We start from the raw sequence: 72,089 nt of genomic DNA, 5'->3' as shown, positions 1-72,089 counted from the left end.
ACAAAAATTAGTTGAGCATGGTGGTGCACGCCTGTAGTCCCAGCTACTTGGGAGGCTGAGGCAGGAGAATCACTTGAACTCGGGAGGTGGAGGTTGCAGTGAGCCAAGATTGAGCTGCTGCATTCCAGTTCCAGCCTGGGTGACAGAGCAAGAATCTGTCTCGGAAAAAAAAAAAAAAAAAAAAAAAGGCTGGGTGTGGTGCCTCACGCCTGTAATCTCAGCACTTTGGGAGGCCGAGGTGGGTGGATCACAAGGTCAGGAGATCGAGACCATCCTGGCGAACACGGTGAAACCCCGTCTCTACTAAAAATACAAAAAAATTAGCTGGGTGTGGTGGCAGGCGCCTGTAGTCCTAGCTATTCGGGAGGCTGAAGCAGGAGAATGGTGTGAACCCGGAAGGCGGAGCTTGCAGTGAGCCGAGATCGTGCCACTGCACTCCAGCCTGGGCGACAGAACGAGACTCCATCTCAAAAAAAAGGGAAAACTGAACTAGTTCAACTTTTCCCCTTTAATCCAGCCAGATAGCTTCTGTTTCTGTATCTCTTTCTCATCTTGGTGTTCTTTCACTTCTGAGATGCCCATATACTCGTGAAACCTTCTAGAATCCAGATTATAACCCTGAGAAGCCAGTTCCTATTAAGAGAAGCCTACAATTCTGAAGAAATAAATATGAATAACTTTAGGTCAGGGGCAGTGTCGCATATCAGGTTTTCCAGACGCAGAGCCTAAGAAAGAGGTTTTGGTGCTTGTGATTTATTGAGATTGTGGTCTTAAGAAAACCTATCAGGGAGAAAGTGAATCAGGATGGGCAGAGGAAAGAGTTGAAAAATGATGTAATCTCAGGAAAAGTCCACTGACGTGTGTGTGTGTGTGTGTGTGTGTGTGTGTATCGTGGGGGTGAGGGTTGTTGGGGGGGCGTGTGGGCTGGTTCTAGAGCATAAATCTCGTGGTAGTCAGTGTCAACCCCTTTGAGACAAGAGGGGCAGCTTTTGATACCTCTGAATTTGACACCCTGTGGTCAGCTTCTGGCCATAGGCTTCTGTGTGTGTTGGGGGTGAGGTCCATAATTTTCTATGGTAGGTGGCTCCTATCAGCCAAGGGCAGTTCTCCAGGGAAGGACAGAAGCTGTGAGCCATTAGCAGACAACACTCCCACCAGCAACATTCTCTTTTACATAGTCCTATAAAAGAGATCTGGATAGGGCACCAATAGCATCTACTCAAGATAGAAAGCACATAATATGAACTTGGAACAACTACGAAGAGAAAGCAGGAAAACTAATGAAAGTTGCTGGGGTTATGGTAAGGACTCAGGAACCAACTTGAATAGGCTTCCACTGGCCAGAGATGGAACGAGATGACATTTGTTTCAAACATAAAATAGTACTAAAAACCATGAATTTCTAAAGATTAAAAAAATCCAACACAACAACAGCACACCAATTACCTCATCCATTATCTTGGAGGATGCTAGGCCTCCAACTCCTTGTTCTGTAAGCTGGTATATAAAGGAAAAGAATCAAGCATTTGTCCCACATTTCTGGTAAGAACTCTATTTGGGTAACAAAATAGTTGCTAAAAAGTTTTTCTTTCAGAATAAGTTGAGTTAACAAATTAAGAAGGAAAGATAGCCTTAGAATATCACTACTTTCAACCTCTAATGAAATAATGAATCTCAGAAATGATCATGGCTAAAACAATTAAATGAAAAGCTGATAGGAAAACCCATCATAAGTGGGGACTCCTATAATTGATGGATCAGGCTGTAAACAGCTAAACCCATTGATCAATCTCAATGGCACACAAAAATAGGCACGCAGACATCTAGGTGTGTCAATGCTGTACAGTAGGAAGCACACAGCACCACCTGTGAAATATTCTTGTCTCCCCAAATCAACTAAATCTAATCAGGCCTCTGGGTCTAACTACAATTTGCAGAAAATACAGGGACAGAGACATATTAAATGACGTTAGCAAATTATCAAATCTGAATGAAAGGAATTCTACAGGACAAATGACGTAGTTTCTTAAATAAATGCTTTTTTAAGAAAAAAAAACAGGGAAATGTATAGAGTAAAAATAATTTTTAGAGGCATATCAACCCAATGAAATGTGTATACCTTATCCAACTTCTGATTTGAGAAAAGCAACTATAGCAAAAAACAATTGTGAGACAATTGGAGAAATTTTAATATTTCCTGAATATGTAATAATAACAAAACTTAAAAAAATTTAAAAAGTTGATATGATTATATTATTTGGTTAAAAAGAGTCCTTATATATTAGATGTAAATACTGAAGTATATGTCTGAGATTTGCTTCAAAATAACCCAGAGTAAGAGAGAAGTAAATGTGGGTATAAATGAAACAAGATTGGCTATCAATTGACAATTTGGATGGGTCTGAGATTCACTGGAATTTATTATATTCTTTAAATTTCTTATAAGTTTGAAATTTTCCATAAACATACAAGTGAAAAAACCAACCCTAGGTGTATTATAGTTTTAAATGTGAAAGATAAAATTAAGTTTCTGGAAGTATAGGAGAATATCACTATAACCATGTGGGAAAAAAGAGCACTAACCATACAAAATTAGGATCCTTTATTCATTAAATGAAACCATTAAGAAAGACAGAAAGCAAGCTATTGAGTGATAAAATGTACTTGCAATATATATGACTGCAAATAACTCATATTGACCAAAACCAAAATACTCCTACAAATCCATAAAAAACAGAGAACCCAAAAGAAAGTAACAAAAATACATGAAAATACTCCTTTCCCAAAAAGGATATCCAACACCCAAGAAAGAAGAAAAGTTGCTCAAACTCGTTAATCAACAGGGAAATGCAAATTCACATCATAATGTTATATTTCTACTTACTTGCCAGACTAAAGTGAAAAAGACCATACTAAGTGAAAATGTGGAACAAGTGGAACTTTCACATGCTACTGTTTGGAGGCATAAATTGGTAATATCACCTTGGAAAAAGTAGCAATGTCTATAAAAGCTGAACATATATGTATACCCTATGACAGAGCAATTCTACTTCTCTGTATATATGCCCCAAACAATTGTGTATAATCGTACACTAAATGTTCCAGAATGTTTGGTGCTATCTTATTCTTAATAGCATCAAATCTGAAACAACCCAAATGTCCATCAATAGAATGAATAAATAAATTGTGATATATAATACTATACACTAATAAAAATTAAGGAATAGTGATTCCTTCATTCCCACACAAAAGCAGTTAAGACTAATCACAAGTTTGTAAATTTCTATTGAATAGTAATGGGTCAATAATTCACTAGGAAACATATATACCACAAATGGTGGCAACAAAAAAGTGTCCTTTGGACACCAGGAAGAAACTAGAACAAGCCTTCTACTTACTGTCATTTTATCCCTCTGGGTGGGTCCTTTAGGTAGGGAGTAGGTGCTCTAGGCAGAAATGCTTCTGCGTCATCGTTATTATTATTACTTTAAAAATGTCTCTTCAGTGTTCAGAAGATTTGAAAGTAGAAGGGAAGAATTCCCCTCTCTTACGGCCCTGTAAAGAATCAACATATTGGGCAGAGGCATTGCATTTTCTTTTCTGGGGCTTTTTGCCAGTCTCTTGACATTCACCCACTTAAGAAAAATAGTTTGATTTTTTGCCATTCCTTCTGGAGAAATTTCTGAAAGGCAAGTAGAACTGAGCTTTCGTAGCTAGTTCTAAGACATTCCCTAGTCTAATATGATATAGCCTAATTTTTTTTATTCCCATGCTTCCTATACTCTTAGGTGTCCCTACTAAATCCAGTCCATAATACTTTTCACGGTTGTTATTGTTTAACTTGGTGATTATTTGTTTAGGGTCTAAGTTCCATGAAAGCTGAGATCATGGCTGTTTTGCCCACTTCTGACTCTGCAGTGCCCAGTGCCTTATCTGGCACATAGTAGATACTATAATGTTTATTGAATTAATCAATATTAGCTTATCATTAGTCTGACCCAATAAAATCGGCCAGTATTATGCTGCAATTCAAAATGGATTTATCCTCATTCCATACACAATTCTAAGAAGCTCATTTACCCGGTTTCCAAGTATATAACTGATCAAAATTAAAACAGATGTATAAGTTATATATCTATCTCTATATGTCTATGCTATGTCTGTACCTATGTCTATATGTCTATATCTATGTCTTTGTTTATATGTCTATGTCTGTATGTCCATGCCTATGTCTATATGTCTGTGTCTGTGTCTACATATCTATGCCTATATTTCTATGTTTATATGTCTATATATCCATGTCTATGTTTATATGTCTGTGTCTATATATCTATATGTCTATGTTTTTATATGCCTATGTCTGTGTGTCTATGTCTGTGTCTATTTCTATGCCTCTGTGTCTATTTCTATGTGTCTGTGTCTGTATATCTGAGTATATATGTCCCTATCTATATGTCTATGTATGTCTATATACACACATGTCTACATACACATGTATGTCTATATGTCTATATCTGTGTGTCTGTGACTACATCTATATTCTATATCTACATCTATGTCTGTGTCTATGTCTTTGTCTATATGGCTATGTCTACGTGTCTGTGTCTATATGTCCCTATCTATATGCCTATGTTTTTGTGCATATGTATCTGTGTGTCTGTGTCTGAATCCCAGGTACTGAATGAATAATAAGCTTCACAAATTTGTATTAACAAATCTGGAAAGAAATCTCTTCTATCACACAAAACTTACTGACTTGGTTATACTTTTTATGTTGTAATATCAAGCATCCCATAGTTTACTGTTTTATTATTTTATGCTCCGTGTTAAGGATAAATTCTCAATAATCAGGAAGGCTCTGCTAATCTAATAGTTCAGAGACCTCAGAATTGGAAGAAGGATTTAAAAAAAAATAAAGATTCTTCGGTCTAACCATGTATCCAATGCTTGCATCTCTCTTCATCCTCCAGAAACATCACTGTCACTGAATCACAGGCCTTAACCCAGATATGTGGAGTAAAAATCTGCATTTTACCAAGACCCCAAGATGATGCATATTCATAGGAAAATCTGAGAAATGCTGATACAGACCATCATGATTACTTTCTGAAATGAATACTTTTTGAAATTCGCTGCATTTTGGAGAAGTTTATCTTGTTTTAGCAGATTCTTAGAGTGCTGATTACTGAGCCAAAACCTGACCTTTCGTCACTTTCTTTTTTTTTCACACAATCTTTATGTTCTTGTGTACCCATTATTTAGCTCCCATTTATAAGTGAGAACATGTGATATTTGACTTTCTGCTGAGTTAGTTCGCTTAAGATAATGGCCTTTACCTCCATATGTTACTGCAAAAGATAGGACTTCATTCTTTTTTATGACTGCATAGTATTCCATGATGTATATATACCACATTTTCTTTGTCATTTGTTCCCGGTTTCACATCCAAAGACTTGCACAAGTCCACTTTATTTTTTTACATGACAGTTTTTCAAATACCTCAGATGCAGTGCCACTTAGAACTTGTCACATACAATATCAGTTTTGCAAGATACTCTGTGGAAACAAATGATTCAGGGCTCCTATAAGTTGCAACTATGTTTTATCTTAGAGTCTCACTTGAGGCTCTGAGAAGTAAAGAAAAACTGCTTAATTTTGCTTAATCCAATTTTCCCAAGCTAACTTTTTCAAGAAAACTTTCCCACTCATATAACAACTAGTAACATCTTCAAGATTCACAGTATATCTTTTAGGAAAAGTAGCTCTCTTGGCTGGAGTTTCTTCAAGTGCCCTATGGCAGGCTGAATAATGGCCCCCAATAATGGTCAGAAATTGATTTCAAAATAATTAATTTTAAATGACTTCTGGGAAGAAAGACTTAGATGCTATGAAAATCCATTCCCTCTTTTTCCGAGATATATAGCTAGATTACATTTCTGAGTTTCTCCTAAAGTTCAGTGTAGCTAATGGAATGTGAGAGGAAGAGCTATGCCTCCCTCCCAGGTCTGCCCCATTAAATCTCCTAAACCTAATTCTATCTGCCCTTTTCCTCCTTGCCTACAACATATTGACGCTAGGACAAAATACCATATGGTGAGGATGGCAGAGCCTCCATCATTCTGAAGCCCCATACAATTCTGTGGAACCAAACAGGAAATACCCTGAACTTTTTATCTGAGAGGGAAATGGACTCTAATTGCATGTGAGGTTTTTTTTTTTTTTTTTTTTTTTTAATTTATTTTTTTATTGATAATTCTTGGGTGTTTCTCACAGAGGGGGATTTGGCAGGGTCATGGGACAATAGTGGAGGGAAGGTCAGCAGATAAACAAGTGAACAAAGGTCTCTGGTTTTCCTAGGCAGAGGACCCTGCGGCCTTCCGCAGTGTTTGTGTCCCTGATTACTTGAGATTAGGGATTGGTGATGACTCTTAACGAGCATGCTGCCTTCAAGCATCTGTTTAACAAAGCACATCTTGCACCGCCCTTAATCCATTTAACCCTGAGTGGACACAGCACATGTTTCAGAGAGCACAGGGTTGGGGGTAAGGTCACAGATCAACAGGATCCCAAGGCAGAGGAATTTTTCTTAGTGCAGAACAAAATGAAAAGTCTCCCATGTCTACTTCTTTCTACACAGACACGGCAACCATCCGATTTCTCAATCTTTTCCCCACCTTTCCCGCCTTTCTATTCCACAAAGCCGCCATTGTCATCCTGGCCCGTTCTCAATGAGCTGTTGGGCACACCTCCCAGACGGGGTGGTGGCCGGGCAGAGGGGCTCCTCACTTCCCAGTAGGGGCGGCCGGGCAGAGGCGCCCCTCACCTCCCGGATGGGGCGGCTGGCCGGGCGGGGGGCTGACCCCCCCACCTCCCTCCCGGACGGGGCGGCTGGCCGGTCGGGGGGCTGACCCCCCACCTCCCTCCCGGACGGGGCGGCTGGCCAGGCAGAGGGGCTCCTCACTTCCCAGTAGGGGCGGCCGGGCAGAGGCGCCCCTCACCTCCCGGACGGGGCGGCTGGCCGGGCAGGGGGGCTGACCCCCCCCACCTCCCTCCCGGACGGGGCGGCTGGCCGGGCAGGGGGGCTGACCCCCCCCACCTCCCTCCCGGACGGGGCGGCTGGCCGGGTGGGGGGCTGACCCCCCCACCTCCCTCGCGGACGGGGCAGCTGGCCGGGCAGAGGGGCTCCTCACTTCCCAGTAGGGGCGGCTGGGCAGAGGCGCCCCTCACCTCCCGGACGGGGCGGCTGGCCGGGCAGGGGGGCTGACCCCCCCCACCTCCCTCCCGGACGGGGCGGCTGGCCGGGCAGGGGGGCTGACCCCCCCCACCTCCCTCCCGGACGGGGCGGCTGGCCGGGCGGGGGGCTGACCCCCCCACCTCCCTTGCGGACGGGGCGGCTGGCCGGGCAGAGGGGCTCCTCACTTCCCAGTAGGGGTGGCCGGGCAGAGGCGCCCCTCACCTCCCGGACGGGGCGGCTGGCCGGGCAGGGGGGCTGACCCCCCCCACCTCCCTCCCGGACGGGGCGGCTGGCCGGGCGGGGGGCCGACACCCCCACCTCCCTCCCGGACGGGGCGGCTGGCCGGGCGGGGGGCCGACCCCCCCACCTCCCTCCCGGACGGGGCGGCTGGCCGGGCAGAGGGGCTCCTCACTTCCCAGTAGGGGCGGCCGGGCAGAGGCGCCCCTCACCTCCCAGACGGGGCGGCTGGCCGGGCGGAGGGCTGACCCCCCCCACCTCCCTCCCGGACGGGGCGGCTGGCCGGGCAGAGGGGCTCCTCACTTCCCAGTAGGGGCGGCCGGGCAGAGGCGCCCCTCACCTCCCGGACCGGGCGGCTGGCCGGGCGGGGGGCTGACCCCCCCACCTCCCTCCCGGATGGCACGGCTGGCCGGGCGGGGGGCTGACCCCCCACCTCCCTCCCGGATGGGGCGGCTGGCCGGGCGGGGGCTGACCCCCCCTCACCTCCCTCCCGGATGGGGTGGCTGCCGGGCGGAGATGCTCCTCACTTCCCAGATGGGGTGGCTGCTGGGCGGAGAGGCTCCTCACTTCTCAGACGGGGCAGCTGCCGGGCGGAGGGGCTCCTCACTTCTCAGACGGGGTGGTTGCCAGGCAGAGGGTCTCCTCACTTCTCAGACGGGGCGGCCGGGCAGAGACGCTCCTCACCTCCCAGACGGGGTCTCGGCCGGGCAGAGGCGCTCCTCACATCCCAGATGGGGCGGTGAGGCAGAGGCGCTCCCCACATCTCAGACGATGGGCGGCCGGGCAGAGACGCTCCTCACTTCCTAGATGTGATGGCGGCTGGGAAGAGGCGCTCCTCACTTCCTAGATGGGATGGCGGCCGGGCGGAGACGCTCCTCACTTCCCAGACTGGGCGGCCGGGCAGAGGGGCTCCTCACATCCCAGACGATGGGCGGCCAGGCAGAGACACTCCTCACTTCCCAGACGGGGTGGCGGCCGGGCAGAGGCTGCAATCTCGGCACTTTGGGAGGCCAAGGCAGGCGGCTGGGAGGTGGAGGTTGTAGTGAGCCGAGATCACGCCACTGCACTCCAGCCTGGGCACCATTGAGCACTGAGTGAACGAGACTCCGTCTGCAATCCCGGCACCTCGGGAGGCCGAGGTTGGCGGATCACTCGCGGTTAGGGGCTGGAGACCGGTCCGGCCAACACAGCGAAACCCCGTCTCCACCAAAACCAGTCAGGCGTGGCGGCGCGTGCCTGCAATCGCAGGCACTCGGCAGGCTGAGGCAGGAGAATCAGGCAGGGAGGTTGCAGTGAGCCGAGATGGCAGCAGTACAGTCCAGCTTCGGCTCCGCATGAGAGGGAGACCGTGGGGAGAGGGAGACGGAGACGGAGACGGAGACGGAGAGGGAGGGACGGAGAGGGAGAGGGAGAGGGAGAGGGAGAGGGAGAGGGAGAGGGAGAGGGAGAGCGCATGTGAGGTTTTTACACATCTTGGGGTATATTCGTTGTAGCAGTTAGCCTACCCTAACAAATAAAAAATTGGTACAAATAAATACTCTTAATCTATTAAAGCAGTTCATATGCAAAAAGGATAAGACAAATGCAGGATAATTTTTTATTTAAAATATTTTTAAAAATTTGGATAGCTTTTGGAGTACAAGTGGTTTTTGGTTATATGGGTGAATTATATAGTGGTGAATTATGAGATTTTAGCGCACCCATCACCTGAGCAGTGTATGTTGTACCCAATATGTAGTTTTTTTTTTTATCTCACACTCCTATCCCTTCCTTCCCATCTCAGTCTCCAAAATTCATTATATCACTCCGTATGCCTTTGTGTACTTATAGCTTAGCGTTCACTTATAAGTGAAAACATATGGTATTTGGTTTTCCTTTCCTGGGTTAGTTCACTTAGAATGATGGCCTCTAGCTCCTTTTAAGTTGCTGAAAAATACATTATTTTATTCCTTTTTTATGGCAGAGTAGTATTCCATGGTGTATATATATACCACACTTTCTTTATCCACTCATTGGTTTATGGGCACTTAGGTTGGTTCCACATCTTTGCAATTGCAAATTGTGCTGCAATAAACATATGTGTGCCTGTGTCTTTTTCACATAATGCATTTTCCTTTGGGTAGATACCCAGTAGTGGGATTGCTGGATTGGATGATAGATTTACTTTTAGTTCTTTAAGGAATCTCCATACTGTTTTCTATAGAGGGTGTACTAATTTACATCCCCACCAGCAGTGTATAAGTGTCCCCATTTCACCACATCCAAGCCAACATCTGTTGTTGTTTTTTTTTTTTGACTTTTTAATAATGATCATTTTTGCAGGAGTAAGGTTGTATGTCATCGTGGTTTGAATTTGCATTTTCCTGATTTATTAGTCCATTTTCACGCTGCTGATAAAGATATACCAGAGACTGGGCAATTTACAAAAAAAAAAAAAAAAAAAAGAGGTGTAATTGGACTTACAGTTCCACGTGGCTGGGGAAGCCTCACAATCATGGCAGAAGGCAGGGAGGAGCAAGTCATGTCTTGCGTGGATGGCAGCAGGCAAAAAGAGAGAGATTGGGCAGGGAAACTCCCCTTTATAATACCATCAGATTTGGTGAGACTTATTCGCTATCATGAGAACAGCCCGGGAAAGACCTGCCCCCATGATTCAATTACCTCCCACTGTGTCCTTCCTACGACACACATGAATTCAAGATGAGATTTGGGTGGGGACACAGCTAAGCCGTATCACCTGATGATTAGTGACACTGAGCATTTTTTTCATATGTTTCCTGGCCTTATTTTGAGAAATGTCTATTCATGTCATTTGCCCACCTTTGATGAGATTATTATTTTTTTCTTGCTAATTTGTTTGAGTTCCTTATAGATTATAGGTAGCAGTCCTTTGTTGAATGCATAGTTTGCAAATATTTTCTTCCATTCTGTGAATTGTCTGTTTACTGTGACAATTATTTCTTTTGCTGTGCAGAAGCTTTTTAGTTTAGTCAGGTCCTGTTTGTTTGTTTTTATTTATGTTTCATTTTCTGTTGGGGTTTTAGTCATGAATTCTTTCCCTTGGTCAACATCCAGAAGAGTTTTTCCAAGGTTACTGTATTAGTTCGTTTACACACTGCTGTAAAGAAATATCTGAGACTGGATATTTTGTAAACAAAAGAGGTTTAATTGACTCACAGTTCCACATGGCTGGGGAGGCCTCAGGAAACTTATAATCATGGCAGAAGGCAAAGGGGAAGCAGGCAACTTCTTCACAAAGTGACAGGAGAGAGAGAGCAGGGAAACCACCACTTATAAAATCATCAGATCTCATAAGAACTCGTTCACTATCACCAGAACAAATGGGGAAAACCTCCCCCATGATCTAATCGCCTCCCACCAGCTCCCTCCCTCGACATGTAGGGTTCGAGATGAGATTTGCATGGGGACACAGAGCCAAAGCCTATCAGTTATCCTCTAGAATTATTATGGCTTCAGGCCTTAGATTTAAGTCTTTGATCCATCTTGAGTTGATTTTTGTATAGGGTGAGGGATAGGGATCCAGTTTCATCCTTTTGCATGTGGGTAGCCAGTTTCCCTACTACCATTTATTAAATAGGGTATCCTTTCCCCAATTTATGTTCTTGTATGCTTTGTAGAATATTAGTTGGTTATAAGTATTTGGCTTTATTTCTGGGTTCTCTATTATGTGCAGAATAATATTTTATCATCTTTATTTTTCTCTATGTCCTAACTTTGAGGTCTCTGTTTATACTTGACAGCTTGGGATGGTGGTATTGAGGGATGGGTTATTGGAAAACTAAGCCACCCTTAAAGAAACCTTTAAACCATTCATTATGTCTTCTAGAAGGCAGAAAGCACTATCGCTGCTTTAGCTTTTCTTCCTCATCAGGATGATTTATGGAGGCTTCTGAATTATTGGGATTGCAGCAGCGTTTGCTGTTCCCTGGGTGCCAATACACTGTCATTAAAGAATTGACAGTCTTGTAGTTTCCCTCACACATATCCTCATTTTCAAAGGCATGCACTGTGAATCCAGAAGCCTTTAGGAAAAAAAAACCATATCAGCAATTTGGTATGTTCAGAAAAATGTAGATGGAAGAGGCTGGAAACAGGATGGATCAGAGCCCATTATAGCTGACACATGTACTCTTCACCAATATTGCAGATATGCAATGTTTAATCTATAATTCACAGTATATTTATGCTTCTTCCCATTTTTGGTTTGCACAATATCCCATAAGGTAGATGGACACATATTATGGTTCCCCTTTTTTGAGGGAGCTGAGTTTCAGAGGAATTAAGGAGAGTGCCCTTGGTTGTGGTAGGTAATGAATTACCTGGAGAAAGGGGGCAGAACCATCAGATGGAGTGAGCTGGCATCTTCTGCGTGAGTATTCCCCTTTCTTGGGGAAGGGGAGGTAAGAGTAGGGTCAAAGCAGGGAAGACATGGGTGGCTTTAGGGGAATGTAAAGATCCTGAAATTACAAACAGCCTTTGTGTGTGCCTGTGTACATTTTACTGGAGAGAGGTCCAGTTTTTGAAGGGGCTGAAGACTCCTAAGTGGTTAAACACCAGTGTTCAAGGATTCTACAGCTGTAGATCATCTTGCACTCTACCTATGGAATTGATAGCCAAAGCTTTGCTGTGGAAATAGTACTTTGGTTTCTGCCTTACTGGACATTTACTACAAAAAACAACATAAATATCCATTCTTATACACCTAGAGAATCCCCTAGGCTCTATGGTGATCAGATTTACTATCTTGCCAAAAAAATAATAAGGGGAAAGACTGCCATTCTAAGAAGAAAATGCGTAGCATTAACAAAATCCTGTGGTCTCATCCCAGGGAAGCTGTATACAACTCAGAAAGCATTCTTTTTGTATACGGATGTCTATAGAGCAGAGTTACTGAAGGCAGCCACAGTTGCTGGGGTATCAGACAAGGGAAATGGAAACATAGTAATTTTATAAGCATTTCTTTGCTTAGAATTTCAGAGGGCTGCCAGAGTCATGCTCACAACTCTGGCTCCTGATATGCTTGTCCTGTGGACAGTTTCACACTGACAGTTTCATAAGCACAATTGGTGCTTAACCAAGCATGGACTCTAAGCAAAACCACTGCTGTGGGAGGGCATTATGCTCAGGGCTCAGAGCCTTTTGATAGAGAGAGTGTGATAAAAAAGAGCATTATAAAAATGATGAAGTTCATTTTCTTTTCTTGAATGTAAACATTAGACTACTTGGAGGCACTCACTAAGGGCAAACTGCGGAAGCCAGTTGTTGACACCAGCTGGTGGTTTTGTATTTTGGCCTCAGGAATTGACTCTAGGTAAGCTCCTTTCTCTAGTTGAGAAATGAAGTAACATTGTTGATTCAGGGAAATCATTTCCATCTGTATAATTTGGAGTTCTAGGCACAGAATGTAATCTGAGTGAGTGATGGGGTCAGGAGCCCCAGGAGGCTGCCTATTCATATTGAGGGAGTCTCCTGCCTTATGTGTCTTCACAAGAGATTAGAATTTCCTAGGTGTGATCATGTGATTGCTGCCAACTTTATAGCAACTAGAGACTGGATCAAGTTTTCCACTCAGAATGTAAAGCATCTTCAAGAAAGCGAGGTGAAATGAAGAACATGAAGAATATATCTTCTTTATATTCTCTCTCATTCCCTTCATCCCTTACTATACCCACTGATTGTGAAAATACTCTTCATCTTGACATTTATCTCTGCCTTTCTAGAACTTATCAATTCTTGGGTCAGCTACACATATATTACTTTGGCATTCACAGCCATGCCTGAGATGTCACTCTTATTCTTTTTTTTTTTTTTTTCACCTGGGGTGGAGTGCAGTGGCATGATCTGGTCTCACTGCAACCTCTGTATCCTGGGTTCAAGTGATCCTCCTGCCTCAGCTTCCCAAGTAGCTGGGAATACAGGTGACTGGCACCGCGCCCAGCTAATTTTTTGTATTTCTGGTAGAGACAGGGTTTCACCATGTTGGCCAGGCTGATCTTGAACTCCTGACCTCAGGTGATTTGCCTGCCTTGGCCTCCCAAAGTGCTGGGATTACAGGCATGAGCCACCAAGCCCAGCCTTATTCTAAGTCTTAAATCCAATTGTTGGCCAGGTTCTTCAATGTTTTTCTGCTGCTTAAAGGAAAGAGATTGAGATTCAAAATCCATTTGCCCAAAGAAGGTAAGTATGTTTATATATCAATTCATCCGAGCAGTGGAGCAAGTAGTTGGAGCTGCAGAAGAGAGGATAGAGACAGATGGGACACTGTGAGGCTGATTCTTTTAGTTAGAGAACATGAATCCTAGTGCCAAAAACATTAGTCCATGCTAGCTATGTGACTTTGGTCAATTCAGTCAATCTTTTTGAGTCTCAACTTCTTTAAGTTTTAGGGTACATGTGCACAACGTGCAGGTTTGTTACATATGTATACATTTGCCATGTTGGTGTGCTGCACCCATTAACTCGTCATTTAGCACTGGTATATCTCCTAATGCTATCCCTCCCCCCTCCCCCAACCCCACAACAGTCCCCAGAGTGTGATGTTCCCCTTCCTGTGTCCATGTGTTCTCATCGTTCAATTCCCACCTGTGAGTGAGAATATGTGGTGTTTGGTTTTTTATCCTTGCGATAGTTTGCTGAGAATGATGGTTTCCAGCTTCATCCATGTCCCTACAAAGGACATGAACTCATCATTTTTTAGGGCTGCATAGTATTCCATGGTGTATATGTGCCACATTTTCTTAATCCAGTCTATCATTGTTGGACATTTTGAGTTGGTTCCAAGTCTTTGCTATTGTGAATAGTGCCGCAATAATCATATGTGTGGGTGTGTCTTTATAGCAGCATGATTTATAATCCTTTGGGTATATACCCAGTAATGGGATGGCTGGATCAAATGGTATTTCTAGTTCTAGATCCCTGAGGAATCGCCACACTGATTTCCACAGTGGTTGAACTAGTTGACAGCCCCACCAACAGTATAAAATTGTTCCTATTTCTCCACATCCTCTCCAGCACTTGTTGTTTCCTGAGTTTTTAATGATCGCCATTCTAACTGGTGTGAGATGTTATCTCATTGTGGGTTTGATTTGCATTTCTCTGATAGCCAGTGATGGTGAGCATTTTTTCATGTGTTTTTTGGCTGCATAAATATCTTCTTTTGAGAAGTGTCTGTTCATACCCTTTGCCCCCTTGTTGATGGGTTTGTTTTTTTCTTGTAAATTTGTTTGAGTTCATTGTGGATTCTGGATATTAGCCCTTTGTCAGATGAGTAGATTGCAAAAATTTTCTCTCATTCTGTAGGTTGCCTGTTCACTCTGATGGTAGTTTCTTTTGCTGTGCAGAAGCTCTTTAGTTTAATTAGATCCCATTTGTCAATTTTGGCTTTTGTTGCCATTGCTTTTGCTGTTTTAGACATGAAGTCATTGCCCTTGCCTATGTCCTGAATGGTATTGCCTAGGTTTTCTTCTAGGGTTTTTTATGGTTTTAGGTCTAACATTTAAGTCTTTAATCCATCTTGAATTAATTTTTGTATAAGGTGTGAGGAAGGGATCCAGTTTCAGCTTTCCACATATGGCTAGCCAGTTTTCCACATATGGCTAGCCAGTTTTCCCATCAGCATTTATTAAATAGGGAATCCTTTCCCCATTTCTTGTTTTTGTCAGGTTTGGGACCTATCTCAAAATAATAAGAGCTATCTATGACAAACCCACAGCCAATATCATACTGAATGGACAAAAACTGGAAGCATTCCCTTTGAAAAAGGGGACAAGACAGGGATGCCCTCTCTCACCACTCCTATTCAACATAGTGTTGGAAGTTCTGGCCAGGGCAATCAGGCAGGAGAAGGAAATAAAGGGTATTCAATTAGGAAAAGAGGAAGTCAAATTGTCGCTGTTTGCAGACGACATGATTGTATATCTAGAAAACCCCATCGTCTCAGCCCAAAATCTCCTTAAGCTGATAAGCAACTTCAGCAAAGTCTCAGGATACAAAATTAATGTGCAAAAACCACAAGCATTCTTATACACCAATAACAGACAAACAGAGAGCCAAATCATGAGTGAACTCCCATTCACAATTGTTTCAAAGAGAATAAAATACCTAGGAATCCAACTTACAAGGGATGTGAAGGACCTCTTCAAAGAGAACTACAAACCACTGCTCAATGAAATAAAAGAGGATACAAACAAGTGGAAGAACTTCTTTATCTTTAAAATGAGAATAGGGCATGCCTTGCCTGCCCAAATGTATAGTTTTAAAGACAAATGAGATAATGACTTATTTAAATGCAAGATGCAATTTCAGTCAGGAGAGGCTAGGTTATGCTGTGGTGACAAACAGCTTCAGAAGTTTAGGTGCTTAATGTAGCAACAATTTTTAACTTTTAATTTTTAATAGATGGGTTCTCCCTATGTTGACCAGGCTGTTCTTGAACTCCTGGCCTCAAGTGATCCTCCTGCCTCTGCCTCCCAAAGTGCTATGATTATTGGTATGAGCTACAGTGCTTGGCCAAAATAACCAAATTGTATTTTTTGTTACCACTATTAAAAAATGGCAATGTTGGCTATGCGTGGTGGCTCACGCCTGTAATCCCAGCACTTTGGGAGGCCAAGGTGAATGGATCTCTTGAGGTCAGGAGTTCGAGACCAGCCTTGCCTACTAAAAATACAAAAACTAGCCAGGTGTGGTGGCAGGTGCTACTCGGGAGGCTGAGGCAGGAGGATCACTTGAACCCGGGAGGCGGAGATTGCAGTAAGCTGAGATTGCACCACTGCACTCCAGCCTGGGTGACAGAGTGAGTGAGACTCCATTAAACAAAAAATAGCAGTGTTGGATTGGCAGGGGGACTCTTCTCGTTGAAGTTTCTAAGAGATCCAAGCTGATGAAGTTTCCATCTTTCTCTAGTGATTTGTGATCCGTGTCCACCCACCATGTGCTTCCATGATTACTGCAGCAGGAGAGGAGGGTTCTGGAGAGTCAAACATTGACAATTACATACGTTGGCTAAAAGTGACATTCACTTCTGCCCATATTCATTGGCTGAAACCCGTCACATGGTCTTACCTAATTTTAGAAGGTATGAAGGTGTTTCACAAGAACATCTTTAACTTTAATAGTACCAACCATAGGTGGTATTGCTGAATTTCATAGATGCTAAGATGCACTTTCTTCCATTTTAGTATCTCTGAAATTGGGATGAGTTTTACGATGAATATCATTTTATAATGACCATAGGCCATTCTTTCATATTTTATCTCTGAAACCAGAATGCATTTCATAGTTGGTGGTATTTTAGGCTTTATGATAACATGTTATTATTGCTATTCTTCCCAGATGCTTGGCCTCAAGTGATCCTAAGAGACCATGACTCATGATTGGGATAAAGTCTGTAACCTCAGAAGTGCTGGGTAGTGTCCTGGTCACAAGTGTAAGCGCTAGTCTAAGACCTTCCTTGCAGCTCCCTTGAACTTTCTTGTACCATTTGAGAAGGGGCACAGTGTGGAGCCAATGGGAGAAGAGAGATTTTTGAGACTTATACCCCTAGGAATGAAGAGTCCTCTTCTGCCTTGCCCTGACATTGGACTTCAGTTCTGAGACAAGCTTTTAAAACTATAAATGCCCATAAAGGTTTACAAAAGTGAAGTTTCCTCAATGCCAGTGAAAGCATCTTTTTTTCTCTGTCCAATTAATTCCCCACACATCCAAGGGGGTCGGGATAAATGCTGATTTATGATTCAGAAATTCCATGTCTGCTGCTGAAGAAGGTGGCTATCAGCTCCTGTCTGAGCCATTGTCCGTGCACTCAATCTTTACCTGCACCCCTCTCATTGCGTTTCAGGTCATTGCCTTGGGACGTGAGATAGTGCCTTCCTTCTCTTTTCTCTTTTCCCTCTTATATGTAAGTTCCTATACTGCCCTTTTTTTTTTTTTTTTTTTTTTTTTTTTTGCATACCCGTGTATTCACATTACGATCTCTGATCAGAATTAAGTGGAGAGTCTGAGGGTTAGGGGCTGGAGTTAGTAGGGAATGAAATGGAGGCTGGGCTAAAGTAGGGAAAACAAAGCAGAGGTTTATTCTAGGGCTTATTCCCAGACTCTGCGGGTCTCCTGGGCTCTAGGTCACGCACCGCAATGCTTTATACACATCACCATTAATAATGTGATTTTTGGCAAAAGGACTGAGATTAACCTTCTACGCTATTCTGATTTGCATCCGAGGCAGGCTTTTATGTATAATTTGGTATTTAAAATTTTCAATTATATCCAAGATAATGACCTTTAAGAGAATGAGTTGCTGAAAACAGGCATGCCCTTTTTTTTTTTGGAGCTTCCTGGTGACACATCTGATTTTAAGTTAGACACATCTCATCACTGGCTTCTTGCCTGCTTGGAGGCCTCCCTGGGGCCAGGGAGCCTCTTTCTGTCAGGCCATGCTTGCTGTTGGGAGTCAGGGGTTATGTTCTTGTCGAGAGCCCCCTTCGTTTGAGCTCCTACTCAGATTTCCTGGGTCTTTACACTTTCCTTCTCCTCTAGCCTCTGCTTTTAACCAGGCTAACTGGTTTGTGTTTTGTTGGAGGCTGACTTTGAATGCCATGAAGTTTATGGTCCACTACCTTGTGGCTGCTGGGTCTAGACACTGCCTGGTGCTACACCAACTTCCTGTCCACTCGACATGCCCCATGTGTTCCAGAAGAGCTGCCTCTCTGGCTTTGCTTTGACCCTCCTCCTGGCTTCAGGCTGCTGCCTAGGCATAGTCTCCTGCTGTTGATGCCAATTGAGTCTGCTCTAGCTTCTTCCCACTGTAGCTCCTTGAGAGTGTGGAATATCTCTTTGCTTTTTGAAGTTTCCAAGGCATGCCATAGAATACAGAAGCACTGCTGATCTGCTCCCAGCCTGCAGCTGCCACCACCACCATTGTCTCCATACCTCTCCCAGCATAGTCAGTTGTGCTCTGGCTTAGTCATCACTGATCCTCTAGAGCCCTGGGTGCTGTTTGGAGTCTCATTTCCCTTCTCTCATTACAGTCTGCCTCTGCTCATTGGATGTTTGAATGGCACCACAGCTGGTTTTGGAGTCTGACCAGACTGGGCTCAAATATCGGTATCACCACTTACTGGCACTTAACTAAGTCAGTTTCTCTAAAAATTGGGTATAGCAATGCCCAGTCATGCACTCAGTGTACAGTTCATGTGTGATAACGTTAGCATGTTACTAATATAGGAAGTAGGATAATTGTGGTTAAGATCATGGGGTTTAGGGCGAAACGGACTTGAGTTCAGATTTTTGCCTTACCATTTGACAAACGGCATGTCATTTTCTGACTGCCAGCCTAGTGCTTGTGGCAATTCTCTCTGCTTCCTCTCCACATCTTGCTTTTCATGTTTTCAGATATGGACCTAGACAGCCCCTTGGACAGACAATTGGAAATTGCTGGATGTGAATAAAGGGTTGATCATCAATGCAGGGCCTGGGAATAATTGATGATCATTTGGCCAGCTTCTAAACAGAAGAATCCTGGCCCTGCATGGTTCCAGGAAGCCCTAGCATTCCTTGGCTCTGACTATTTTTTGGAGAAGTGCTAGTACCAGGGGTGTAGAGTGACTCCTTAGTGACAAAAAAATGTTGAGAAAGTTAATAAGGTGCTTAAAAGAATAAGTGTCCTCTCTCTCTGGACAAAGAAGGAGGTAAGAACCACCATTTTGTTGGGCTGGGATAGAAGGGATGCACTCACAGGATTTAGGAATTTTGCAACCAGATTGTCTTGTTGCCTAGAAAACAAGCCAGTGATTCAGCAGTTTTCTCGTTAGCAGAAAGAGAAAAGCTGAGAGCGTCAGAGATCATGACTCTGAAGGGAACAGGTTATCTTTTTTGGAGACTTAGCAGTCAGACTAGAGGAAGATAGGTTTAGTATGAATAATTGAAATTCATATATAATCCTAAGTCCCTATTGTAGATAGTGGTGACCACAGCCTCTCTCATGTAGTAAGTCTTTCATCAGAGTTACTCAAAAGCAGCAGCAATGATTGCTTTGATTTTATCTTGTGCTGTTTCCTCTACCTACCTTGAGGGGAACTGCAAATAAACTAGGGGATGAGCTTAAAAACAAGCTGGCAAAGTAGGAGAGAGGAGCTTCTTGACCAGGGCCCTGGGTTTGAGGTGGAGGAGCAGCTGGTACCACACAGAGGCATGGGAACTGCTCATACACCTCCTTCCCATCCTCAAAGCTACACAGGCCCCCTTGTCTCTGGTCATTTCGGTCAGATGAATTCCCTTACACAAAGAACTTTCCATCTTGGTGCAAACCTTTTGAAGTTTGTAGAAGCACAATATTCCATTGTAAGACTCAAATTTCTAAAGCTTCCTGTATTAACTGAATTGAGATGTGAATTGTATTTGCAATGGACTGGGGAGAATTGCTTTTTAAGAGCTTTTCTGTGAGCCCTTTTAGAAGTAAGATGAATCATTTTTAAATTATCTTTTTATAAGATTACACTTCCAATTATTTAGAGTGTAGGAAATTTCCCTCCACTGTCCTGCTTTCAATTTTGTCCGGTGAGAACTCCTGATAATTCTGAATTTGTAATTCTCAAATCTTGTTTTTAAAAATAGTCATGTAATTTCTGTACAAAATGGTAGAATTTGTAGGAATTCTGGACATGCTTCCTGGCTTTCTCAAAGGCCCTGTCTTCACCAGTGGACCTGCTGCAGGGAGGGAGATACTGAATGATGACAGAGAAGTCTATCCCGAGAGCTCTGCTGGGACAAAGGAGGCAGAAACACCTGGCCAACGCACAAATGGAAAAGTCGGCAGGACAAGAACTCGGGGTTGGAAATGAATAGTGCTTAATCCCATGAGGCTGAGGACTTGCTATTTAGATGCTCATGCTGTAAAAGCTTCAAAGACTCAAGGGGATTTATTAAGAGCTAGGGCATTGAAACCTTTGGCTGTGTGCAGCATCGCCCATTGAATCGTAAATTTGTCTTTATAAATATCGAGAACATGTACTTGATGATTTTACTCATACAAACCAGGTAAGGAGGTGGTGAATCATATCATCATCATCCTTGAGAAGGAGAGCGATCTGGAGTGTTCATTTTCCAGCTGAAATTACTGGAAGTTTTTTTTTGGCTTTATTTTGTTGCGTTTTTGAAGGGAGAAAATAAAAAAGGAGGAATGCCAAAGGTTGTCAGTTGTTTTCAGGAAAGCATATATTCCAGGTTTCCATTCCTGTCACCTGGTGAGTTATAATTTGCTTGTTGTCTCTTATTATATTTCCCCTAAAAGTCTAAATGTCCAGAGAACCACTTTAAGTGGGACAAGAGATTTTGTTCCTTGGACTGCAGGTACTTGTTCTTTTGGACTGTAGGAATTTGTCTGGGGACATTAGCCACCCATAACTGGGGAAGAGATTTTTAAATGGCAGATCAAATTAAGTTCATTGTATTTTATAGTTTGTTAACTGTAGCTATATTGCAAAATGCCTTAATTGATTTATTCTTTTTTTTTTTTTTTAGTGAGTGTGTAAGGTTTTGGCAAATATGTTAACCTTTTCTCTCTTTAACTGTAAGGTGCAATTTCCTTTCCTTTTAGTAGGGCAATTTGCCTTTTCCCTTTGCCCATGAGAGTTGCGTCCACACGCTCAGTATGATACAAGTTATCCTGTACAAACCCAACCTTCTCAGAGCATGGGAGCTGAGCAGCTTGTCGGATGATGAGTATGTCAGGGAAGACATCAACTCACAGAAAGAGACTAGAGAGACCCAAACTCAAACTGGCTGTCCTACCCACTAGCTCTGTGGTCTTGGAGCCAGTGAGTGGGTGCACAGAGCTTCAGCTTCCTCACTTATAAATGTGGGATAATGACAATCACCTTGAAGAATGGTCGTGAGGATATGAATGTCTGTGTATGAAGTGTCCGACAAAGTGTCTGGTTAGTTAATCTATCAATCTATTACTTCACAGATACAGGATTGGTCTAATCCAGCAACAATTTCCTGCCAAATATCCCTAATAGCCTGGTTTTGAGAGGTTGTTGATGGATGTTCAAGGGAAGAAAACTAACTTAGTTATTAATGGAGATCTCATGTACCCAGAATCCCAAAGCCCCTCAAAGCACCTGAAATAGCAGTTCCAGCTCCCTTTTGTGGGAAGTGCTGTAAGAGTTTTAAACACAGACTCTGAAGTCTTCCCTGGAATCACAGGAATTGTAGGCCAATTACAGAGTCAGAGGAGTGCTTCCTGAGTAATGGTTGCATTCTGAATTGACTCTTAGGATAATTAGCATAACTTTGTGAGCCTACTGTGGCCTTCTGTTCTTAGCAGTGACAACTTGATTAGTTCGGACATATAATAATAATTTGCTACTTAAACAAGGACTGGCTTCCTAATGCTCATTTTCATGATACTCATTTGCCTCCTTTTGAGTTTTTCTTAAAGTGTAATTATTTAAAGACCCCCAAATTCATTTTTAAAAATATATAGTGATTCTTGAGGCTCTGATTTTGATAATTTATGTGTTATAATTAATGGATAAAATTTTATCCTATTAGAGGGGATGCAGCAATGCAATAACTATCAAACTGCATTTCTTATCACTGGGCTCTTGCTGGGATTAATTTGAGGGTAGAAGTTGTAACATTTTATGGGACTGGTAAAAAAGGAGAAGATTTACGTAGTGAAGAGAGCACTGGATTTAGGGTGATCAACTGCTCCCACTTTGGGACTTTCCCTATCTTAGCACAAAAGTCCCATATCCTAGGAAACATCTCAGTCCCAGGCAAATATAGACAGATTGCCTCGGCTTGTCCTGCTTTAAAAACAAAAAGTTTCATGTCTCAAGACTCCCTTGGTTTTGGGCAAACCAGGACAGTTGGTTCCCTTAACTCCAAGGTCATGTCCTTTCTCTGCCACTACATAGCCATGTAACATTGGCCAAATCACTTTACTGATAAAATGAAGAGGTACACCAAATAATCCTGAAAGTCTCTATCAGTATTGACACTTTGTGGTTAAAAGGCATCTTATTATTGGAATTTACCTTTTGTGTCTTTACTTCTTTGCTTCTGAGAAACCAGCATCCAATTAGAAAGCTCTTATAAATGAATTCAGTCTGCAAACTAGATAAAAATAATCAGGACACTTGCGGATTAAATCTCAGTATGGAGGAAGATAATGCTGATGAATACTGGGGTGATAGACTTCATTGTTCTGTTCCATATGGCAATGGTGCCCTGCTCTTCAGCCCCCTCGCAGACACGGGTGTGCCCATAGCTCAAAGGAATGTTATCTGGGGTGAGACCAACATGCCCCAAAGCTGAGTTTCTGCAGTTTCATCTTTGGATATAACAGGACAGAGTGTCATTGTTATTGTTGTTACTGTATCAGCAAAAATTAAAGATAATTGAGTTTATATTTGAGTTTTCCTGATATCCTATACCATACCTATTTCCTTTAAGCTTTTCAACTTATTAGCTGGCAAGTCAGCATCTGCACACATTATGACAGTGTCCTTTAAAAATCTAATGCTTTCACTCACTCCCCGAAACGGAAAATCGCATAGAAATTTGGGTTCTGTCATTTTGAATCATTGTTCTTCTACCGAATAACAGTAAAAGAATGACTCCAACATGGAATTTCTAGTTAAAATGGACACCAGTGTAGTCCCGTGGTTAATGGTGTGTTAATGGTGTAATAATTTTTGGTATAAAGTGATACAAGAAGCTTGACTTTAACTACTTTACATTCAGGGGAGCTTGGTTTTTGTGTTAAATAATGAGATGCTAGAAAATTTATAGAGTGCTTTTATTCTTAGGAACATGGAACATTTCATATATTTTGCTGATTTATCTTCCTAACATCATTGAGAGAAGGGAGGAGGCGTTATTGCAGTGTGTTTAATAGAAAATGAAATTGAGGCCCCGTACAGGTAAAGTCCCCAAGTAAGAATGCACAGCTGGTTAGTGAAAAGGCTTTCCTTGCTCTCCCATGTCTCCTAACCTAATGTTCTCTCAATAGGTTGCGCCGTTTTGCTGTGGTCATCAAGCCATGTCAGGAAGGCACATTTTGAGTTGAAGAAATTCACCTGTACTTACGGAAACTCAAAACACTGTATCTATGAGGGCACTACTCCAGATATTGTTATATCTGAGACCATACTATTTTGGAATTTTTATAGGAGTGTTCTTCAAGTCTTTATACCTGGATGAGGTTCTAGTGGGGTCAAGTTTCTTTCTAAAAAAAAAACAAAAACAAGAAAAAACAAAACACACACACAAAACACAGTTTGGAGCCAAACTGAGTTTCATGGCACAATAGTGCAAGTTATAACTAAATCCTGGTGCACTTCACTAAATGTGGAAGCAGCCAGATGGGCACTGGGCTAACAGTGAGCTGGGCCTGAGAGCTGAGGAAGAAAGCAACAGAGAACATGGAAACTACATCTTCATGCTAACTCTGTCACTAGCCTGTGGAATGATATTGGGCCTCAAGGTCCTATTTGTAAAATAAATGGGCTAGGCTGCACTGTCCAATATGGTACTTAATTAAAATTAAAAATTCAGTTCCTTAGTCACACTGGTGCCATTTCAAGTGCTTGATAGACACATGTGGCTAGTGGCTGCCATAGCAGACAGTGTAGATATAAAACATTTTCACCACCACAGAAAGTTCCTTTGGAAAACGTTTGCCGAGATGATATCAGTGGTTGTCCTGATGTGTTTTAATAAATTATCAGGATTCCTTAGATGTTCCTTAGGGGCCCTGAGAAGAGCAAGGGGACCCCAACAAGCAGATGGGGTTCTGAGTCCCTTATCCTGGCTTCAACAGAAGGACCTCCATTTTCATCTGTTTTGAATAAAATGGATACTGTGTTTTTGAAACACTTTAAAATGTAGGTCTCCTTATGGACCTAAACCTGGCCTCTCTCCCTCTCTCTCCTTCTCTCACCTTCTTCTTTACTGTCTCTTTGCACTGTGTTCACCATTATAACTCTAGAGGAGGAGGGGAGGAAAGAATAGGGCAATGTTCTAACCAAGGAGAAAGAGGAAAGAAGAAAACCTGCCCCTTCCAGCCTGAAGAACTGTAGGAAGAAGAGGGGAGAGAGGGGAATGGGAAGGAGGCAGTGAGGCACATATGCTTCCCTTTAGCGCCCTGGCTAAAGCCATGGAAGGGGATGGAGGTAGTAGATTGAGGCAAACTGGGCTTTGTTGTCGCTTCCTGTGTGAGGCCTGGGAGACTAACTTGTATCCATAGCTTGACTGCATGGCTGATTGTTTTGGCACAGTGGGGGCCTGACTGTTGTTCCCTTATCTTATAGACTGAAGGACCTTTTCTGTAGGGAGCCTGGTTGCGAAACGTGCCAGAAGGTGTCATCCACTGGGAGGGGATGGGGCCGTGTGGGTGGCTGTGTAGCCGAGGCTGCAGGGTAGGGCATTGGGATCAGGACTGCAGAGGAGTTGCTGCCCAACGCTAGGTCACTGCAGAGCTGGTGAGAACTGAGGTGGCGCCAAGATAGAAGGGATGATCCTGAGCCTGAACAGGTCAAGAAAGCACAGTCTGTGAACTCTATCTCACGTAGACAGCGGCAGTGGAAGCAGCAGAATGCCCAGGGTGGGGTTGCAGGGCTGACCAACCATACCTCGTGTGGACCCCGGCCAGTACACACCCCAGAACTAGATAAGTTGCTGGTGGAAAGGAGGGGCTTCTTTCTTCACCATCCCAACTCCGATGCCAAGACCACATGTATGCCCTGTACACACAGAGACCATCTTGGAGAGGCCCTGGGAATAAGGAGAAAACAAAAAGGGCTCAGTCGTCAAAATCACACTGAGTTTACTGAATTGAAATGTATCTTGATTTTCGTCTTTTCCTATTTCCTGCCCATCTACCCAGTGTGAAATGTGTGTGTGTGTGTGTGTGTGTGTTGGGGGGAGTAGGGGTGAGTTTGGTGGTCTGAGGGCTACAGACATTCAAACCCACTACAGAAAATAAAACAATTATGTCTTCTTTGCACTGAGTATAATAACCTGTAGAGATTACCTTGTTCAGTGACTTCCAACATTTTCTTAGCAAGACCTTGAAAGGGTCATAAGTAAATCTATGACCCTGAACATTTCATTTGGAAAAAAGGGTTATTTGCTAAAAGAATATATTGAAAGTCACTGGACAAGGTAATCTCTATATATTATTTTCTCTGAACTTTTATTATTTTATTCTAAGGTGTTAGGAAGTCAGTATAGTCACCAATCAACAGGCCAGGCAGTGAGCCAGCAGTGGTTATGAGTAAAGGTCCTAGACTGTATGTTACTGGGGATCATGTGGTGCTTATGATTATATACGTGTGTAGATTAGGTGGTGATGCAAAACGTATTTCTTTCTGTGGGTCATGGTCAAAGAAGTTGGAAAACACTTGTCTAGATGGAGAGATGATATACACACATGTAACTTGAGCTTTCAAGTTCTAGATAACAGGTTACACGAGCACTGCCAAATCAAAGGTCACAGGGCTTCGTCTGTTGACAGAGAGCCTTCATTTCAAGGCCATCATGAGTCTCAACTGCTCTTCCCGACCTTGGATCTTTCCCAATAAGTTTCCTCTCTCTCAGCATCTTTTTTTTTCATCTGCATGTGTGAAGAGATTTATATTCCTTGCAACCAAAAATACCTTGAAGAGATTTATATTCTTTGCAACAAAAAATAACTTAAATGAGATAAGAAGAGAGATCTTGCGTATAAGGAGCAAATTTGAAAGACTTACTTTGTTTTTTCTTTCTCCACACCATGATTCTGTATTGAAAGGCTTAAATGAAATGGTAAAGTGCCTGAGGATGAAACTGAAAGCCAATCCCTTCTTTGTCCCATTCAAGGTGCTCTGAGTCTGGCTTCAGGTTTCCCACCATATTCCTCTCTGTCCTCAACGTGCCCCTGAGCTCCAGCCAGGAGCTTCTCCTATAGGTCCTCTACCTGCCTTGCCAATTCCTACCTCAATCTCATCCTCCAATTTTTATTAGTTCTTCAACTTTGTCCAATTTCTGCTTCCTCCTCAAGGTCATCTCCACACCAACCTCTGAACTGCTCTGGGAGGCAGCACTTTATAGTGGTTCAAATCCTGACTCTGTCAGTTACTAGCTATGCAATATGAAGACTTAACGTCTGTGTCTCAGTTGTCTTGTCTGTCAAATGGGGTAATAATAGCATCTACCTCTTAGGGTTGAGGAGTAAGTGCTTAAAAGAGTGCCTGGCATGGAGAGCACAATCTGCTCTTGGCAGTAACTTGTTTGTCCCACTGTTAACTACTTGTACGTGTTAATCATGACTCCTTGCCCCTCTCACTCCAATACTAGCTTCTAAACTGTTTTCATTGACCTATTCTTACTACAGCCTCTCAGTCTATAATTTCCCATTTCCACAGACTGCAGATGCTTCTCTTTTTGGTAACTGAGACAGTATTAACCTAGCTCCAGTCTTTGACTCTGCCCTCACTGTTTATAATTTCACAGAGATTTGCAGCTCTGGGGCTCTGATAACATCTGCAGGTTCTTTCAGTGTCTTAGAATCAATTTATCTGGGTTAGGGCCTTGAACTCACATAAAGCAGCTGTTATGGGATCTTGTGTCTTCTCATCCATCCCTGGCTTCCATTCTTTGTTGACAGTGTGTATTCTACTCTCTGCAGAGTCATCTTCATTTTTCTTAATGGTGAAGAGGAAAGTAAGCAGGATTTGCGTAATTCTGCCTTCTCTCTGCTACTGGATAACTTTATATTTTCTGACTCAAGGGTTGTACCTATTCCCTTCTGGTATATAACTTACAGTGGCCTTATGATTGTCTCTGTCATGCTGTACAAGGCTTTCCTGATGCTCTGCAGATCTGAGTTATGAAGCTGGACTGCTGTGTCATGACTGTGCTTCTTCTAGGACTTTCCCCGTTTAGCTCCTACTTGTGGTGTTATGTGCTTTGGCTTCCATATTTTGTTTTGTTCAAGATCTGTTTTTTATTTGCTCCCCTGGCCTTCCTTGCCCCACTGCATGATGAAATTCAGCGTTCAGATGCCTAGCTTCCCTAGGGATGCATCCTCATTCAGGAGATCTTTGGTCCTGGTATGGCCTGGGTCCCATAGAGAGATAGAAGGAAACTCCATCTTGGAATGGAGTTGGTGGTATATTCAACACTGTGATCATGAAGTTGAGACCATATACATTTTGGAATCTGATCTCTGGGCTCTGTTTACCATGATTTGGGCCTTTCTTCAGAGAGAGTTGATAGCCAATGTGTTATTGAAGTCAGGAAGTAGTTAGAGGGAGGCAATTTCCAATTCGACTTGAAGAACTTTTGAATAAGCTGATTTCTGAGGCCATTAAGTTCCCTGTCATTGAAAGTGTTCAAGCTAAGACCAGATACTCTTTTATTTAGGGTATTGGAATCAGATTTCTGCATTGAAAGGACAATTAGAGTAGAAAACCACTGAGGTCCCTGTTCTATGGAAGATTAAACTCAGGGTATCTGTTTACTTTTTTTTTTTTTTTTTTTTTTTTTTTTTAAAGATAAAAGGCATTTCTTGGTGCCTAGCCCAGCACCCAAGACAGACGGGGCTTAGAGTGAGTGCTTGCTTTAGGGAGTACATTGTTGAACCTTAAATGTCTGGGCCTTCTGTTCCAAGCTCACTTCTCACTCAAGACTCCAGACATACAGAAGTGTTTTCACTCCCTTTACTAATTCCTATTCTCTCTCACTTCCTGGTCTTTGAACATGTGACTTCATGGTTAAGTTTTTTCCCCTGCTTTTTCATATGGCGAACTCTTAACTCCATTATCAGGATAGTCTGGCCTGGGTGTCCCCCGAGCGTGCTCCAAGGCACTCTGGGCATGCGTGTGTCTCAGAGGACTCATGACTCGTGGTGCTGTAACTGCTTCCTTGTCTCTCTCTCATATGAAGCATGGCTCTTCTAGGGTCTAGGGATAGTGGCTATTGCCTCTTCATTTCTCCCGGTTTCTACCACAGAGCCTGGCAACACTAGGGGCCTAATCTATGATTGTTAAATGAGTAAAATGAGCTGCAACTGAGGGCTTTAGGGCTTGCAGTCCTAACATGCATCTGTTCCCTGATTTATTTCTGTCCCTGACGCTTTCTGTACAGGACTGAATTATAAAAACCTTTCTAAGGAAAAATAAATTATGACATAAGAGAAATTGCCTTAGAGCATTGGAGACACCAAGTCAACCAGCGTTTCTTTCTCGGCTAGTGCTGGCAAATGACAGAGAAGTTAAGCTGACTTGGGCAATCCTTATCTACCTTTTACTATGATTTGGCAGAATTAAGTTATTCTCTATCTTGCCCTTTGGGGAATAGGTGGATAGTTTAAAATTTAAACCAGGGCCCTGTTTGGGATATCAGATCTGGATAAATTTTTCTCCAAACTGATAGTGGTAGCTGGAGGAATCATTCAGTGTGCACTGGAACTTTCTCTGGGTGCCTGTTTAATTAACAAAGTTTATTTTAAAGCTGTGCTTTCTGTTCTTTAATGCGTGCATGTCATTTCCTAACCAAATTTATGAAAATGGATTGGGATGGTGAGCATTTAAAGAACTTCAGGGAATAAGCCAGAAATGAAAGTTTGAAACAAGGGTAATTATTATTGCATGCATGTCGTGTTTAAAGTCTTGGCCTTCCTGGGAATAGGTTGACTTCACAGAATGCCTTATTAATTGAAGGGAAAACAAATCTGCTGTTGGAATAGTTCTTTCTTCTCCTTGGGTTCACCTTGGCAGAATCACTTCAGCTTTCTGGGACTCAGTTTCCTCAGCTGAAATATTAGGGGTCTGTCTTTGTCCATCTTTAGGATCTTTTCAGCTTTATATATCGTTAAATTGGGCACACATGTCTGCTTTTCCTTTTTATGAAGACCTGTACCAGAAAAGTAGCTTTGTGGCTGAATTGATTAACTTATTTAACATTATTTATTTATGCAATGAATGTTTATTGAATGCATCTTTACTGTGTGCAGGTCACTGAGTTTACACAAAGTCCCTGTCCTTATGAAGCTTATAGTCTACAGCAGGGGTTGGCAAAATTTTTCTGTAAAAATCCAGATAGTAAATACTTTTGGCTTTCCAGGCCGGTCTATCAAAACTACTACTCAACTCTGTCATTGCAGTGGGCAAGCAGCCACTGATAATGTGTAAATGAGTGAGTGTTAGTATTTAAGACAGCACTTTATTTACAAAAACAGGTGGTGGGCCTGCTTTGGCCAATGGGCTATAGTTTGCCGATCTCTAAGTAAGATGGTGAAGACATTCGATAAACATAAACAAATAGATACATAATCTTTAAGTGGAGATAAGTGCCAAATTCCCTGAGATATAAGATCAATGTGAGACACAACATCCACTAGCATATTTTAGGAAAATCTAAATTTATCTCTTTGTTACCAATGTAAAGACTGGAAAAAAAAGGCTGATCTGCTTTGTGGGTTTTTTGCTGTCGCTAAAAAACGACAGCAATTTGAGGATACTCCTTTGTGCAGAAGTGTACTTACGGATCTGTCCAGGAGACTTACGATTAGCAATGAAAATAATTCCACTACCCAGAGATGATTTTGCTGCTCTTGTTGCTGAAATAGTGACATTGCCTTTCTCTGCAGTCATTTTTGGTTCTTTTGTTTTTGTGGCAAGCTGGTCTGGTGCACAGGGAGGCTGGCTGAGTCCTTGGCCATAAATCCTCATGTGGTCTTTGCCCCATACCTTATCTGCATCAGGCCTGTTGGGCTGATTGAGAAAAAAAAAGACCCCATCGTTGACGTGTCTGGACAAAGAGCAAGTAACATTTTGACTCCCTGTGGAGTGAGACCTAGCAAGCAGATATATAATGATATTTTGCCCCAAGAAAATTCGTGGCAGGATTTTCTGATGCTTGTAAAAGCAGACAACTGGACTCTGTCACTATGTTCAGATGCATGTAATACACATTGAGTGCCCTTCCTTCCTCCTGAACAGTCAACAGCAGGTCACCTGAGGGTGCTAAACCGCTTAATTAAGAATCCTTAAGGGAAAAGAAATGGGTACTTATTGATTGTCTACTATGGAGCATTTTAGACACTTTATCTCACTTACTCTCTATAACTTACCCTGTTTGGTAGAAATTATTATACCATTTGACCCAGGAGGAAATTAAGGATAAGAGAAACTAAGTAGGTTAAGTCACTTGCTCCAAATCATATAACTAATAAATAACTAATCAGGGATTTAGCTGCAGCTCTGACTGCAGAGGTTCTTTCTACTATATGCTGCCTGAAAGAGTTTAATGAAAAATAGTCAAGCTATTTTGTCAGCAATTCAAAGAGAGAAATAGAGTTGAAACCTAGTACAAATTGGAATCCAGTATGAAGCCTTCCATTTATAGGCAGGGAGGCAAGGGCCCCATGTGGTGTTTCTCAGTCTTGGGGCCACATTGGAATCATTTGGGGTGCTTGAAAAATGCTCATGCTATGTCTCATTCCCAGTGATTCTGAATGAATTATCCTGGGGTGCAACGTAGCATAGGGATTTTTAAAAGCTGATCAGGTAATTCTAGTGTGCAGCCAGCCAAGGTTGAGATCAACTGGCCTAAGGAGCTTTTATGATGTCCTGATAAAGGGTTGATGTCCTCTTGCAAGTTCATCTGAATACGGTTAATGGAGGACTTGAAAAATACAGACAAATATTTCTGAGACAGGAAAGACATGATCCCTGGAGTTTCAGGTTACAGCAGCCTTTTGTCCAAATCACATTAACTTTCACGGCTTACTCTGAATGCTGATACTCATTTGATTCCCTTTCAGACCATCTTTCTTAGGGACTTAGAGTGTGATTTTAAAGCATTTTAAACTATGAATTTGGGATCTAGCATTTAGAACTTTGCTTTAGTAAGGAAGCATGATAATGATAATGATGGAATGTACAATTTCAGAAAGGCTGAGAATAAATAACACCAAGCTGGAAATTTTTCTTCTTAATTTTTATTTCTAGAAGAGTTCCTAATTTAGTGGAATGCAAGTGTGGATAAAGTCTCAGGGTAAGGGCATAGGGGGAAAATCTCATCTGAATTCAGGGTGCGTGAGAAAAGCCCGATACACTGATCTTCATTACATGGCTTTCTCTAGCTCTTTTTCACAAGCTCAGCTAGAAGAGACAACAGCAATGAAAACGAGCTGTCGTTGGATTAGTAGCAGTGGTGCTTTTCAGTAAGAGTGGATTTTAGAGAGCCAGTGGAGTGGCAGTTGACAGTTTATAAAGCATATTGACATACCTCCTATGGTAGAGCGATTGCAAAATGGCCCCAATTCTACACTCCTCCCTCTATACATGCCGTTTACAAGGTAATTTTGAAGTCAGTTTCCCTAGCCCTGGAATCTGGGCTGGCCTTGAGACTTATTTTAACAAACAGAATATAGTGTAAGTGATGTGCCAGTTTTGACCCTAGAACTCAAGAGAACTTGCATTCTTTCCTCTCTTACAAGCCTTGCCTGTGTTACAGGAACAAGTCTAGGCTTGCTTGTTAGAGATGAGAGGCCATGTGAAACATAGCCAGTCATTCCAGCAAGGCCATCCTAGGTCAGCCAATATCCAGCTGACCACCAGACTCATGCTCAGACCATTAGAACCACCCCATCAAGTCCTGCCAAGATCAACAGACTGCCTAGCCTTCTCACAGACTGTGGAGAAATAGCAAATAAGAGTTGTTTTATGCCATTAAGTTATTGTGGCAAAAGACAATTAATACACATCCTCATGTGACTATAGAAGTAATTATAATAATTCCTTTCTAGATGAAGAGACTGATGTTCTGAGAGGTTACATTTAGGAGCTATCCCACCATTGTGGAAAGGAGGGATGCTTTCAAATCATGTACGTACTTTCAAACCAGGGAAACCCCTCATTCTGAGATCTCCTAGTTGTAAAACCCAGGGCTGATTATTTGTTTTTTGAATCTGTTTCTCCATCCATAAAGTGGGGTAATAGGATCTTACTTTTAAAGTTGCTATGAGGATTGTGTAAAGGAATGAGTTCATGGTAAACACTGTATAAATCGTAGCTCTGATAATGATGTTGATGGTGATGAGCATTGCTTGATTACACAGCCAGGAGGTGTCAGGGACAGGAATTCAGGCCTTTTAATTCCCAAATTCATCAGACTTCTATATTTTCTTTTTCCTTTGTTTCTCTCCATTTCCTTTTCCCTTTGCTTTCCATTTCCCTGTTTTCTTTACGCACCTCCTCTGATGTGTTTTAATAATTTATTTTATATTTTCAAGCCAGTATCAGCTGTAATTGAAAAAAACTTTACTTTGAACTAGAGTGGATTGAAGATCTTCCACTGGCAACAGGAACTTTTCTGGTTCAAGGTTTGTCAGGAAGAAAGAAGGGAGTGCCTACCATACAGGCAATCAATAATGTCTGCTACCTTACAGCCACCCTACAAAACAGAGAGTATCCTGTTTTGAGTATCCATAGACACCTTAGTTATGAGAATTGAAGAAAACTCACTGAACATAGGAATCTGAGCAGCTGAGTTAAGGAAACACCAAATACACAAGAGAAGTAAGAAGTATATAATAAGCACTATGACCTCCTGAAAAGTTCCACAAATAAGGGCCATAGGATAGTTTACATTTATTTTCTTAATAAAACTTTAATAAAATTTTAATATTTATTTGTTTATGTTTCAGACAGAGTCTCCCTCTATTGCCCAGGCTGGAGTGCAGTGGCATGATCTCAGCTCACTGCAATCTCCACCTCCCGGGTTCAAGTGATTCTTGTGCCTCAGCCTCCCGAGTGTCTGGGATTACAGGTGCCTGCCTCCACACCCAGCTAATTTTTGCATTTTTAGTAGAGATGGGGTTTCATCGTGTTGGCCAGGTTGGTCTCAAACTCCTGGCCTCAAGTGATCTGCCTGCCTTGGCCTCCCAAAGTGCTGGGATTACAGGCATGAGCCACCATGCTCATCCTTAAATTTTAATATTTATAAAACAAACCAGTAACCCTGTTTGTCCTTGAAGCACTTTCTACTCATCTTGCATAAAGATTATTCACCCTCAATGATAATTTTTATTATGCTTATTATTCTTGTCCAGCCCCCAATCGCCCACATCTGTGTATTTGAGAACACAGTTTTATTCTTTCTCTTCTACTTTATTGCAATAAGATTAACTCCTCGGGGTAAACATTTTAGTCCTCGTTTTACACATTTTGTTCATTTGTTTATTATTTCTCCACATTCCGATGATTTTTCTTCACAAACTCCCAGGGACCAGTGGATGCGGATGTTTTGCAGCACAGAGCTCAGATGTGTGGGTGTTCAGCAAACACCGCTAACTTTGTAGATAACTACAGGAGCAGGAGCTATGGAGAAGAAAAACAGTGCATCTCCAGATCCCACTGCCTAAGATTCTGGAGAGAAAGGAAATGTATATCAAGATAATTTGTGGAAACAATTACTCAGTACTGCTGCTTTCATCAAAATGTCTTCTAACCAAAATTTGGAAGCCACTATTAATCAAGTTGCCTTGGGAAAGATCACTACGTCCCTCAGGATCCTGCTTTTAGCACCAAAAAGCAGATGTTTTGCTAGATAAGAAACAAGCATTTTAAACTGCAACATGCAGAGTATAGTCAGCAAGAAACATTAAGTTTGAGAGTCATGGTTATGTTTTGTCCTCCTGGAATTATTAACTCCAATAATGCTAACAAGATGTAGTCCCTAGCCTTCTGAGGCTGCTGGTCCTTTTATTTCAGATCAAGCTTTTCTATTATTTCTAGTTTTAACCTGGTTTAATCATTAAAAACCTGATGATTCAATCTATCGTACTCTAGGTATAATTATATACACAGGTTTAAAAAAATCAGTAATTTTGCAAGTTTAAGCATAATTTAAAAAACCATGCCTTCAGAACTATAGCTCACCACACTTGTACTTTCAGTTTTCATTTCCATGTCTCTCTATAACTAACCTTCTACTTCCCCTTGGGTGGCAAAATAGAATGTTATTTTGAGTTGAAAATAACTTAAATGGAATATTCTGGATTTGTTTATTTACAAGAAAGTGGTAGCTGGTCAAACAATCTGAAGAAAGAGAAACAAAACACTCATTTAATTTGTAGTTTATAATCAAGTTTTGATTTGTTTGTTTTGTGCTTTTCCTACGTAATTGTTGAACCAAGGATACTGATGGTGCAGAGCTGGAGGTATGGCTTGGTAAATAAGCACCCTTAATTTTCTTTTTTTTTTTTTTTACAGCAGATAAATTTAAATGCACGGAGCCTTGAAATCTGAGCATTGAATGGTACTCTGGGTATCATTTAACCTTCACACACCATAATGAGGCCCTTTATAGCGTTCTATCAGACAGTCACGCTCTCTCGATTTGGACGCTTCTGGTGAGGGGGGACGCATTACTTGAAGAGGCAGCATGCCCATTATGGCATTGCACATTTTATTATAAAAGTTGTAATTAACTACTGAATTCCATTCTTCACAGTGCAGTGTTATAGTGTGGGCAAAGGCACTGACGTGATCTGAAAGTAGGCCCCAGGGTAGAAATTAGAAGCTCTTTTGTGCATACCATGCACAGTCTTGTTGTTGGTACCAGGTTGTGCTGCCTCTGCTTTCTGCTAAGTGAATCCAGGGATATGATAGATTTGAGGAAATGGTCAGCATATATTTTAGTTTTTTTCCTAGATGTTCCAATTGGCCTTGGACTTGGCTGCAGCAGCATAGGTGAACATTGAGGATGCTGTTCCCTAAATTTAACTATAGAATGGGAGTTGTGGATAGGGGTGGGGACTGTCTGTCTGTGGTTGGACTTGACTTGGTACTAGGTAAGTTTAGTGTGTCCAGAACCTTATCTTCATCAGCTTTTTTTCTTTTTTTTGAGATAGGGTCTCGCTCTTCTGTCCAGGCTGGAGTACAGTGGCACATTCTTGGCTCACTGAAACCTCCACCCCCAGGGCTCAAGCCATACTCCCACCTCAGCCCACCAAGTAGCTGGGACTACAGGTATGTGTCACCATGCCCAATAATTTTTGAATTTTTTGTAGAGACAGGTTCTCACCATGTTGCCCGGGCTGGTCTCAAGTGACTGAGCTCAAGTGATCTGCCTGTCTTGGCCTCCCAAAGTGCTGGGATTACAGGTGTGAGCCACTGTGCCTGGCCTTCATCGGCTTTTAAAAAACTGCTTCCTGAGATGAGTTGAACCATAGATTGAGAGGTTTACTTTTCTCTCAGAATGTCATTAGCAAAGACTTTTCTTTTGTGCCATTGTCCCTGAGTTTTCTTCATAAGGTTAAAATAAACTATACACAGACAAATGGATTGTGGGATGAAACATTGAACTACTTTTATAAGTAATAAAAGGGAATCTGAGCACTTTACTATTGTGTAAATTCTATTAATTTAGTTTTTGTGTTAGAAACTTGCTAGATATTAATAAATTCCATTTCCTTTTCCTGGGCAAGAGGAAGACTGCAGTTCTCATTCTTTGCAGTTGGTTTGAGGCCATGTCACAAAACCCATTGTGCAATCTTTCACACTTGCTTTCCCTTTGTGTTGATGACGACAATGTCAAAAGATGCATGGAGACTTAATCCTTGGGTCATTTAAAATTCTTAATTATTCCATAATTATTTTTGTCATCAAAACCATTATAATTTAAGCAATTAAAAAATTCTCCATATTTCTTCACCTTATTAGTTATTTTAATTCTGTATGTGAAAGATGAAATAAGAAACATGGTAAGTTGGCAATTTTAAAATAATGACATAATTCTAAAGGAAATTACTTTAGACATGAGATAGAGGATAAGGGAGAAAGACTTAAAAATTTAATATTCAGAGGTTGGACAAATGAAACACTGACAAATAACCTTTCAAAGCTCATCTCAATGTGAATGTTTCTGAAACTTGATTATATGCCCCCATGTTAAAATCAATGCTTTTTTCAAATGCTACAACAAATGACTCCTGAAGGGTCCAGTTTGCTTTTCAATACAGCTTAAAATCAACGGGAAAATATTAGTGCAGTAAAGCATGTAGTATTGTAATAGAATTTTTCTCTCCATTTACCTCAGTGGCAATGCTTCAACAGAGTTGTATGAGCAGTCGTGATATGCAATATATTATTTTTATAAATCTTAATAAAAATACACTTTTTTATCAGCTTTTTCAAGATTGATATACTCTGGTCAATATGACACAAATCTTGTTGAAAAATTACAGGTAAAACACAAGATAAGCATGCAATCAATTTAAAGCACAGTTTGTCCTGGTGAACAGTTTGTAATGACTAATCTGTAGGAACCTTGATTACTCAGTTGAATTGAGGTACTAGCCTGGCATGGTACCAGGCTTCCTGTTCATGCATGTCCATCCACCCACCCAGTTGCTGCCTCTACTTCATAATACGCTCTCCCACATCTCTGCTTTAGCCTCACACTTTGAATATTCTTATTTTTGTGGATGCAACTGCTTTTTGTGTGAGCATATCTACAGCTTCATTAACCTTTATTCCTTTGAAACTCAGGTTCCTCCTTAGGTTTAATTTATGTCTTTCTGCTTTTGAATTTTCAAAGATGGGCTTGAATAACAATGGGAGCATTTGGGAAAATCTAATAATTATCCCAGCTTGGCCACTACCAAATTGCATAATTGCAAGCAAATTATCCTACGTTGCTGAATCTCTAACTTACTGTCAGGAACTGATGACAATTAACCACTATTTAACTCGAAATAGATGATTCATTTCGATATTTGTCCTTTAAAATGCTAGAAAAACCTATTATGGCTGATAAGAGGGCTATAAAAAACAGTGTGGCGTGGAGCTTTGCATCAGAAAAGCTGTGTGCATCTAGGCTCTGCCATTTATTGACATAAAATCTGAGACAAGTAGTTTCATCTCTGCATTTGTTTCTTCAAATATGGACTGGGGTAATTTTACTAATCACAGGGATGTTTTGCGAATGAGATGGGGTCATGTAAACAAGTGCCTAGCACAGTACTGCTCTGTAGAAAGGGCTCAGTAAAAACTTAAGTTGGAAAACATTAGGTACGAAACCCAAGTTCCCCTGCAAAGGGCATACAGCAGTGAAAAATGACAGTCCTATAAGTGTCAGCTGTCTGTTTGTTGATCCAGGGTAATTCAAAATTTATTCTGAATAATGAATTCTGATTTAATAATTCCTATTTTTTACTACTTTTTGTTTTAGAGATAGGGTCTCAGTGGCACAATCCTAGCTCACTGCAGCCTTGAACTCCTGGGCTCAAGCATCCTCCCACTGTAGCCTCCTGAGTAGCTGGGACTACAGGTGCACATCACCATGCCCAGCTAATTTTTATTTTTGTAGAGACAGGGTTTCGCTATGTTGCCCAGGGTGGTCTTGAACTCCTGGCCTCAAGTGATTATCCCACTTTGGCCTCCCAAAACTCTGGGATTACAGACATGAGCCACTGTGCCTGGCTTAATGCTTGTTATTTAATTAACTTTGAAAGTAAAGAAGGAAAAAAGGGGAGGGTTTTTAAAAAAAATTTACTTATTTTACTAATTACTTATAGTTCTGAAAGAAAACCAGTCAGTAAATCAAAAGTCCTGCCAATTCACTCCTTGCTCCAAACCTGCTAGAGTCCGTGGTATTTGGAATAAAATCTAGTCCTCACCAGGGCCCACAGAGCCCTCCCTCAGTTGCAGGCTGCCTCTGTGCCTCTCTGGCTCCGCTCTGCTCCTCACCTGCTCTTCTCAGCCCCACCTGCCTTCGTGCAGCTTTTGTATACTCTGAGTCCGTTCCCATCTGAAGCCCTGTGACACTGCCACCCTTTACTTGGAATGTTACTTACCTTCCTTACAGGTTTTTGCGTAGCTAGGTCCTTTCCATTCAGTGTCCCCTCCAATCACACTTTCTCAGTAAGAAATCTCTAAAATAGACACCTCTGCCCCTCACCCCGTCACCCTCTCTCTCATTAATCTACATATTTTTCTGATGAAATTATAAAAATATAAAAAGCATGTATTACTTAAAGTTATGTATATATTTGTTTACTTTTTATCTGTCTCTCCCACTAAAGGTAAGTTCTAAGAGAGCAGATGATGTCTTGTTCATTGCCATCCCTTGTCAAAGAGGAAAATACATGTTATTACATAATATATCTAATAACTACACACTATGTATTATAAATCAAGAAATATTACCTGGAGTACCGCTCCCTGGATCAGTGCTCAGCACCCGTAGGCATTCATAAATTTTTACTGCACGAATGCATTTTCTGTGTGGATTGACCTTCTTACTATTTTAGACATTGGGATACAGTGTTTAACATGTGAGAAAACAGTAAAAGGTCCAAATGTTAGGGACTCAGAGCTCTCTGCAACTGAGAGCTTGCTTAAGAAAATACTTTTAGGAGCATTGGTTTCCTTTTGGAAAAACAGGAAAAAGAGAAAGAGGTTATAGGAGGAAGATGTTGACTCAGGACCCCAGAATTGCTTTGGATGCCAAGGACCTTCTAGAAATTGGAAATGACATGATTTCTAGGACAATGTGGAAGATGTGACTATTGGGCCGTGGGGTGGAGAGAAAGGTCATTATAAGAGTCAGGACTGGAGACCAAGGCTGGGCCTGACAAAGATGAAACTGAAACTGAAATGAGACTGGGTGACTCTGTGTGTGTGGTTTTTTTTTTTTTTTTTTTTTTTTGAGACAGAGTGTCGCTCTGTCGCCCAGGCTGGAGTGCAGTGGCGGGATCTCGGCTCACTGCAAGCTCCGCCTCCCAGGTTCACGCCATTCTACTGCCTCAGCCTCCCGAGTAGCTGGGACTACAGGCGCCCGCCACTACGCCCGGCTAATTTTTTGTATTTTTAGTACAGACGGGGTTTCACCGTTTTAGCCGGGATGGTCTTGATCTCCTGACCTCGTGATCCGCCCGCCTCGGCCTCCCAAAGTGCTGGGATTACAGGTGTGAGCCACTGCACCTGGCCTGGGTGACTGTGTTTTGTTCGTGAAAGCTACTGACATGGGCCAGCCCACAAGGACGCTGAATGCTGCCAGGCTGACCTACAGGGTGGCCTCTGTGATTCTGTCCTGCACGTGGATGATGTCCATCACAGCCATATTCCCTCCCACCCCGTCTCCTGCCCTCTCATCACAATTATTATTATTATTATTTTTACCTTTATGGCCTTATTTGCTTTCTACATTTATGACATTTTAATCTTTTTAAATTTGCAAAGAAAGGTATGCTTAAGATAATGATTCAAATATTACAGAAGGGTTTCTGAGAAAAGCAACTGGCTCCAGTCCCGTGTAGCTTCTTCCCTCAGTTCTGGTTCCTGGAGGCCACTTCTTGTAACTACTTGTATTTTTAGTGCTGATGTTTAGTGCCAAAACTCTAGATTAGTCCTGTCCAATGGAAATCTAATGTGAGCCATATATACCATTTTAAATTACAGGCACACCAAAAAAGTAAAAGTACACATATAAAACGAATTTTAATAATATATTTAATTTAACCTAGTATATCCAATATATTATTTCAACACATAATATAAAGATTATTAATGAGATAGTTTTCATTTTTATGTTGTTTTTGAAATTGGTTGTATATTTTAAACTTGCAGCAGATGACAATTTAAGTGCCCAACACCCACATGTGATTGGTGGCCACTATATTGCACAGTGGCCCTCCAGGTAATATTTCTTGATTTATAATATATAGTGTGTAGTTATTTAGATATATATTATGTAATAACATGTATTTCGTCTTTGATAGGAAAAAAAGGTTGCTTACACACAGCTCTCTCCTCATGTTTTCTTTCTAATGCTTTTAGATATATACATGTATTTGTATTATACATAATTTATACTTATAATTTTAGTTCTTTTATTGGCTACTTTTATAACTTTATTTTTATTTATTTATTTATTTATTTATTTTTTTGAGGCGGAGTTTGACTCTTGTTGCCCAGGCTGGAGTGCAATGGCGTGATCTTGGCTTACTACAACCTCTGCCTCCAGATTCAAGAGATTCTCCTGTCTCAGCCTCCCAAGTAGCTGGGATTACAGGTGCCTGCCACAAAGCCTGGGTAATTTTTTGTATTTTTAGTAGAGACTGGGTTTCACCATGTTGGCCAGGCTGGTCTCGAACTCCTGACATCAGGTGATCCGCATGCCTCTGCCTCCCAAAGTGCTGGTATTACAGGTGCGAGCCACTGCACCCAGCCAGTTACTTTTATAACTTTAAATAATGTCCTTGAAGCTTTGTTTCTGGTTCTTTAGCTTCAATAATATCTCAATTATATGTCTTAACCCCTCATTTTAGGATGTTACCATTCCTACCACATTCTATACATTTCCTTCCTCTGTCTAAGTTCCATCTTCCATCAGCTCTGATTATATTGGACTCCAGTTGTAAATATTTATATTTGATTCTGCAACCATGTGTTTTAGCCTTTCTAAAAAATTAAATGTACATGGAGTGAGAGAACCTCTGTGTATTAATTTTGATTAATACAGATGGCAATCCAGACAACCATAACTTGATCTACACAGAGCTCAAGTCTAAACAGAGAAGGACTTCCCTTTCTACCAACCAGTAGATTATGTGGTCATGGTTTTTGATAATGGAATGAAATACCAGATACTAATTTGAACTGGGGCTTTTATTATTTTATGAGTCCATTCCTGGAGATTAAATATAGTAAGGAAGTAGATTCACATTTGATGTGTAAATGATTTTTCCTCCTTCTGAAAAGCTAACTCTTACGGATCAGGATTATTGTTCTGCAGAGATCAAATGCTGAGACCCCAGAATCAAAGGAAACACAGGGTCAGAGAGGTCATGTGAATTTTAGTGGCACTGGGGCTGACGTTCACAGAGAAGTGTATTTGCAGTTATTTTTGTTTTCTAAATCAGAATTTGGTGTATTAAAATTACCAACTAAAAATATTTTCAATTGAACAATGATTACTCAACTCATAATTACTATTTATAAATCCAGTAAATGTTACCAATCACTTTAAAAGAGTTTATTAATTAACTTGATTAATTTTGCTCCCTTAAACATTTTAAACTTTAATGGACTTGCTTTTCTGAAGAGCCAAACACTTAACAAGTTATTCATCTGTAAGTACCTAAAATGCTCTAGTTAATTTAGTACGTTTATAAATATTGTAAATCTCAAGTTCTTTGATATATTCTAATAGTATATACAAACATAAGCAAATCATTTATATCTTTTAACTTAAAATCATATCTAAAAATCAATTATTTATATATAAATTGGGATGATCAGACTAATCTGCCAGATGCTTTGATGTATCAGATTCCTTAAGCCACTTAAAAATATTGATACCATGGATTTATTTATTTTATCACCTCTATTTATCTCCCAATATTCTTGGCATTAAAAGGCCTTCACCCACTGAGGACAGGGTTACCATCCTGAGTGAATTAGGGTTACTTTTCAACTGGCTGAGAGGGCTAATTGACCAGAGATTTGGGGTTGGGGCAAGAGTAGGAGCTGCAGACGTTAAGGGAGGTTTATCTTTACGGCTGTGTTGAAATGATAATATGTTGGATATACTAGATTAAATAAAATATATGATTAAATATATTATTTGCCCAAGGATCTGATATGTAAATTCCAATTGTTTTGCAACCTAGGTCCCAGGAGTTCAAATTAAGGCCTTCTTAATTCTTGTGTGACGTATTGCACCTTTATTGCTTGATCTTGGTAAATAAAATTCTGTAACTCCTACCCAAGTTGTTTTATGATGAGATGGTAGTCAGTGAACTAATTTAAGGTTAGAGTCCATCCTTAATTCTTTTTCTCCTCTTCTCTTACTGACAGGGCTGGGACTTACATGTATTTGAATGAATTCTATATATTTCCCCTCTTTTCCTGACTCTTCAGTGACAATCCTAAGACCATGCTAATAACAGAAGACAGTAATCCCTTTTCTTAGCCAAACAATTTGGAAGCCATGATTTTCTTTGCATATCATGAAAGTGACCATGGTGTTGGATATTGTGGTAGAACTTTCAAGTAAAAAAGAACTGTCATTCAACTGAATTGGAAGCCTCCAAGACTGCTGAGCACCCCATGTCTTCGAGTGCACCGAGGCTGGAGGAATGCTACAGAGGGAAACTTGCTTTGGAAGAAGGTGGTCTTCATAGCTTCCAATGTCTCCTATGCTCCCATAAATAAGAGCAGAAAACAGAGACTATAAAACTTTTGGGTCTCTGATTTTTCAGACTCTTTTCTTATTAATTCCAGCATATGCACCTACTGATGATGACTTCCTGAGTGACTGATGTGTGCCAGGTCCTGTAGTTGTTATAGTTAAAGAGAATAAAAGATCCTTCCATTGCTATGGTGATATTTTTGCCACTAACCAGTTACTCATCACTCCCAGTTGGAACATAGCTAATATCATAGGTCAGTATCTGAAGTGTTCCTTGTGTCATACTTCTCCAGGGGACAGAATTGCAGGACTCTGAAATTCTTTCTGCTGACCTTTGCGCCTTTTCTGACTGCAGTGTGCAACCATGTGTGTCTTCTCTGTACTTGCGTGGGTAAGACCAGTTGGGCTTGCTGTCCAGGCAGCTTGTAAATAGACTAGGAGTCTACTCAGAAAGCTGATCATTCTAGATTTCAGAGAATCAGGAGGAGGAAGCCTAGCTTGAACTCATGGCCTCATTTTCCAATTCAAGAGTTGGGTTTTGGGCATTTGCCCAACTATTGATAAAATTAGTACTTATTTCTCATTTGACTATTGATTTTTTTGTGGGTATGTTTCTTTTGGTTGAGAATCAATAGTTATAGATGAAGAATGGGGAGGATGTAAAATCCGGTTCTCAGCTCTGATAGGTTTCCATATGTAGAAAGATTAAGTAACTTGTCTTAGTCACATAACTAGTAAGCGGTCCAACTGGGGTTTGCACATAGGTCTGTCTCTAAAACCAGAATGATTCCACATTGCCTCCCTACTTCTGAACCAGTACAAGCTTTGAGCAGGGGAGTGATCATGACCACCACATGTGGCTGCTGCATCTCAGGGGGTGCCAGTTGCAGTGTAGACATACGCTAACTCAGTGGTTCACACACTTTTTGATATCAAGACTCCTTTACATTCCTAGAAATGATTGAGGATTTCCAAGAGCTTTTGTTTAGATAGGTTATATCTTTTGCTATTTACTGTATTAGAATTAACACTGAAAATTTTATAACATAGGAGCATGCATTCCATTAGCCCTTAGAGTGATGAGGTCATCGCACATTGTGTAACATCAAAAAATTTTTACTGTACACTCAGGAGAGACAGTGGAAAAACATGTCTAAATATTCTGAAAATAGTTTTGACCTTGAGGTATCTTAAAAGCACAATGGAGAATCGCTAAGGCCCCTTACCACATTTTGAGAGCCACTGTAGTAACTGATTCAAGAGCAGGTGAGCAGGGGTGAAGATTCAGGGGTTTCAGGCGAGTACTACAGTTGCAGGAGAGACTCTCCCAATAGAAGCCCTCACACACCCACTCACATGCCCAGTACTCCCAGTACTGCCAGTGCTCTGCATTCCCTGAGGTTGCTCTTTCTGCTGCTGTTGGTGGTCTAATTTCCACCCCTACCCCACTGTGAATCTCCCATGGCATCTCACCTTGGGGTTGGAGTGTGTGTGTGTGTGTGTGTTTGTGTGTTTGTGTGTGTGCATGCACATGCATAAAGACATCTTCTGTGCATGCCACCAGCGATGTTTGCTTCTAAGCGTGCTAAGGATGTGTGACTAGGTGAGAAAGGCAGGGCTGTTCAAGTTGTGCATTCATACACTAACTCATACACACACATATACATGGATGTGTATTTTTTCCTTTTAGCTTGAGAAGGAGGTGCCATTTTTCTAATTTGCTCAAAAGTGTTGTATGTGTCAGTGGCATCTCTGAAGTAATGTGATTGGTCACACTCTTTTGAAAGACTGCTCTGGCAGAAGTGTGTGACGAATGGTTTGAAAAGGGGAGACTCCAAACTCCACAGGCTAGCGCCGAGCAGGTGAGTTAAAAGGAATCTGGCTCAGAAAAATTAAATTAGTTAGGATGATTCACTTTTATAAAATGGGCTGTATTGCTAAATATTTCCTACAGGTTAGTCACATTGCTAAACTAATATGGAATGTAAAGTTGGGAATTCCCTAACAATTCTGAGTTCCGTTTTTCAACCTTAAATTTGCATTACCCTTTAGCTTTTTCATTTAACTACATGTATAATTTATTACCAACATTTTCCCCATGGCTAACCTATTTGCTGTTGGCCCTAAGGGACTTTTTGTGCTTTAGGTCTACTCTTGAATCTTAAAGACATTTTGCTTGTTTCGGTGTCCTGCTCAAAGGAAAACATGCCACAGCATTGCCACCACTTATCTCCAGTGACCTTCAAGGGCTCGGTGATTGATCTCGGATAAATGAAAATGGAGAGCGAGCTGCATATTCCTCACGATAAGAGGCTTGTTTGCATTGCATGCTTGGCTTTGTAGGGTACCTTGTGTGCGCTCTCTGCCATCCTTCCTGTGTCAAGCTGCTGTCCACTGCAGCTAGGTTTTAAGGAACCCTTGTGAGAAAAAGCCAAAGTAGAAAACCTGTAAAATACAGGGAGCATGCCATTTTAAACAATTAAATGACATTTAAAAATCTCTGCTCCTTTTCTAGGCTTATAAAAGTGGAAGCCTATCAAAAAGTTTACCTTTATTGTGCAAAGAGAAAAATGTGCTTTGCTAGCAAAAGAAACTATCAGCAGAGTAAACAGAAAACCTAAGAATGGGAGAAAATATTTGCAAACTGTGCATCTGATAAAGGTCTAATATCCAGCATCTATAAGGAGCTTAAACAAATTTTCAAGAAAAATACAAACAACCCGATTAAAAAGTGGACAAAGGACACAGGCACTTTTCAAAAAAAGACATACAAGCATATGACAAAAAGCTCAATATCACTGATCATTAGAGAAATGCAAATCAAAGCCGCAATGAGATACTCATCTCACACCAGTCAGAATGGCTATTAATAAAAAGTCAAAAAATAACAGATGCTGGCAAGGTTGCAGAGAAAAGGGAACACTTATACACTGTTGGTGGGAGTGCAAATTAATTCATCCATTGTGGAAAACTGTGTGGTGATTCTTCAAAGAGATAAAAACAGAACTACCATTCGACCCAGCAATCTCATTACTGAGTATTTACCCAAAAGAATATAAATCATTCTACCATAAAGACATATGATGTGAATGTTCATTGCAGCACTGTTCACAATAGCAAAGACATGGAATCAACCTAAATGCCCATGAATATAGACTGGATAAAGCAAATGTGGTACATATACATTGTGGCATAATCTGCAGCTCAAAAAGGATGATATCATGTTCCTTGCAGCAACATGGATGGAGTTGGAGGCCATTGTCCTTAGCAAACTAACACAGGAACAGAAAACCAAATACTGCTTGTTCTCTCTTATAAGTGGGTGCTAAATGATGAGAACACACGGATGCATACAGACGGGAACAACAGACCCTGGGGCCTACTTGAGGGTAGAGTGTGGGAGGAGGGAAAGGAGCAGAAAAAGCATCTATTAGGTATGAGGCTTAGTACCTGGGTGATGAAATAATCTGTACAACAGCCCCCGTAACGTGAGTTTACCTATATAACAAACCTGCACATTTACCCCTGAACCTAAAATAGGCGTTAAAAAAAGTGCTTTGCATTTGCGAGCAGTACAATTTCTTTGATATTGTTTTGGATCAAGCACCAGATGTATGCTTTTTTCCTCTGCTAGTTGCAAGAGGATGTGCTAGAGAAGATCACTATGACCATATTCCCTGATAAACTATAAAATTCATGAGTGTGGGGACCAGATTTTTCCCCATATTTTTATGCTACATTCCTGTACCATTTTATAAAATATAACAGTCAGTGCTGTTGTAAGAGACGGAAACTAGTATTCCTTTCCCTGTAAGGAATACTTGCATCACTAGAGTAGTATTATAATGTAGTTTATTTATATGGAAAGGCACGCAGGAGATTGCTGGAGAGCTCTTATATTGTATTTGGATTTGTGGCAGAAGTGTACTCCTAGGCCCCAGACTTACCCTGTGTCCTGGATCTATGAGTATGGCTGGAGAGCCTGTGTGAGTATCTCAGCCTCTGAGTTCCTTGATGCAGAACAGACTCACCCAGGGCTCTCTCTCTAGAGAAGTCTTCAACCATCCGTGAAAAGCAGCCTTCGGTTTATAAGCTCTGAAGTCGCACAGCTTAACTCCAGTGTTACGGACTGAATTGTCTTTACTCAAAATTGATACATTGAAGCCCTAGCCCCCAGTGTAACTGTATTTGGAGATAAGGCCTTAAAGAGATACTTAAAGAGGTCTTGTGGGTGGGCTGTCATCTGATAGAGCTGGTGTCCCTCGAAGAAGAGGAAGAAACACCAGAGAGGCACGCACGCAGGGGAAAGACCATGTAAGGACACGGTGAAAACATGGCCATCTGCAAGCCGAGGAGAGAGGTCTCAAGAAAAACCAAACCTTCTGACATCTTGATCTTGGACTTCCAGCCTCCAGAACTGTAAGAAATAAATGTCCATTGTTTCAGTCTCCCAGTTGGGTATTTTGTTACGGCATCCCTAGTAGACTACTACATCTAGCAAGTAGGACAGTAGTTTGACAGTGTTGAAGAGAGTGTGGTATGTTCACTGACAAAGTGTTCATCTGTTTGATTGCAGACCCTGTTTACCTCCCTTGTTGCAATTTTACTGCATCTATAGCACATAGAAAGAAAAACTGGGCTTGTGCTAGTCATTCAGCTGGTGGACTCTCAGTCTAGCTGACAATACTTTTGCAGCCCTGCCTTGGGCCCCTTCTGGTTCCTTTGGCTGCAGAATACAAGTTATACGGTTTCATTAATGTGTGCAAAGTACTGTTTGCTAGCCTAAGTGGCAGCAGGAGGCAGAGATCCAGGGGATACAGGCATAAAGATTAGAGGAAGGATGTGACAGTGAAGTCAAGACAAATGATGCTGTTAGTATATGGGGGGACCATGGCAGGTTATGGGGTTTCACACAGAGACTGTGGAGTGAGACGGCTGAGGTTTGAATCCTGATCTACTATGTTTTCGGTAGTGATCCTGAGCAAGTTACTTAACCTGTGTGTGCCTCAGTCTCCTCCTCTGTGAAAAAGATATTAATAGAGTTGTGAGGTTTAAGTGAGTTGTATTATGTAAAGTGGTTTCAGCAGTGCCTAAGAACTAGTAGATGTTCTGTAAGCATTAGTGATGATGATGATGATGATGATGTTAGTGATAACATCATCACTTCGACAATGGCTGCTGTTTTTTTCACACGTACTTGGTCAATTACTTGTACATACTAATGCCGTCATGCCCCTTTCCTAAACTTTTTCTTGGTTTCATCTCGAACAGCTTGAGCAACTTGGGTCCGCCCCTCCACTGAGTGGTTCAATCCCACTCAGAGGAGGGAAACTCTTCCTGATTCTCATAATCTGGAATGTGTGTGGGTTTCCATGGCTAAAATACAAAATTGTTCCCACTCATTATCTTTTTCACAGACTTAGACCATCTTCCTCTGTGACTTGGACATCCACATAGGTGCAAAGAATCCATGTCACTTCCCTCAGATTGGATCGCTTGGGCATTAATGCCAGCCTGCTCTGCAGAATTAAGATTTGGACTTGAGCCCCTCACTTGGCAATCCCTTCTTTCCTGATGGTTTTTCAATCCCTTTCCTAACTTGGGCCTGTTTGCTTCCTTCTTTCCTCAAGGAGCTCTCAGTGGGCTCCGGGATCCATGACAGGGCTATACCATGCATGACACAATGATGTAATTCACATGATTCTCTTTCCTTTCCTTGGAATGTAACTTCCTGTCATCTCTGGAGTCTGTTTACTGTATATCAGCCAAGTTCTTTCTCATATGACACCTTCCCACAAAACCTCCCTGTATTCTAATTTTTCACTCGTACTCTGTCCTAAATGAATGGATGTTTTATGTAACATCTTGATACAAATTTAAACTTCTGGAGTAGGTGAAGGGTGTTTCTAAAAAGCACAGATAATTCTATATCAAATGCAGTGGAAAATAGATGACTCAGTCTGCAGCCCATGATTGCTACAGAGAAATCTGCATGGAAAGAAATAAATGGTAAAACAGATCTCTCTTAATCAGTTTTTTTAATAAAAAGCCATTCTCTTAGATGTTTACAAAACTACCTTCATTGATGCCTTCTGAATTTCATGACCATGACAATGGTATTTCTCCATATATGAGGTCATGTCCTATTTATTTTTATAATTCCGGAACCCAGTAAAAGACCTGGCGTGCAATTGGAGCTCAGATGTTTGTTGAATTAAAAAAAAAGTTTATGAAAGTACATTTTTATCTTCCTCACCCAATGCTTTAGATCTGGCAAAATGTTTTCTATTACAACAACACTAATTTGGTTGTAGAACTCTTCTGGTCAAGACATGACTTTAACATTTGCCTCCTGACTATGAGGGGCAGAGAGAGAGAAGCACGTAACCATTGCAAGTATCTATTATGAGCACAAGCTCAGAGTGCTGCGTTAATCACTGGCTGAGATAAGGAGGAGGACAGGTATAGAAAGGAATCTAGGTCTTGTGCTTGTTCTTGTTTATATAATGTAAGTATGTAAGTGATTATTCTGAGTGCTTTGTGCCTGTTAACCACGAGATTCTATGTAATCACAGTAATGTGCATAATTAGAAAGCGATTGCTTTTTTGGGGTATATCAAGATGCATTTGAATTTCAAATATTTAATTGTAACCTTAAGAGATGCTTTCTGGTTCTTTTTAAATTTATACAACTTCTTCTACTGTTTTAAGTATTTTATAAATTTCATGCCAAATCTCATTTATTTAAGTAGGCTTAATAATGTGGTCTTAAGTAGAACCAAGAGAAATAGCTAAATGAGGAACGACATTATCATTTCCTCTATTTGAAGAAGCCTGTTCTAGATTCTTTTAGTGTCTTCCTTTTTAGTTTTGCTCATTTCAACCATCATTGAAGTACTTAAGCAAGGGCAAGGAACATACAGAAGTGTTTCGAATCACAGTGATTAAAACCAATGGTTTTATAAAACATCAATCAGGATTGAAATTTTGAAAGTTAAAAAGAACTTTAAAACGACTGTAGAGATCAATAGCACAAGTTATGTTTGCTACCAGCATACCCAGGTGGGGAAAGCAGGAGTGGTGGGCAGGAGGCTGGACTGATCTTGCAGTTGACTGGGTTCATTGTGAAGCCCTTACCAGCCCCATCAACCTGGCTTGCAATCTCTCCTTCCCTCTTCTTAAGACCTTCACAATATAAAAAGTAGTGTTATAATTGCAATCAGAAACCTTTTTTTTTTCTCAATTAAAGCATTGTTACTAAAGAAAAATCCATGAAGGTCTATTCTGGCTAAGTGGTTTCTTTCTTTTTTTAAACTTGTATTTTAGGTTTGGGGGTACATGTGAAGGTTTGTTACATAGGTAAACACGTGTTATGGGGGGTTTGTTGTACGTATTATTTCGTCACCCAGGTATTAAGCCCAGTACCCAATAGTTCCCTTTTCTGCTCCCCTCTCCCCTCCCACTTTCACCCTCATGTAGCCCCCAGTGTCTGTTGTTTCCTTCTTTGTGTTCATAAGTTCTTTTTTAGCTTCCACGTATAAGTGAGAACATGCAGTATTTGCTTTTCTGTTCCTGCGTTAGTTTGCTAAGGGTAATATATTTTGGCCAAGTGCTTCTAGATTCGCAGTATTTATTAGAAAGATCAGAAATTCCAGTTTACATAAAGTTTTCTGGCTGATACAATAACACATTGCAGCTTTTAATTGACCTGGCTTTTGGGAGAAACTTATACCTTGTTAAGTTACCAAACTTTATGGTTAGTGAATATGGAGTGCATTCTTCTAGAACCATAAAGCTGACAGAAGGATAAAGAAGAATTCAGCGAAAAGACAGAGATGGGAACCAGTCAGTCTCCCATCAAATATTGACACAAAATTTGAGTGCTAATTAATTAAAAAAAGATTTACATTTGCTTCATAGATTAAATGAAAATGCAATGGCCATGTTTATATGTGTGTTTGCATAATTTTATCTGTACGTATCCATTTTATAGGCATACATATACATATATGCATATATTTGTATGCGCAGAAATGGAGGAAGGCAGGTATTGAAGGGAATCTAGGCCTTGTTCTTGTTCTTGTTGATATAATGTGGGCATGTAAGTGATAATTCTGTATACTTTGTGTCTCTTAACCATGAGATTCTATGTTATCACTGTAATGTGATACATATATGTATACATTTTATATGCATACATTTTATATGCATGCTTACACACAGACAGGATATTAAATTGGAGGTTCAGACTGATGTGCCAAGTTCCAGAAGGTATCAGATATCAGGAATTATCTGATAATAATTTCAAATAGGGTGCCCAGGAACTGTTTAGATTGATTCACCTACTTTGAAAGGGTTAGGTTGTTGGAATGAAGGATTGTACAGAGGATTACTTTGGAGAGAGTCTATTTTATTCTCCCTTTTGCATGGCAGACAACACCTGACAGCAATAACTTAAGCATACCTTGAGAAGGACCCTGTATGGCAGATGCAACTGAATGAGTGTTCAGAGTTCTGAGCTAAGGAATCTGGGGGTGGCTAAGGCAGATATTTATTCCTCACGTACGAGGAATATCTGAGCCCCTGTCTCATGGAATGAGGGCCGTATAGTGGATTGAGGCCCTTTGTTTTGGGTTAAATGAAGGTTGCCAGGTGGAAGTTGTTAGGGGAAGGGTGTTAAGTGAAAATGCTATATCAACTGCATGCTTTTTGCAAGTGGCTATGGTTCTCCTGTTCAGCCTGCTGCCACTGGACCACCCCTCTATGTAAATTACCCCTGATAAAACTCTAGGTCTCATTTACTGGCTCCAGGTCTCTTCTTTGCCCACTTGAACCTGGTGCCACCCCTATTGAAGCTAATAGGAGTCTGGCATGACACCTTGCCACCCCAAAGAGTCGCTAAACAATTCCTAGGCAGTGTGTGAATAGCCACATTCCTTACTTATCACAACACCTGGTCACAATTGGTTACAATGTCTGGATTAAGCAAGTTGGCTCTTATAAAAGTTAAATTAATTATTCACCAACTACGATTTGTTTGCAAAAGTATTTTTTTCACCATGAAAAATCTTATAGATAATTTATGACTCTGAGCCAAGGAGAGTCAACTGTATACACTAGAATATGATTAGCAGCTTGATTGTAGAATGATCTGACCTGCGTATTTGGCAAGCTGTCAAATATCTGCTACTAGAGTGTCAGGCACACTCAGATGCTTGTTAAATGTCTTCTCACATGATGAGCATAAGGATCTTCACAGTAATTCCTAGCCAGTTTCCACATCAGGCCCTGTGCGCCCTCTAATACAGGTAATGGTATTGACGTTTAGCTATTGTATTCATTCAAACAGAAGAAGGATGGGAGTTTTCTTGGCTACTAGAGCTCCCTGGGTGTTATGGGTTGAATTACATCCCCCCAAAATTTCCATCATAATTAGGATGTTATGTTGACATCCTAACTCTCCGAACCTTAGAATGTAATCATATTTGGAAATACAGTTGTTGCAGATGTAATTAAGGTGAGGTCATACCATAGCAGGGTGGCCCCTAATCCAAAATGACTGGCATCCTTCTAAAAAGGAGAAATTTGGACAGAGAGACACACACAGGGAGGGATAACATGTGAAGAAGAAGGTGGAGGTTGGGACGATGCTTCTACAAGCCAGGAAATGCCAAAGATTGCCAGCAAACTACTGGAAGCTAGGAGAGGGCCATGGAACGGATTCTTTCCCACAGCCCCCAGAAGGAACAACCTATGCCGACACCTTGATTTGGACTTCAGGGTTGTGATACAGTTCTGTTGTTTTAGCTACCTAGCTTGTGGTACTTGTTACTGCAGCTTTAGGAAGCGAATACACTGGGCTTATAAAATGAGCAAATTCATCAGCAAAGGGGGATTTTCTACATCTGTGGACTCCTTTTACCCTTTCTTTTGCTTTGTGTGCTATCACAGCTCTTACTCAGCTATTGCCCCTACCACAGTACCTCATCTTTCCTTTCCTTTTAGAGAAATTGTATAAAAACTATGGTATCCAGAAAGGATAACTATTTGATAGATTAATCTGGCTTCGACAGGCAATGATTTACTAAATGACTGTTGAATATGCTTAGAATGTCCAACTCTGGCAAATTTGAGAAATTTCAGGTTGCATGGATATATTTTCTATAATCCTAGAAGTAAAGGCCAACATTGTCTAAAAAATGGTGGACATTTTAGCATAGTCGATAAAGACTATTAACCAGAATGGAGGACACTTTATGTTATGAGTAGATGAATGTGTTTTATTCTATGAATAATGAGAGCTAAAAATAACTGCAAGAAAGGAGTGGCATGATCAGTTAAGAACTTTATTTAAAAATAATTACACATTTACAGGAAGATGTAAGGAAATGCACAAGGAGGTGTCATGCACTCTTTACCCAACCTTTCTTAATGTGAACATGTTGCATAACTGTAGTATGTAAAAAACAGGAAATTAACTTTGATATAATCCATAGGGCTTATTTAGATCTGGCAGGTAAATATATGCACTCATTTATATCATGTGTATGTGTGTGTGCAGCTTCGTGCAATTCTCTTTTTCTTTTTTATATAATTTTTTTGTAGAGATAGGGTCTTGCTATGTTGCCCAGGCTGGTCTTGAACTCCTGGCCTCAAGCCATCCTCCTAACATGACCTCTCAAAGTGCTGGGATTACAGGCGTGAGCCACTGTGCCTGGACTCCATGCAATTTTCTTATATGTGTAGTATCATATAACCACTATCATAATCAGGTTATGTAACTCTTTCGTCACCACAAGACTCGCTTGTGTTACCCTCTTATAGCTACACCCATTTCCTGCCCCATCCTTAACCCCTGTCAACCACTAATGGTTCTTTACCTCTATAATTAGGTCATTTCAAAAATGTTACATAAATGGAATCATGCAGTATATATTCTTTGACAGTGGCATTTTCCACTTAGCATAACTTCCTTGAGGCTCATCCAGGTTGTTGTGTGGATCAAGAGTTCATTCCTTTTTATTGCTGAGTTGTATTTCATGGCACGGATGCTCTACAGTTTAACCAGTCACATATTGAAGGGCATTTGGGTAGTTTTTGGCTATTACAAATAAAGTTATGACATCCATGTGCAAATTTCTTTGTGAAAATGCATTTTCATTACTCTGGGACGTATGCTCAAGAGTTCAATTGCTGGGTTGTATGGTAAGTCTATTTTTAGTTTTAAAAGAAAATGCCAAACTATTTTCCAGAGTGGTTCTACCATTTTACATTCTCACCTGTGATTCGGTTTCTCTACATCCTCTCCTGAACTTGATGTTACCAATTTTTTCTTAATTTTAGTCATTCTGATAGGTGTAGTTATATCTCATGGTAGTCTTAATTTGCATTTTTCTGATGGCAAATGGTGTTAAACACCTTTTCATGTGCTTCTTTGCCATCTGTGTATCTTCTTCTCTGCAATGCCTGTGAATGTCCTTTGGCCGTTTTTAGGTTGGATTGTTTGTTTTTATAATTGTAAGCATTGAGAGTTATTTATATATTCTAGATACAAGCCCTCTGTCAGATGTGTGATTTGTGAATACTTTCTCCCAGTCTATGGTTTATCTTTTCATTCTCTTAACAGGGTCTTTTGCAGGGCAGAAGTTTTAAATTTTGATGAAGTCCAATTTAGCATACAGAATTTTGCTGTCAAGGATATGATCCGTTTTACATTTTTGCATGTGAAGGATGAAAAAGAGATCATTGAATATGGGGAAAAGTAGATAGTTGCAATACTATTTCAGCAGTCCATTTGGAAAGGGCTGAAGTGTCAGTATAGCTGGAGACAAAGGTAGTAGACCTGAGAGAACTTCGTGATCAATATCATACAGGAAGCATTGGGGTGTCAGGTGACATTTGGGGTTTGGATTTACACAATTGTGTGAATAGTCTTCCCATTAACTGGGGCCATTATATGAGAGAAGAGCATGTTTGGAAGTTGGGGCCAGGGTGGCCAAGACTTGAGATTAGACACAATGAGCTTCCGGTGCTTATGGGACATTCAGGGAGAAAATATTTAGTGTGCAGCTAGAGAGGTGGGTCTAGACCTCGGGTGAGTGTTCAGAACTGAGGATGCAGACCTGGGCATCATTGGCCCTCAGGTGTGCTTGAAGTCACGGAAGTAAACGAGACCTCCTGGGGATGAGGTATATATGTTTCAATTCTGCATGAGAAAGCAGAAGACAGGAGGTCGATGCAGTGAATGATGTAGACAATCTGAAAACTAGACAAAGGTTAAGAAATTCCATGTTACCTTCCCTTACTAAGAAACTGGAGATTTGGGCAAGTGAGAATCTTTCAGTGAATCATTCAGTGTCTTCCTTTGGAAAGTAGAATCAGGGAATGATTTAAATTTATTTATTATTGAGTTGTTGAACCTTATATATATGAGAGTCAAGTCACCAGATCGATCCCTGACTTTTACCTCCAGTATTCTGTAACCCATCTTTTTATTCCAAACTTACCCCAGAGGAATGGAGTTCATCATCATCTTTAGTTTGGAATGAGAGAAAATCATTTCAGTCTGCTGCATCTACATAATGCCTCATGAAGCGAATACAAGATAATGAAAAAGAAAAGTTAAAAACCGTAATAGCTAATGGAAATAGGTATTTGAAGATAGGAGCCTTTGAGTAACATGTAATATCTAAGCCTTTAATTTTTAAAATGCTCAAGCACAGTGATTTATTTTCATGCTGTGAGTGAATGAAAGTTAAAGACTGAAATTCTTTTAAAATGAAGGCTGCTTCCTGTGCTCTCGTCAAATAATGGCGCTATGTGCTCAAGCTGGAAGCCCTCCCCGCCCTTAGATACGCTCGCTGTGCTTGTAGGAAAAGAAAATATGTAGGGAGGAATGGACCCCACTGTATTTAAAAGGGATTTGGGGAGGTTTTGTTCTTAGAGTCATGGCCAAAAAGCCTTGAAGGTCCTGACAATGACAACTGGATTCACCGGTGCAGCAGATTTTCCCAGCCACCAGCTCATAGACTCCTCCTCGCTCCCCTCCCTCTCTGTTTTCCTCACACAGAGTTCCCTTGCACATGGATTCCCACTAGCCGTTTGCTGTCAGGCTAAAAAGAGTGTTTGGCTAGAAATAAAAATTTCTCTTGAGTATGACACCTTCCAAGGAGGAAAGGAGATGCTAAAATGTGGGCAATCTCTCAGGGTCTCCAGGTGGACAGGAGCTGGGGAAGCGGAGATGTGGGCTATGCCAGCAGGTGGCAGTGTGAGCACGCAGCAAGACAAACAGAGACCGTTCCCCCCTTCCCCGCGCCGACCCCCCATTCCTGGGGACCAGGACCTGCCGCTGGTTCTGCACATCTTCAAGGTAGATTTCCAGCGTCCTACCTCCCACATTTCAAGTCCTGGTCGAATGCCGTAAAAGCTTTTCCACTGGATAATTTATAGGAACATCCCTTTTCTCTCTTCTTGCCAGTGGCTTATTTTGAAAGGCTGAGTTCTTTGAATAAATGAGCAACCTACACAATATGAAGGGAAATAAAACGCTTTATAGCCGTTTGATGGCAAGTGTTTGTCTGCCTTAAGCACGCCAGTGGCAGAAAGATAAAATAAGGACAAGGTCGTGGTTTTGATCTCTGCTGAGCCCAATTAGCTTTGTTCTATAGTGTGCCCGAGGGCCTCACCTTAAATAAGTTTAACCACCTGGAAATGCTTGTTTTGCATATGGGGGTCAATGCTGAAGTACTGCTCACTCAATACCTAGAAATTCACTAGGGTTAAAAAAAGATTAGCTTCAGAGTCATGCAGACTTGAGTCCAAATCCCTGCTCTATCACTCACTAGCTGGGCAGCCTCGGGTAAGTTACTCTCTTGGAATCTTTCTTCCCATCCCTGTAGGTTCTGTGTGAAGGTGATAGACAATGTACATGAAATGCCAGGCACACAGCAAGTACTCAACCAAAGGTAGCTAGAAATAATCTAACATCCATTTACTGTTCCCATGACAATTCACCTGGATTCTTTGTACACCAAGGAGAATCTGGTTTTGTCCTTATGTTCCTTTGAAAGTACATTTAACTCTTTGCTTCAGTGGATCATCTAGTTTAGAACCTTATTCCTTATCTCCATGCTGGTCTCAGGCTGCAGAGAAGGGAGAGAGACAGAGGAGTGTTTGGGATAGAAAGAACAGCTTAAGTATACATTGTTCTCAAATCACTGCTTTTCATAGCCAAATAGAGATGACTTTTGAATGATCAGCTGTTCCCCTTGTCTGCCTCAGAACAATGGGAGATAGATAGGTGAAATGACTTTTCCAAGAGAAGATCCCCAAGAGTCCCTTCCCTTCATCATTCACACACATGGTTATTTAGATGGCACCCCCACCTTGTGATTGATTCCATGCTGCCCCATGAAGACCTGCACGGTGCCTCTCAAAGACCTGCACGCTGCCTCGTGAAGACCTGCACGGTGCCTCGTGAAGACCTGCACGCTGCCCCGTGAAGACCTGCAAGCTGCCCCGTGAAGATCTGCACGGTGCCCCGTGAAGACCTGGACGCCGCCCCGTGAAGACCTGCACGCCGCCCCGTGAAGACCTGCACGGTGCCCCGTGAAGACCTGCACGCTGCCTCGTGAAGACCTGCACGGTACCCCGTGAAGACCTGCACGCTGCCCCGTGAAGACCTGCACGCTGCCTCGTGAAGACCTGCACGGTGCCCCGTGAAGACCTGCACGCTGCCCCGTGAAGACCTGCACGGTGCCCCGTGAAGACCTGCACGCCGCCCCGTGAAGACCTGCACGCCGCCTCCTGAAGACCTGCACGGTGCCTCATGAAGACCTGCATGGTGCCTGATCTCCGTGGGTGGTTCCACCATCCTCCAAGTTTACAAGCCAGGTCCTGAGGAGCCACGCTTGACATCTCATTTCTCTCTGTGTTTTGCCCAAATATTGTCAGTTTTTTCTCCAAAACGTCTCTCAAATCTGTCTCATATTTTATTATTATCTGTATCAGCACTCTTTTGTCTGTGTTAACTGAATTTCTTCTGGATTTTTACAGGGACCTTCCATTTGGTATACCTGCATTCACTCTATCCCTTCCTTATTATCTTTTCCACTCTGAAATTAGAGTGAAGTTTTAGCCACGATGCTATCTGAAGGCAGGGCTGTTAATGTTTTTCTCTGTAAGTTTAGGAGCACTTTACCTTTACTAGCTATTTCTTATGCTGGACATGAGTTGGGGGAATAGGTCTTGCTATGCTGGCAACACACAGAAGAATCACTCTAGTGTCAAAAAGCTCACATTCAGCTGGGTGCGGTGGCTGACGCCTGTAATCCCAGCACTTTGGGAGGCCAAGGCAGGTGGATCACAAGGTCAGGAGTTCAAGACCAGCCGGGCCAACATGGTGAAACCCCATCTCTACTAAAAATACAAAAATTAGCCAAGTGTAGGGTGGGTGCCTGTAATCACAGCTACTTGGGAGGCCAAAGCAGGAGAATTGCTTGAACCCAGGAGGTGGAGGTTGCAGTGAGCCAAGATCACACCACTGCACTCCAGCCTTGGTGACAGAGCAAGACTCCATCTTGGCGGGGGGGTGTTGGGAAAAAGCTCACATTCCTGGAGAGATTTGGCCATATAAATAAAATGCTACAAAACAGTGTATCATATTGCTGGGTACAGAAGGAGGCCAGCAGGCCTAGCTGACTTGTAGGTAGAGGGAAAAGAGGCCTTCAGGAGGTCTGCATGGAAGCTTCTCCTTCATGGATATTTGTGAAGGGATCTGGGCTCCCTGCTTGGAGCAAAGGCCCTGTCATGGAATTTACAGTCTAGAGAGAAAGAAGGTCATTAAGTAAAAAACGTACAAATACCTAAACACATAAAGAATAATTACAGATTGTGATTAATACTGTGAAGGGAAAGAACAGGTTACATAAGCAAGAATAAAAGGGCCATGATTTTGTTTGGGGAATTGGATAAGGGTCCCCAGAGGAGGTAGCCTTGAGCCAAGCCAGGAGACTGACCAGGGGGTGTTCTGCAGAGGATCGGAGTGGAAGACGGCATTTCCCTACAGCAGGGGCTGGTGCCCATGAAGTGAGAAAGAGCTCAGGGTTCAAGTTGCTGCAGGCCGGTCAGTGTGGCTGGAGCACAGGGAGCAAGTCGGGAGGATGTGAAGGGTCAGATCAGGCAGGTGTTGGAGGCCTTGGTCGAGGGTTGGTTTTGATTCAAGTGTGATGGCAGGAGAGCCCCTGAAGGTTTTAAGAAAGAGAGTGCCAATGATGGGCTTTGTGTGTGCAAAGCAGCCTTGCTGCAGTCTAGAGAATAGACAGGAGAGGGCAGTTGGGGATTCAGTTAGGATCCGAGTGGGGTGTGAAGGTTGTTGGGGTGTGGCTCCTCAGAGGGATTTGCACAAGTGATCATGGTTGGATTGGAAAGTCCAGGCCAAGGGAACAGAATGTCCAAAACCAAGAGGCAAGAGAAAAGACGATGTGGTAGGGGGACTGGCTTTGAAAGGGGCAGAGGTTTACAGGAGAGTGCTGGTCAGTGAGCCAGAGGGGGTTGCAGGGGACATGTGTTGGTGCGCACAGTCTTTGCCTAGGAGATGGGATCTTTCTCGAGGGGCAGAGCTACTAAGTGTTTGAAATAGAGCTTATGAAATCAGCTCTGCTTTGTAGAAAGAGCTCTCTTGGAATCCTCTAAGGCACAGAGGGAGAAGAGACTGGAGTTCTGTGGTTATTGAAATAGTCCAGGGACATGAAAAATGGTGTTTTGTTTTCCTAATAGTTGTCAACCATGATAGCTATCATTTATCAAATTCCTATCACGTGCTGCTGCTGTACCAAACATGTGACCTCCGTCACTTCTAATCTTCCTCCCTGGATTTTCCATCACAGTTCCTCAAAGCAGGGATTGGAACTGGTATGAGTGAGCACAGGGGGAGCAGAATGCTTCTGGCAGCCACTCCTCCTTGCAGCCATGGAGCCTCCCAGCACCTGCAAAGTTGTGTTTTGTTGCTATTTTTCAATAAAGAAACTAAAATTCTTTGATGAAGTAGCTTTTCCAAAGGTGACAGAGCTGAACACATTGCAAAAGTGGGATTCGAACTGTCATATCTCTCATTCCCAAATTCAAGCCTTTTCCATTATATCAAATAGTTCCTTCTGTCTCTAGTAAAACCCATGGTGGTGAAATACAGTGATTTATATGATATTTGACTGCCCCATGAGAATGTGAGCTTATTGAAGAAAATGACCGTGTATAATTCATTGCCACCCTGTGCCCCAGTGCCAAGCCCTGTAAGTGTGAGTTTGTTGACTAAAAGAAACTATCAAATGGGATGGCAGTCCTCCTATTAAGAATCTGAAGTCCTCTTTCATTCCATTGCCCATGTGACTGCTCTGTCTTTTCCTCTGGAAAGCATCACAAGGGGACAGCTGCCTTCCCATGTCTACATCTTTGTAATAGAGTCATCAGCCACAATAGCTGCAGGGAATACAAATAGAGGAGAAAGACCCCAGCCCCCCTCTGCGTTTCCTTTACATTTCCTGCTCACACTTATGCCCAGCTTCCCCAAGCCCTCATGCCCTTAGTTCATGGTCCTTCACTCTGAGGCATCGGCAAGGCTGACAATTGGCTACATTCTGAGAATCAGAATGTAAGATTCATTGAGAGGCCGTGGATTACAGCCACCTAATGGAGTCTGAGAATTATGCACCCACATCACTACAGAGAAGCGGGGTCACTGGAAGAAGAGATGGTGGTTGTGCAGCCAACTGAAATGCATACTGCATAACACCAACATTTTTCCACAGTGCTAGCTAACAGTAGGTTTTAATTATGTAGTAATAAAAAAATGAAGAAACAGCAGTAAATTATAATCCATTTCTGTGAGTGATATTAGTCCAATAGCTAAAATCCACAAATTACTTAAAACAAATATTTCAAATTAAATCAGAGTGTTTGTGGAGCATGTGTTGGGCAAAAGGCATCAGCAAGTTTTATTGCCACTTTGCTGTTAACGGTTAAGTAGCATGTCACTGAGTTGGGGATGGAGTGGCGGAGCCCAGACTGGGCCTGAAATGGAACTGGAGTGTGTGGGAGGGGCTGGAAATGAGAAATCCCAACCCCTGGGGCCATGTAAAGGGGTCTGCTTGATTTGCAGGGCTGGCAGAAGGTCTTCCTTGACTCCTCCATGCTTCAGGGCCCTGGCAAGAGAGGGGAGCTCTGTACTGGCAGCCAGGCACAGAGGGGAGAGGGCACCAGCTGGGCCTGAGGCCGGGGATCACAGCTTGTTGTCTCCCTCGGAACATAACCTGTTGGTGTTGAAAGGCTCCACTACTGCAAGGAGGGCATTGGCTGTTGGAAGCAAAGCATTCTACTTCCCGGTGCTCTTGGCAGTTCCAAGCCCCCTTTTGAAGAGCTGCAGTGGTAAATCCAGGTTTTTATGTAAATTGAAGCTTGTAGAATTTTGGGAAAAGAGTTACAAAACATTGTTTTTTTTTTTTTTTTGCAAATTTTATAAAGATGAATGACTGTGTGAATACCTTGCTGGGGCTTATGTTTAATTAGTTTCACAAAAATTCACCTTTATCTGTGACCCTGGGGGCCTACACACTTCCAAGATGTGTAGCATTGCGATTTTTATCAACCTCATGCAGCCAACAAACCACATGGCAGACGAGTAGAGCAGCACCTCTAGACTGTCACTCACTAAGTTGACATTTGATCAAGACTTACATAAGCCAGTGGCCATTTACTGAGCATTCACTTTGTGCCATGGCTAGTGCTTTGTTGCTTTATGTTCTTCCCAACATAATGTGAACCTTAACTTTAATGACTTTATATGACAGGGAGTGGGGTGGAGAGAACAATTCCTTAAGAAGAGGGTCATATAAATTTGCTGCTGCAAACTCTGCCCTCGGCTGGCGGATGCTTGTCTTTTTCTTATGAGATCTCGCCATCCTGTGACAGCGCCCATTCCACGGTGGCACCAGAAAGTTCCTGGCTTTCTTGGATACCCTGGCACATGGGTCTTTCCCTACAGTCAGCATCAGCGACTACAGATGGTCAGGATTATGTAGATCCTATTCCCTAACTATGACAGCTTGTAAGAGTAATGTGGGGCCTTGATAAAATGCAGATTTCTCGAGCTTATTCTAGCCCTCCTGAAACAGAAGCTCCAGGGGAGCCTGTGGATTTGTACTTGTAACAAGTTCATTAGATGTTTCTCAAAATCAAGTTAGTTTGGGAATCACTGAACCAAAGGAAAGGTGAAACACATTCTAAGGTAATCAGGGGGTGTGAGTTTTTACCTGGTTAACTAATTGAATAGAGAGCAAAAGAGCAATATATAATATGTATATATATGATGTATATATATAATATGTATAATATGTATATATATGTATATGATATATACATACACAATATAATATGTGTATGTATATATCATATTATACATCTTGAATCTATACAGTTTTTATAATGTTCCTAATGGTGAGTGGCAGGAAGAAAATAAAGCCATGTAACTGCATTTATTATGTACCAGTAGCTGCACTAAGCACCTCTGTGTGTTTCATTTAGTGCTCCCCACAGATCTTTGAGGAAGAACCATTTTTATCCCCGCTTTAGAGGTAAAAAATTCCCATTTAGGTGGGAACATAGTGTCAGGGATGTTAAGTAACTTTTTCAAGTCGCACAGCTGGTAAAGGGTAGAGTCCAGATTGGAACCAAGACAGCAGGATATGAGAGCCCCATGTTTTTTCCTCTGTGCTCCAAAGACTGAACTATCACCTAATCCTGGAGAAGCTACAATGTCCAACACTGGGGTTAAGTGAGGAGTTCAGAATCCTTCCCCAGCTGCAATAGTAGCTACCTGCAAAGGCACTGTGGGTACTGTTCAACATCCAGGGCACTAGGGCTTCCTTGGTAGTCAAAAGCAGTGACTTGGAGGCTCATGAGCATGTGACTGTGCCTTGGTATAAGACACTGTGGGGCTCCCTGAGAAGCCAGTTGCACTGATGCCTTTGGCCATATAACAGGGGACAGTGACACTGGCTGTGAGAGACACCCATGGGCAGTGATGTGGGTGGTGGTGTGTGCCGACCCACTTAGAGAGGAGAGCGGCTCGTGGTGTTGCATGGTGGCTTAGAGTGTGGGCTCGAGAGTCACACAGCCTAGGGTTGACCCATGTGGCTGAATCAACCCCTTGTTCACTGTGTAACTGTACTTATCTTCTGTTGATGCTGCAGCAGTTTGTATAAATTTACCTCCATTTGTGATCTCATAGTTCTGTGGGTCAGACATTAAGGGACAGTGTGGCTCAGCAGCATCCTATACTCAGAGGTTGGCAAGGCTGGGCAGTTATCAGAGGCTTAGGGGAAAAATCCACTTGCAGCCTCATTCAGGTTGTTGGCTGAATTCAGTTCTTTACCATTGTTGGACTGACGCCCTTGTTTACTTGACATGTGTCCTCTTCTTCAGACCACAAAGGGCAAGTTCCTTGAGTTCCTTGAGTCTCTGACTTCCTCTTCTGCTATTGGCCAGGAAAACATCTCTGCTTTAAAGGGCTCATGTGAATAGATTTAGGCTCACCAGATTATGCAAGACAATCTCTGTATTTTAAGTTCAATGGATTAATAACATTAAGTACATCTGCCATGTAATTTTGTAACAATGCAGATAAATTCACAGGAGTAATACCAAGGGAAGAGGTCATGGGAGCAAAAATTCTGCCTAACACAGTGGCGTTAGGCAAGATCTCTTGGACTTAGTGGCCCCCAAAACACTAGTTTTATAGATGTATGATATATACAGAAACTAAGATTTAAAAAAAACTTTCTGTAATATAAGGAGTTATATATTAGTCTGGAATTCTGTGCCCCATTAAAACGCAACATGTATTTTCCAAATGATGACTTGAAGGCTAAGAATAAGCTCAAATAATGTCTTTAGGAAAATCTGCTAAAATAATATCGAGAAACAGCATGAGCCATTTATTCTTCCCCATCATTCAACCACCCTCCCACCTCCTTGCACATTATGTTGTTTGAAAGTTTTTGAAAAATCTTTTTTTCTTTTTTATTAAACTCTGGAGTGCAAAGCTAATGGACACCATTAGGACAGTCATAATGCCAGGCCACATTTTAGTATTTTTTTTCCCCCCAGAAAAAGCATACCTCCAAGCAGGGTCATTTATAGAGTATTTGAACCAATGTATAATTTGAAGAAAATAAATACCTTAAGAAATAACATGGATACCTTATAATTTTCCAGTCAAAAATTGTCAAACCAAAATCCTCACATACTGCAATATTTTTTTACAGTAATTCACTCAAAAGTACTTCTCTTTCACGGTGCCCTTTGCAAAAACACATCGTAATTCCCACTCTCCTGTAGGTTATTGGAAATGGATGTGGTCTTTCATTCTGTGTGCTCTCCAAAGAACATTTTACCATTGAACAATGACAATAAGGATGGAAAAATGAGACACTAAATCTAGTTCCAGGCTTTCTAAGATTTAAGTTCACCATTTTTTAAAGGTTGGTAACCTTTATATGCATGGAGAACAAACAAGAGTCTTAATTTTTCTGAGTACAAAGCAATGGGAAAAATGTATTTTTAATTAGACAGATATGAATGATGGGAGCAATTCAGTCTGTGTATTTTGTTTTCATTGTTTTCCAGTTACACAGGGATAAATGACCTTGAATTCAGCGTAATAGATGAACCTTTTAATCAAATTTTATATGGAAAATTGACTGATTTGAAAACTTTGCTAAGCGTCATGTGCTGCCCAGGACCATATATGCCAGACAGTTTTTGCAGCCCATTAAGGGGCAAGTAGATATTGGAAATAGACTTACATTCTGGTGTCACTTCTGCACAGTCATCCTATTTACAGTGGGTGTTTTATTGTTATGAGAATTAGTTACTCATGGTCCTATGGGTTCATTTTAGAAAATACAGATAAACAAAAAAGATGAAAACAATTCCAACTCACTGATAGCTTTCTTTTATTTTTTCTCATTACACACACAGACACACGCACACGCACACACACACAGTCTTTCAGATTTTAAAAATGCATGTGTAAATAATACTATGATATATGTGTGCATATGTGTGTGTGTATATATATATAGACATATATAATGTATACAACATATATGCATATATTAGTCAAAGGCTAAAAGGCAGGTAGACTCTAATTATTGGTTCATCATGGTATTTTTAGATTTCCCCATTCAGAGCTCTAGGGGTCTGTCTCCTGCTACAACCTGATTCTACAATGCTTTCAAAAGTCACTTTACTTAATTTCCACAATCTTCACAGGCTGTTAAGCATCACTGATAGAAAAATGGACTGAGGTTGGTTAAGCCAGTTACCCAAAAGATCAGTCAAGACTAGAATTGATACCCTTAACTCCAAGACCACTCTCCCTCCTGTTACTTCACTCCACCTCTCTGCCTGCAGCAAGGGAGTATTATACAAATATTTGCCTAATCCAGGGATGTAAATTTGCAGCTATACATTCTGGAGACCTAACGTACAGGACAGTGACCATAGTTAATAATAATGTATTATATACTGGAAATTCACTAAGTGAATCCATCTTACGTATTCTCACCACTCAAAAAGGTAACTATGTGAGGCAATGGATACATTAATTAGTTTGAATGTGAAAATCATTTCCCAATGTGTATGTATATATCATATTATACATCTTGAATCTATACAGTTTTTATTTGTCAATGATACTTCAAGAAAGCTGAAAAAAGGTGTTCACGGCTCCCCAAATATGAATTAGAAATGCTGAATTTGATCAAAATAGGCTTATGTGGAATTACAGATCTTAAATAGGAGAACTTAGAAAACATGTTCAGTATTCATCAGAGTAATAATTTTGAAGTTTCCATAGGACTTCTGATATGCTAATAAGCTTTGGAAGAGTGTAATGAAAGACTTAAAAAAAAGTTGCATGCTTTATGAGACCAAGGAAACCTACTGTCAAATAAATAAAACTCTAATAATTACATTCTGTATTTCCCTCAGAAAACATTTAACTTCCCTGAATAGTGCCCAAGCCTGTTTTGAAAGCAATCTAAAAAAAAAAAATCCTATACAACTCAAACATAAAAATATCTTCAGCAAATTTCTTGAAACATTTTTTTTAAAGAGAAAGAACATATGAGCCATGTACAAAAAGTAATTTCACACAAGAAATACAACCGTACTTAAGCTGCTAAATAAGAGGAGTATTGCCCTTCAGAGGGGTTGCTAGGGAAGGATCTGTTTTTGTTGCTATGAGGCTGTTGTTGCCTCAACTAAATCTGAAATTCATTGTAACATCAGGATTAATTTATAAGGTACATTAGGGAAATGTTCCCGTTACTTCGTAGCCTCACTATCTGGTATTTGAGCAAAACCAAATATATTATTTAACTTGAACACCTATCTTAGTTGGCTCAAAATAACTTTTATATCTTTATTTTTTATTTTTTGAGACAGAGTCTCGCTGTGTCACCCAGGCTGGAGTGCAGTGGCCCCATCTTGGCTCACTGGAAGCTCCACCTCCCAGGTTCACAACATTCTCCCGCCTCAGCCTCCCGAGTAGCTGGGACTACAGGCGCCCACCACCACGCCTGGCTAATTTTTTGTATTTTTAGTAGAGACGGGGTTTCTCCGTGTTAGCCAGGATGGTCTTGATCTCCTGACCTCGTGATCTGCCTGCCTCGGCCTCCCAAAGTGAACTTTTATATCTTAAAAACAAGAAGGAACAAGAACCACTCTTCTGTGGTGGTGATATGCAACCACAGAGGCTACTCAAAATAGGGTGTACCAGGCCTGAGAAGAGTTCTGAAACAGAAGCTCCAAAAATGTTCTGAAGAAAGACAGCATTAGCTGTGAGAATAGGTGAATGCACATTCCAAGCTGACTACTTCGAAGGAGATAAAAACATCATTTGGATGTTGAGTTCTGACATGTTGCTCAAACTAGGAATTTGATTACCTTGTATGCTTATCTATCTGGGATATAAGATTTCTATATTATTTATAATAACTGTCATGCTTTTCACCTGCTAAATCAACAATGAGAATTTCTTTGCTACTAGAAAATATATGCAAGGAGCTACTTTTTTGGAAAGAGTATAATGGTTGAATAATTAAACAATAGGGTTATATTATAGCAATATAGTTTTTGCTATGTTTAGGTAAAGGATCTGTGTTTTCTTTGCAAACGTTAAAAGCTTGTAAGTGAAGTATATCTAGAGAGCCAAAGTCAGTCTATTTTTAATCTTTAAAGTCACTGTTAATAAACCTGTAGTCCCATAAAAAATAGGAGAGAGACAAAGACAAATAGAAATGGAGTTGGAGAGGCAAATGAATGAGTAGAGGATGAGAGAGGTGACCGATTTTCTCCTTTGCCCACCCTGTCTCGCAACATCCATTTGACTATGCCTTTAAATTTAATTCCTTTTCTACTTTGTCTAGAACAAAGCATGGGCCAAGGGATGATGTTAGAAGTCTTTGATGGCAGTAGTAATACTAAGGTTTTCTGAGCAAGAACTTGATATTTTAGTAAAAGGAAATGTAGGTGGGCAGATAGAAGGATATGTGAGTCAGGACAACCTATGTACCTGTGCAGTTTGCACTTTCTATGCTGATGTGGTGATGGCAGGGGGAAATGAATGCTTAAAGAGCACTAAAAAGACATATTTTTTAAAGAAAAGATCTTATCTGATCTTACCGTAGTACATAGTGATTATTCATTTGCCAAAGATGAACCAAATAATTTATATTTTACCAAGAAATGACCTCATTCAAATATTAAAGGTTAAAGATAAACAAATAATAAAACAACTGATGAAGCCACTGAATTTTTTTCTGAAATACAAAGTTTTCCACTACCATACTGAAGAGTAATAGACAGATTTGTAGAGTGATCTGTCTATTTCACACGGATCTTTTTCTTATATACCTTACTTCACAACCCAGCTTACTTCTTTCTTTGGGTAGACTACACAGCAACTTGATTTTCAAAACAAGGTATTATATATGTATGCATCCATAATATATAGTATATGTAATACATAGTTTTTTCTTGCTTATTTGATATTAACAAAGGCCTTTTTCCCCTAAATGTGACCAAAGGGCATCATACTTTAGTGGAATATTGAAAATAGAACCTTCTTTTGGATATGAGGTTAGATCGTCATTTTAATTTTTGATGGTATTTTCAATGAAACACTAAAAATCATCATTTAATTGGTCCCTCTGTGAAGCACATGTCCTGTCTTCTGGGTCTTGAAGTGCTCTTAATTAGTCAGGTAACCATACAAAAGGGAAATGGAAATGTCCAGTGATTGTGCATCAGACCGAATGAGGCAACAAAGATATATTTCTGAATGAAAAAAGAACAGTAACTCTTTGTAAAACATTAATTTCTTAAAGGTATTGAAAAACATAGGCACAGAAGAGTACAAAGAATATGAGATTCAAAGAAGTCAAGGAACATTACAGCCGTCACCTGGAGTACTTGGCTTTGCTTTTCTCTGTGTCTTCAAATTAGATGAGTAAATGTGAGGAATGACTAAGTGGGATATTTCCTATCAAGACTGGGTTTGACACCTAAAGTTCATAACTAGAGAACTAGGACTTAAAGCATCTTAACTGCTGTATTTAACAAGGCATAGAAATGGAAACTTAAAGCAACAAAGTGAACCAAATTGTTGCCATAAACACACACACACACACACACACACACTCTCTGAATAAAAACAACAACAACAACATTATAAAAACTGAACTTAAAAAACAAGATATCTAAGTGCAAAATAAAGCCAGAGTTACAGGAGAACAGGAAATATGGGCTTAGGCTGCAGGGAGCTTGCGGGGAGCTCTTTCATAAAGCAGAGGCTTGGACAGCTGTCTCATTTACAGAAAGGAGATTTAGGAAAACCAAGGATGCAGCAAAGAAGCTTTCTGGGTATCTAGAGTTTTTGTGAGGTAAAAAGTCAGTCGCAAGAAATCAAATCCCTGAATTTAGCTTATTTTACTATTATAATATTGGAGCCATAAGTCAAGAAATTATTGATAAAACTGGTTCAGATACTTTTCAGGTCCTCAGAGATGCAAATGTTAAACCATTCTATATAGGTACTTACATAAATCAGAGGCCTTGAGACATCCTGGAAAATGCTACCCTCTCTGAAAATGAGCTCACAATGAAAATTATGTGAGAAAATTAAATGCATTAGGAGAAAAAATTATCTGATGCAAGATATAGGAGAGTTAGTACCTCATTAAGTAGACAGAATAATCTGAAAGATTTTACACAATAAATATATTTAAAAGGCTTATAGAGCTTAACGAAGGAATAGAAATCATAATAATCTGACAGTATAGAAAAGATGTAGATGTGAAAAAAGCAAGTAAAGCTTCTAGAAATAAAAATGTTATAAAAATTGTAAACTTAATAAATTGCTTAAATAGCATATTAGTTACGATTAAGAGATGAATAACAAACTAAAAAATGGAATTGAGGAAGTTACCCGGGGTGCTCACCCAAAAGATAAAAGGATAGAGAAACAAAGAGTATGCAAGAGAGGCTAAGAACATGGAGGAGAGTATGAGATGGCCCAACACACAATGAATAGTGATAATATTTGATATTTATTTATCTTTGAGACAGAGTCTTGTTCTGTGGTCCAGTCTGGAGTGCAGTTGCGCGATCTTGGCTTACTGCAACATCTGCCCCCCGGGTTCAAGCAATTCTCCTGCTTTATTTAGCCTCCTGAGTAGCTGAGATTACAGGCATCTATCACCATGCCCTGCTAATTTTTGTATTTTTAGTAGGCATGGGGTTTCACCAGGTTGGCCAGCCCAGTATCGAATTTCCGTCCTCAGGATATCAGTCCGCCTTGGCCTCCCAGAGTGCTGGGATTACTGGCATGAGCCACCGTGCCTGGGCCAATGTCTGATATTTTTACAGAATTGGAGAAATATATCAATCCTCATATTGAAGGAGCACATGTTTTAAAGAATAAAAAAATATTTAAATATGTACACTGTGGTGAAAACTGCAGAACAGTATAGAGCATAGACAAAACTATAACAGCAAGCAGAGAGAAAAGGCCAATTGCCTGTTGATTGATATTGCATCAGCAGGAGACTGCAGAGGAAAATGGAATAATATTTTGAAAGTTTTCAGGGAAAATACCAGTTAACTTAGAATTATATTCCAAGATAAATATAACACAAGAAAAGTAAAATACATTTTTCAGATTAACAAGAACAGAGAATTTTTGCCTATAAAAGACCCTTGCTGTAAGAACTACTAAAGAATGTACTTCAGGAGAGAGGAAATTGAACTCCAAAAGAAGGAGTTAGAATCAAGAGGCATTGGGAGAACTAAGATGTTGCTAAATACACTGGTAAATTTGACTGTAAAGTAAAGCATTGACTGTAAAGATGAAGCTCATTTGAGTGACAGTTAAAATTAAGGTGGAAGCAAAATATTTTGTAGTGATCATGATGGAAGTTGAGGGTTTGGTGTTAAGCCGTGGTTCCCATACTTTTTGACACCTGGGACTGGTTTTGTGGAAGACAGTTTTTCCATGGATGGGCCAGTGTGTGGGGTGGAGGGGATGGTTTCAGGATGAAACTATTCCATGTTGGATCATCAGGCATTAGATTCTCATAAGGAGCACAGAACCCAGATCCCTCGCATGTGCAGTTCACAATAGGGTTCACGCTCCTGTGAGAATCTAATGCTGCCACTGATCTGACGGGAGGTGGAGCTCAGGTGGCAATGCTCACTCACTCACCAGCCTGCAGGTCACCTCCTGCTGTATGTCCCCGTTCCTAAAAGGTCATGGACTAGTTAGTGGTCCACTGCCCAGGGGTTGGGCACCCTTGGTGTAAAGGAAGATTAAAGGCTATACGGTTCCGGAAGATAACATAAATATTAATTTCAGACTAAGTTAAGTCATGTAGAGGTCAGGAGTTTGAGAACCAGCCTGGCCAATATGGCAAAACCCCGTCTACTGAATATACAAAAAAATTAGCCGGGCATGGTGGCATCCACCTGTAGTCCCAGCTACTCAGGGGGCTGAGGCATGAGAATCGCTTGAACCTGGGAGGTGGAGGATGCAGTGAGCCGAGACTGTACCACTGCACTCCCACCTGGGTAACAGAGCGAGACGCCATCTCAATTAAAAAGAGAGAGAGAGAGAAAGAAACTATAGAGGTAATAACTAAAAAAGTTAAAATGGACTTACCTCACCAAACCATGACAAAAGGGAATTAAGGAATTTTAGTAGACAATTACAGGAAAGAAAGGAAAAAAATTAAAATAAAGGGATTAGCTGTTTACATGGGCGAGTTTTACTAAACTTGCAAATAGATAATCCTAGGTTATTCAAATTACAATGAAACCAGAAAATGAGTAAAAACTATTTACCACCTTTTTTGAACTTAGTAAAACTTTGATTTTAAGATTAGGAAATAATAGTGCAGTGAAAGAAAATACTCCCTTATGATCACTACTGTACAAATTCAAAACAAAATATATTTTAAAAATATGAATAATGTGTGCTTACAGTAGAATTTATATGAGGAGTGTAAGGATGGTTCAATCGTAGAATATCACTCAAGGCAACTTACTCTTTTCATAGACTAACAATAATCATCTAATTATCTTAATAGACAAATATTTTTGATAGAGTTCAACTATTTATGATTAAAACTCTCAGATGAACTGGAATAGAAGGGAATATCCTTAATAAAGTTTATATGTCCAAAATATATACAAGACCTATATGTGGAAAATAACAAAACTCTGGTGAAAGAAATCAGTGAAGAACTAGATAAACGGAGAGCCATTCCACGTTTATGAATAGGAAGACCCAATACTGTAAACATATGAGTTCTTTCCAACTTGATCTATAGATCCAATGCAATCTCAGTCACAATCTCAGCCAGTTATCTTGTGAATACTGACAAACAAATTCTAGTGTTTATATGGAGAGGCAAAATGATCCAGAATAGCCAACATAATATTGAAGGAGAACAAAATTGGAGGACTGACACTGTCAGACTTCGACTTACTATAAAATTACAATAATAAAGACAGTGTGGTATTAGTGAAAGAATGGACAAATCAGTAGAACAAAGTAAAGAGCTCCCAAATGAACCCACATAAATACAGTCAACTAATAGACAAAGGAGCAAAGACAACACAGTGGAGAAAAGATAGTCTTTTTGACAGTGGTGCTGGAACAACTGAACATCCACATGTAAAGAAATAAATCCAGACACAGACCATTACAAAGATTATCTCAAAATGGATCACAGACCTGCATGTAAAACACAAGCTCCTAGAAGAAAACAAGAGACAATTGAGGTGATCT

The 72,089-nt window shown here is 41.1% G+C and overlaps 4 annotated features.

Moving 5' to 3' along the window:
• Positions 28,083-28,283: a silencer, noted in NCBI's record as "peak3673 fragment used in MPRA reporter construct". NCBI's record gives its function as "represses an SCP1 promoter by STARR-seq MPRAs in K562 erythroleukemia cells {active_cell/tissue: K562}" and the evidence as "EXISTENCE:reporter gene assay evidence [ECO:0000049][PMID:32103011]".
• Positions 31,530-32,729: an enhancer, noted in NCBI's record as "BRD4-independent group 4 enhancer chr2:41949350-41950549 (GRCh37/hg19 assembly coordinates)". NCBI's record gives its function as "activates an origin of replication core promoter dependent on BRD2, P300/CBP, MED14 and CDK7 cofactors, and independent of BRD4, by STARR-seq in HCT116 cells {active_cell/tissue: HCT116}" and the evidence as "EXISTENCE:reporter gene assay evidence [ECO:0000049][PMID:35650434]".
• Positions 39,001-39,110: an enhancer, noted in NCBI's record as "active region_15624". NCBI's record gives its function as "activates an Ori minimal core promoter by ATAC-STARR-seq in GM12878 lymphoblastoid cells {active_cell/tissue: GM12878}" and the evidence as "EXISTENCE:reporter gene assay evidence [ECO:0000049][PMID:35858748]".
• Positions 43,991-45,190: an enhancer, noted in NCBI's record as "P300/CBP strongly-dependent group 1 enhancer chr2:41936889-41938088 (GRCh37/hg19 assembly coordinates)". NCBI's record gives its function as "activates an origin of replication core promoter dependent on BRD2, BRD4, P300/CBP, MED14 and CDK7 cofactors, with strong dependence on P300/CBP, by STARR-seq in HCT116 cells {active_cell/tissue: HCT116}" and the evidence as "EXISTENCE:reporter gene assay evidence [ECO:0000049][PMID:35650434]".

The sequence above is a fragment of the Homo sapiens genome, chromosome 2 (assembly GCF_000001405.40).
Source record: "Homo sapiens chromosome 2, GRCh38.p14 Primary Assembly".
NCBI lineage: Eukaryota > Metazoa > Chordata > Mammalia > Primates > Hominidae > Homo > Homo sapiens.
The sequence above is the reverse complement of the archived record's forward strand: the minus strand, read 5'-3'. Positions and strand labels throughout refer to the sequence as shown.